This window comes from Nicotiana sylvestris, chromosome 7, assembly GCF_000393655.2.
Source record: "Nicotiana sylvestris chromosome 7, ASM39365v2, whole genome shotgun sequence".
Lineage (NCBI taxonomy): Eukaryota > Viridiplantae > Streptophyta > Magnoliopsida > Solanales > Solanaceae > Nicotiana > Nicotiana sylvestris.
The window spans coordinates 113,473,433-113,545,521 of NC_091063.1; the positions used below are offsets into that span (position 1 = coordinate 113,473,433).

The window sequence follows — 72,089 nt, forward strand, 5'->3', positions numbered from 1 at the left end:
GTTCTAGTGTTTACGATCGAGCTACAACTTGTAGAAGCTTAGATAAAGAAAAGAGAAGCATAAACCTACCTTGGACTGAGTAGAAACCATAAAACTTAGTCCCTCTTCATCCAAAATTAGTCCCCCAACAAAGCTACAAGAAGGGAAAAAGCAAACTAGCAAAATGTCCTTTTTCGGCACTAGAATCACTTCGTATAACCCGAAATTGCCTAGTGTTTGTGTGGGGTTTTGGGGGGAGGAGTTGCAGGGGTTCAATCTGATGTTCTTGATCTGAAAATTAGTGAAAGAAATGAGTTAATTCAGCTCTTAAAAGGCCCTTTGGTCGCCCTCAATCTGCCCCTTTATGGGGATTTATTTGGTCTCTTCATTTAAGCAAGTACGTGACACACCTACTTGTCATCTACTAGTTTGTGCAATCTCGCGAAAATGAGACTGTCTCTCTACTCTTATGTCTTATTGATGAACAGTTTAATGCTTTGAAACTATACTCGTAGATCTTTAATTTTGTGGTTGAATTACATCATAAATAAAAGTATATTAGGATAAAAGCTCAGTGACATTAGAAAAAAACATCGATAAATTTATGATCATAACTTGTGACGACTTTCGTCGACTTTTTGTTTCATACCTTGCTTGACTTCAAAACTTCACACACGACTATAATACAACTAAAATACCTCATAGCACCACCTTCTTATCATGTTAGGCACTCTGCTCTCACCCCAAAAGTACGAGTTATAACATTCCCAGCTTGTCCACTTTCGACGAAACTTATTTTCCTTGATTCATCTAGCTTCTAACCCTTCCAACTCTCCTGGTACTTGCAGTTCATGATCTTAAATATCTGTAACCTCCAAGGTAACGTGGTAACTTTATTTATATACTTTCAAAGAGAATCTCATTTTTGAGATTACATCAACTGACTTACGACATACTTTTACGTACGAAAACATAGGGTGTAACACTCTAGAGGGGTGGGTACTAACCTAAACGCTTATCGAATCAAAAGTAGATGATCAATGTTACTTTGCACAGTACGGGGCCTAACGTTGTATACGGCAAAATCGAAGGAACCAATTTCTCGTTGATAAGGCATCTCGAAAGATCACCTCGAAGGCTCGAGACCATGGACCGAGCACCCTCCCTCGAGGTCCATCGATGCTCGACCTAGGAATAATGTTGGTCCTGGCCCCGACAGATATGGGGAGTTCCCGAAGAGTGTAGCCAGGGCCGACAAAATTTGTCAAGCTAGTCTAAAGCTAGTCTGAGCCTGCATCATGAAGTTAGCCAGTCCCATCTCGGTTTCTTTATCATTAATGTATTTTGTACTATGTTGGGATTTTCCCTCCTATATAAAGGGGATTCTTGACACTTTGTAAGGGACGGTTGCTCCAACTGCTCCATAAGAAATATAAAAGAACATTCTCTTTGCTCTCTCATGCACTCTCTTGATATTATTGCTTTCATTTATTATCCTCATATTTGTTCAACATTTATTTCTTATTATTGGGTATAAAGAGCCTCAATTGATTTTATCATAGCTATTAGTCACATAGCAACTATCTTCAATAGCTCGTAATCAAGCTCCGGGATTGACCCTGAGGCCCAGAATCGACGGGCTCGAGGCCCCGACTATTGGCCTATCAGTTTGATTATAGCTTTCTCCTTAACTTTATTTCGTCTCTAAATCTCATATACTTAGAATCAACTGCTTAACAAACTAGCTTAAAAATAGATCACGTATCTTTAGAGTCCCATCAACAAATTTAATTGTTATTACCATTTTCACGATAAACAGTTTGGCGCCCACCGTGGGGCTAAAAATAATAGTGATTATTTTCTTGCTGGTTTCGTCATACAAAGCAAGTTATCTTTCACGCTTTTTCTTGTCCAAGATCTTCGATTTAAGATCAATATGTCTAACTTAGTGAATGGAGGCGAAAACAACAATCTCAAGGACTACGGGGAAAATGGTGTGGATATTCCGGGTGATGGTGTGCTACCACAAAACCCTGGGAATGTACCCGAACCAATCCCCGTGGACGCGGTCTCGCGCGACGCACAACGCATCGATATAAGCTCGCATACCGACAGAAGCATGCGTCAAGGAGATCCACAAGAAGTTCAAAAAACCCCAACTAGGGAAGAATGTGAGGTTAGCCTTCATGTTATTTTTGAAATGTTGCAGGCACAATAGCTAGTTGTTGCTCAGCTGCAAAGTCAGCAGAAAACTCCTAGCACGGTAGCACCGGGGACAGCTCCTCCAACTGAACATGTGCCGGAGAGATCGAGCAATAACGGGTCGATGACTGATCCCGCCATCATAAAAATGCTCGAGGACCTCACCAAAAGGATCGAATCGAGCAAGAAAATAATAGAAGCCAATGACAAAAAGGTCGAAACCTACAACTCCAGGGTTGGCCAAATTCCGGGCGCACCCCCGTTCTTGAAAGGTGTGGATTCGAAGAAGTTCATACAAAGGTCGTTCCCAGAGGAAGCAACCCCGAAACACATTCCAAAGAAGTTCAGAATGCCAGAACTCCCAAAGTACAACAGGACCTTAGACCCCAATGAACACGTTACTGCCTACACTTGTGCAATGAAGGGCAACGATGTAAGAAATGACGAGATCGAGTCCGTCTTGCTAAAGGGGAAACACTCTCGAAGGGGTCCATGATGTGGTATCACAACCTAGCTCCTAACTCCATAGATTCATTTGCCATGCTAGCAGACTCCTTCATAAAAGCACATGCTGGTGCCATCAAAGTAGCAACGAGAAAATTCAATGTATTCAAAATCAAGCAGAGAGAGAACGAAATGCTGCGAGAGTTCGTATCTCGCTTCCAAATGGAATGGATGGAGCTGCCACCAGTCTCCGACGACTGGGCAGTACAGGCTTTCACTCAAAGTCTGAACAAGCGAAGCTTGGCAACTTCAAAATAGTTGAAACAGGATTTGATCGAATATCCCATTATGACCTGGTCGGAAGTCTACAACCGATACCAGTCGAAGATCAAGGCCGAAGACGATCATCTAGGAGCCCCCTCGGGCTCAGTATATCCAAGAAGGTTTATAATGAAGGAACCGAAGCCGAACAAAGAAAGGTACCAGCCATACACCAAAGACACGAGGAACACCCCGAGGCACAATCCACCTCGCAATGATCGAAGGATATACCGAGTATAGGATCCTTGGGGACCTATCAACAGAGCCAGATTCGATAGGAACACAGGTCCAACAGGGGCACCCCACTTATCAGAATACAACATCAATGTCGATGTATCGGACATCGTGTTTGCCATCAGTAAACTCAGAGATGCCAGGTGGCCCAGGCCTGTACAATCAGATCCTTCACAAAGGAATCATAACTTAGTGTGCGAGTTTCACAACACGCACGGCCACAGGACCGAGGATTCCCATCAACTCCGAGAAGAGGTAGCTCGACTACTTAACAAAGGTCATATCTGGAAATTCCTTAGCGGCCGAGCCAAAAATCAGTTCCAAGAAAGAGAGGCGGCCAAGAAGAATGAAGCAAATGAGCCACAACATGTCATCCACATGATCTTGGGAGGCGTCGATGCCCCGCAGGAAACTATAATGAGAAGGACAAAAATATCCATCACCAAAGAAAAACGAACACAGGGATATATTCCCGAGGATGCCCTCACATTCAGCGAAGAGGACACCGAGACGTTGTCCCAACCTCACAATGACGCACTGGTAATCTCTTTCCTTGTAAATTCTTTTCAAATAAAACGTGTACTCATAGATCTAGGTAGCTCGGCCAACATTATCAGGTCGAGGGTGATAGAGCAGCTCGAACTGCTTGAACAAATCGTGCCCGCCACTCGAGTCCTCAACGGATTCAACATGGCAAGTGAAACAATAAAAGGAGAAATCATCCCCCAAGTCACCGTGGCCGGCACGACCCAAAACGCCAAATTCCATGTCATCGAAGGAGACATGAGGTACAACACCATATTCGGACGGCCGTGGATACACTACATGAGGGAAGTACCATCCACTCTACACCAAATAATGAAATTCCCGACAAAGGATGGGATTAAAATCGTCTACGAGGAACAGCATGTGGCAAAGGAGATGTTTGCGGTGCACGATGTGGCACCGGCATCAATACCTCCGCTCGCAAAAGAGCCAAAGGGTAACCAAGACACACCTTCGATTAAACCTGATCAAACAAAGTAAAGGACCATACCGCATCCTCATCTCGAATAACTAGGACATATCGGTCCTCGAAACGTCGCCGGCACATCCTACACTAAGGTATAACCATCTCCCTTTTCATTTTGTATTTCATACTAACCTTTATGCAGGTGCCCGACTGGAGCAATCAAAACTCTAACCCAACCCGAAGACCTTAAGGTTTTAAAGCATTCGTTGCACTCTTTTCCTTCGACCGAGTTTTTATCCTGAAAAGGGTTTTACCTGCAAGGTTTTTAACGAGGCAACATCTATATGCTACCTTAGGAAAACCCAACAAGTTCTCAAAGCTTCTTTTGTAATCGACCCCGAACACTAGGGGGTATTCCTACGGAGGGTCATACACTCGGAAAAGCTAAGAAATGCCAAACGGGGTCCCAGTAGGAAAATGATGACCGGGCCAAACGGTCGAGCGAACCGTGTTCGTATAGCCGAACCCCTGACGGCAAAAGCATGTACACTTGTACCGAATAAGTGAAGAATATCTTTTGTCAAAGCATCTCGCACTCCAAAAGATGCTCGGCACCTCCGCAAAAATGACTTCTCCGCTAGAAACGTCTCAAAGACTCGGGGACTGGCGTCAACAATTCAACGCCCGAATGACCTTCGGGTCGGGACTCCAAAATCATAAGCCCTCAGATGAGGCAACAATTGCAAAATATCTCCAATGCCGAAAGTACCTAGAATACTCGGGGACTGGAGTCAAAATCTCTAAAAATGCACGTCCTTAGGGTCGGGATCTCCAAAATCGTAAGCCCTTAATGAGGCAATACGAAGTCTGCAAATAATGGCCCGCGAGTCAGGAAATCCTCGACGACTCAAGGACTGCCGTCAAGCGCCACCTCCATCGACTTGTTAAAACCCGAGGCCATAAGACCCTGAGAGGGCAGACTCGATCTCGTAAGATCTATATAAGGCAACAACTATATCTGTAAGACCTCAACGGCATGAAAAACCTGTAAGACCTCAACAGCATGTAAAAACTGTAAGACCTCAACAACATGTAAAACTTGTAAGACCTCACTAAAGGCATAAACCCGATACCAAAGTTTTGGCTATATATCGAACTTGTAAGACCCCTAAAAAGGCATACCCTCGATATAGATGCCAAAACTACCTCATTCGGCACACGGATGTACTCAAAGGCTCCGGCCGAACATAAGTGACTCCGGTCACACGGATGTACCAACCGAACTAATGTGACTCGGGGATGCTCGACCGTTGCTACAAGGCGTAAGAGCCATTGTCGCCAGCCCACACAGGCCTTCAATTACTCCGAATCTACTTCGGAAAGAACCGGTTAAATAGGCTACCCTCGGCATAGGCAAAAGAGCTTCGACCATGTCAGCTCCAAATCACAGGCTTCGAGCTACTCAACCTCCGAGACAAACCTCCCGAGGTGCTCAAACATCACTGCAAGTTACTTGAAATCGAGGTTCTTCACGAACTGACGACGGGTCAGGCAAAAATTACTTCAAAAGCCCTTAACGAGAGGATAATAAAGCCTACATAAGTGGTCACATCGACCAAGCGCGTAAGAACCATTGTCGCCAGCCTAATGACCCTCAGGGCAGCACACACAAAAAATTGCTTCGACCCAATGCGTTAGAGCAACTATCGCAAGCCTAAAATCTAAAAACTTGAGGGTCAAAATGAGCTCGAGTCGTAACCCGATTCAGAGACTGGACCCAAAATAGTTAACCAAATATGCCTAAGGCTAAAAGTGTAAGAGCCATTGTCGCCAGCCCACATACACTAGAAGGCCACATCAGCCCGAGGCGTAAGAGCCATTGTCGCCAGCCCACATACACTAAAAGGCCGCATCAACCCGAGGCATAAGAGCCATTGTCGCTAGTCCTGTAATCTGAAAACTTGAGGGTCAAAATGAGCTTGAGTCGTAACTCGATTCGGAGACTGGACCCAAAATAGTTAACCAAATATGCCTAAGGGAAAAAGCGTAAGAGCCATTGTCGCCAACCCACATACAGTAAAAGGCCACATAGGCCCGAGGCATAAGAGCCATTGTCGCTAGCCCACATACACTAAAAGTACGCATCGACCCAAGGCGTAAGAGCAATTGTTACTAGTACACATACACTTAAAGGCCACATCGGCCCGAGGCATAAGAGCCATTATCGCCAGTCCACATACACTAAAAGTCCGCATCGGCCCGAGGCGTAAGAGCCATTGTCGATACCCTACGTACAATAAAGGGTCGCATCAACCAAAAGCGTAAGAGCCACTATCGCCAACCTAAATTTCGGCCATTCAAAGGTCGAATAAGCTCGAGTCGATGCCCGACTCGGGGACTGAGCCCAAAACAGGTGGCCTAAATATGCCTAAGAGCAAAAGTACGTAAGAGCCTACGGGCCAGTCTAATGAGCCCCGAGGGCATATCACGACTCTAAGGATCCCTACCAACTCAGAGACCAGTCCACCTGGCCAAATTCAAGGCAGAAAAAAGATACAAAAGAAATAAAGCTGCGAGATTTTCTTTCATACACATATGCGAAAAAGTGCAATATCCATCTACAAATATGGTACGAAAGTGCTACATACAGATCACAAAATCTATGCCCCTCCCCAAGGGCTACGGCCTGTGGCCTCATCTTCGCTTTCTTAGACATAGGGCAAAAGCAACCGAGCATCACACTCGTCCGCCCTTGCTAGCGCCAACTCTTCCGAGAGGGAGAAACCCCTAGCACAGATCTCCTCAAGGGTCTTTCTTCGAGATTTGCAGCGATCATATTCTTCTATCTTCCCTTCACGGTCGAGGATCCTTCTTAGCTCAGCTTGAGAATCGGTAGAATCCTTTGAATAGATCTCCAGCTTCTGGTCAGCTTGAGTCCGGCTCATTGCAGCTTCTGCCTGGGCCTCAATGACCTCCGCCCTAATTTTTGAAAGCTCGGACTCGAGTTTCACAATCATTCCTGTCTGAACTGAAGCATTATCACGGGCTAAGTGAAGTTGTGCTTCAAAAGAAGGAACTTTGGCCAAAGCGTCCTTCCCCTCTAAAGCTTGAGCCTCGTCCCGAGCTTTCAGCTCATCATGTTCACGCCTGGCCCGGCCAACTTCATCTAGACGGTGCTCTAGGGCCTCTGCCTTTTTCTACAACTGAAATAGACTAAGTGTTAGTCTCAGGAACCAGGAGGCGGAATGCACGCTCGCCCAGGACAAAATTACCTGCTCCTTCAGATGGGTCTCGTAATTCAAGCTCCGGCCCACCTCATACTGCAATTTTACCAACTCGACTTCCTTTTCATCACAAAGGATCGTAAGGGATCTCTCCTCATCCAGGGCTTTCCACAGTCTAGCCTCACAATGAAGCAGCCTGGACTTAAGCTTGTCAAATGCCTGCAAAAAGGAAACCTAATAAGAGAGGGAAGGCACGAAGCTCGAAAGGCTTGTGCCGAAACCCACCGCAAAGTGAAGTCACCAGGCTTCCTCGAAGGCCGAGCACACACCTACCAATCCAATTCTTTTGGCCCTGAAAGAGTTGACTCCGATCGAAGCATGATCGGCCGGTGTATGTGACCCCGGATTTTTAGTATTTCCCGAAGTACTATCGACGGAAAAAGAGGGCGACAGCGACGGAGAAACCCTCTTTCCAGAACCAGGAACTGCGAACACGGCAGGCTTGAACGACGCTTCCGCTCCGAAGCCCCGGTGCCGTTCCGCCTTATTTTCAGCGCCATCGCCCTATAAAACCATCTCTCACTTATTATTGTCGTTCTTTAGTTTGGGAGTTGGTAACCCTTCCCCCTCTCCAGAGGGGCGCGACATCACCTCGAAAGGCTCTTTAATGCCTACAATAGCAAGCTTAATACACGTAAAGGGAAAATGCCTCTCTAGATGAAGGAAGGGAGGGGAAAGTATAACACAGAACTCACCATGGTGTTTCGCTTCCCACTTGCCCCGGGACATAGCTCGCCACTTGCACTCATCACAGGTCGAGTGGGTCGCAAACTTTCAGACCCAATACAGCAAATCAAGAACGTCGCCCGGCGCCCATGAAACCGCTGCGAGAAAAGAAAGGAAGGCACAATTACGAAACCAGGTTTTCGTCATAGGCATAACTGAGGAGGCACAAGATGCACCACTTACGCATATAATTCCATTCCTTAGGGAATGGCGTGAGCTCCACGGGGATAATGTTAGCGGTCCGCACCCGGACAAAGTGACTTATCCACCCTCGATTTCTGTCTTCCTCATCATCAACAACAAAGGGCGTGGTTGATCGGCATCGCAAGGTCAGCAGACCCCGATGGTGGAAGGGCCGGTACAGCCTGATAAGATGACTAAGAGTAAAATCAAGCCTTTCCCTCTCCGCGAAAAATCTCATCATCAGCATTGTTTGCCAAAACGATGGATGGATCTGTGCCAAAGTAACCCGATACTCTAGGCAGAAGTCGAGCACAACCCGATCAAGGGGGCCCAATGTGAAAGGGTATGTGTACACATTCAAGAATCCATCCGTACGATCCGTGATGCCCTCACCTGGGGGTGTGTCTGTAACACTACCTTTTCCCCCCATCTGCAGTCTTTTCTCACTAACCCAAGATGTTCTTCTCCTATCGAAGAAGCAACCTTCAAGGCATACTATCGTTGGTCCTGAATGTCGGAGGCAGAGCTCTACCCTCTCTAATGGGCAGACCTCGATGCAGCGATCATGATTACGGCAAAATTGGAGAAATAAAGCAGGAATTTGTGCAAGTACATTAGTACTGAAATAACGAAAGGATTGACACAGTAAGAGAAGGGCAACTACTTGAAATGGTGGGGTCTCCAAAAAAGCAAAACATCCTTGTATATATACTCATGGAAAAAATGGCGAAGATCCGCCTGCCTCAAAACCGATAAAAGGTTAGGCTCTAAGAAGCCAGTAACACCTTCGCTAGTCCCGAGGTGGTACCCGACCTCGAGGATCTCCATAAAAAAGAAGTTAGGCTCTAAGAAGCCAGTAACACCTTCCCCAGTCCTGAGATGGTACGCGACCTCGAGGACCTCCATCAAAAAGAAGTTAGGCCCTGAAAGGCTAACGACATCATCACCAGTCCCGAGGTTGTACCCGACCTCGAGGATCTCCATCAGTACGAGGCTAGGCTCCAGGAAGCCGATGATGCCTTTTCCAGAATCGAGGTGTTACCCGACCTCAAGAATCTCCATCAAAAAGAAGTTAGGCTCTAAAAGGCCAATGACATCATCGCTAGTCCTGAGGTGGTACCCGATCTCGAGGATCTCCATCAGTACGAGGCTATGCTCTAAGAAGTCGATGACTCCTTCTCCAGTACTGAGGTAGTACCCGACCTCGAGAATCTCCATCAAAAAGAAGTTAGGCTCTAAAAGGCCAACGACATCATCGCTAGTCCCGAGGTGGTACCCGACCTCGAGGATCTCCATCAGTACGAGGCCACACTCCAGGAAGCTAATGACGCCTCCGCTAGCACCGAGGTGGTACCCGACCTTGAGGACCTCTATCAAAAAGGGGTTAGGCTCCAGGAAGCCAACGACATCATTATGAGACCTGAGGTGGTACCCGACCTTGAGGGTTTTTGTTAAAAGAGAATCAGGCTCCAAGGAAATAAGCATTTAAGCTCCACCCGTATGGGCTTGGTCCCGGGGTACCATCTAAGATCGAACAAACCCTCTTTCAAGATCTATCTACAGCGCCTTAAGGATATTTACACTAAGCTCAAAGCGAGTTTTTAGGTGGTCCAAATTTGAACGAACCTCCACTCGGGACTGCCCTCGAGAGATCAAAGGCAGTCCCTATCCACAGGCCTCCGAGCAAATTTCTTCTCAAAGATTACCATAGAGTTTAAGTAATAAATCATTGTTTCACAGCCCAAAACGTTACTTTCATTCTACTCGAAGTCAAGATCCCGGCGACCCGAGTTCATCGGCCCGATCCAGGTTTGATCCAGGGGATCGCAAAAGCCTCCGTGCGAGGCCATATTAATCAACCGAAGGCCAAAAAGAATACTCACACCCGGGTTCAATATTGGCAATAGCAGACAGAGTCATGCATTCAGAGTCTCTACAAACATAAAAGAATTTAGCAAGCATCGAAGACAAAATTGAGGAAACATCTTCATATTCATAAAAGTTCAATTACAAAAGACCACGAGGGGTCCTTACACATGATTACAAAAGCCCACAAGGGGTCCTTACACAGAAACAAAGGAGCAAGAAGACTTACATATAGTAAAAGCCTAAGAGCATAGCCTATTCTCAAAGGTGCGTCCCCGGCAGCAACATTTTTGGGCATCATCTCCTCAGGCACGCGTCCTCAAAGACAATACTTCCAAGCAAAATCCCATTGGGAGTCTTATCTCGATTCCCCAAAATGTCATCTTTAAAAGGGGAGACGATGAAGAGGAAAGTGATGGAGAAAAGCAAAGTGATGCGGAAGAGGCAGGAAGGAACGAAGAAGTGGCTGGGTGAAAAATCTGGCTAGTATGGATTTTGCCAGGCTATTATTGCAAAGCCACTTCTTGAGACATTGCCCCGGTGTAGGATGCAACAGTTAGTAGATGGTACCACCTCACTCCACGGAAAGCAAAGGGAGTGAGGTGTCGCACCGGGTAATTAGGGGAGGTGAGCAGTGGTGAATAGTCCGAGCCCCCTCTTGAGCAGCAGTATATAATCCAAATATTTCCTCGAGTCAGGGAAATCGTCCCTCTGCTTCATCGTCCAGAGCCAACGACGACAGCAGCAACAACAATAACAACAAAATAAAAACAGCGTAATCCCGCTCGCCCAGAGAAGGTCCAGGAGACAGGTCGTAGCATGCCTGATAGAAGTACCACCATGCAATCTTGAGGCCATAGGCCTCAAACATGGTGAACGACAAAGAATAAAGATAGCGAGAAAGAGGATTGGATAGGTACGGGAAGATACTTGGATAAAAGGTTGATCCTAGGAGGCCCTCATTTATAGAAAAGGGGGGAGGGGTCAACGTAACTGACGGCACTATTATCGCCCTCGAAAAATGTAATGATAGGAGCATTTAATGCATCCCTGGGAGCTGAATTGACGGAAACATTATGGCTTTGGAGAATGAGAAACCGCAATACGTTGAATGATCCTGGATAAGCAAAACGACGGAACGTTTCGGTAATCATGGAGGCTTGCATCATAAGTATGACATCATCACGGGAAGTTCGAATAGTCAGATGTCAAAATCATTTATTGTCGCTCCTCTCTAAGAAACGTGTGGCCTAACGCTGTATACGGCGAAATCGGAGGAACCAATTTCTCGTTGATAAGGCATCTCAGAAGATCACCTCTAAGGCTCGAGACCATGGAACTAGCACCCTACCTCGAGGTCCATCGACGCTCGACCTAGGAATAACATTGGTCGCGGCCCCGACAGATATGGGGAGTTCTCGAAGAGTGCAGGCAGGGCCAGCAAAATCTATCAGGCTAGTCTGAAGCTAGTCTGAGCCTGCATCATGAAGTTAGCCAGCTGTCCCATCCCGATTTCTTTATCATTAATGTATTTTGTACTATGTTGGGATTTCCCCTCCTATATAAAGGGGATTCTTGACACTTTGTAAGGGATGATTGCTCCAGCTGCTCCATAAGAAATATAGAAGAACATTCTATTTGCTCTCTCATACACTCTCTTGATATTATTGCTTTCGTTTATTATCCTCATATTTGTTCATCATTTATTGCTTATTATTGGCTATAAAGATCCTCCATTGATTTTATCATAACTGTTAGTCACATAACAACAGTCATCGATAGCTCGTAATCGAGCTCTGGGATCGACCCCGAGGCCTAGAATCGACGAGCTCGAGGCCTCGATTATTGGCCTATCGGTTTGATTATAGCTTTCTCCTTAACTTTATTTTGTCTCTAAATCTCATATACTTAGCATCAACTGCTTAACAAACTAGCATAAAAATAGATCATGTATTTTTAGAGTCTCATCAACAAATTTAATTGTTATTACCATTTTCACGGTAAACAAACGCAGGATCCCCTCACAATTAATATCAACGCACAACAATCAATTCCACTCAGCATAATATGGGGCCTAGACGTAAAGGTCACTTCAGAATCAATATCAACATGACTCTGAGGCCCATGATCAGTCATCGATCACCTCAAGTCTCGATATGCTCACATATCACAATACCATGATCAAAATACCGCATGGAATATACTAACGTGCCACAACTCAGCTCAAACCTGTGTCACATACACAAGGACAGTAGTAACATGTGAGATAACATATAAAGAATGCACAGATATAGAGATACAACACATAACTATAACATCATGACTTAAAAGTATGAGTACACCTAAGGCAAATAGCTCAACAAAGCAAAAATTGTCATATCATGTCTCAAACAGATATGCAATAACCTAACCATAATTTCTAGCATGAATAAATGCTCATGTAGTCAAACAAGTGGTGAAACCATTGTATCAAAGAGGAATTATCGCAAAACAAGGCATATAATAGCCGAAGATCTACTCGGATCAATAATAACCATGCCTCCCGTATATGTGATTGTTACCTTACATATGTGTCATCCCCAACATATATAAACATCATAGACTATAGGAAAATACCCTCAAGCCAAGCTTAGGAAAGATACTTACCTCAAATGTGCGAGAATCGATACTCCAAAAATCCCTTGCTTCTCAAATCAGCCTCTGAACAGGTCAAATCTGGCCAAAAACAACTCAATAATGTCAAACATGGCTATAGGAATCAATTCCAAACAATAAAGCTTCGATATTTATTAAATTCTCAAAAAGTTAACAAAAGTCAACCCGAGCGAAGAGGTAGATACAGACTACCCGTAACCCACGAGTCCAAATAAGTGATGAGATTCTAAAACTGAGTCCAAATCGACTCCCAAAACTTTAATTTCCACTCTGTTAAGTTGTAGAAAAAACCCAAGTTTTCCTCAAAATCTCATGTTATGTGTTAATAATCCATGTAGATTCTTGAAATAATACCATAATAAAAATCACTTATCCCAAAGTCTTATAGGAAAGTCGCCTTCTAAAATCGCCCATGTCCAAGTCCAGGGTTCAAAATATCAGAGAATGGGTTAAAATTCTAAAATATAACAATTAAGTGTTCTACCCAGTGATACCCTTCGCGAACCCACCCAACCCTCGCATTCGCTAATCACAAATCTGCTACTACCTCCAAATCCTTCTTCACAAACACAGAACCCACATCGCAAACACAAAGAACAGGTGCCTAGAACTAGGTGAATGTGATCCCATCATGCGATTGCGAAGGCTGATCTTCCAGCCTGCCTCCCACGTTCTGCTAATGCGACTATTGTAGCTTGAAATGAAGGCCACTGACTATACACACCACGAACATGATTCATCTGCCCACGAACCCCAAGAACAAATCACAGTTGCCACAAAATAACCCTCTGCGATTCGAGACATGCTCTGTGATCTCAAAGCACACTAGACACCAATAGAAAATCTACAACCTTAAACAAGATTCGTGTGGTCCGAACTCACCTGAGCCACCTTGGAACCCTTCCAATCATACCACCAAGTCCTCAAACACTACTCGGACCGATCCAAATCCTCCAAACACACACAGGACCATCACATCTACGAATTGAAGCTCAACCCACAAATTAAACTTGTCTTATGTTCAAGAACTTCCAAACGTTAAACCAAGTGTTCAAGCCTAACCAATCCGGATTCCATCAAAACATTACACACAAGTCCCTAATGACAAAACAAACTTACTCTAAGTTCTGAAAAAACAATTCGAATATGATATCATCAAAGTGAATCCCCGATCAAACTTAGGAACTTCTCAAACCTTCAAATTGCCAACTTTTGGCAAATAGAGCCAAAACATACTAGAAACCTCCAAATTCAAATATGTTCATACTAAGTCCAAAATACCATAAAAACCTATTGGAATCATCAAAACACCAATCCAATATCGTATACGTAAAAGTCAAATCTGATCAACACTTACAACTTGGGTTTCCAATAATGGAACTAAGCATTTTAATTCACTCTAAAACCTTCCCAAAACCGAACCAACCATCCTCGTAAGTCAAAAAATAACAAACACGCATATAGGCACATCAAATAGGGTAATGGAGCTCAAAAATATAAAATGATCTGGGTCGTTATAAGACTTGTTGAGAAGAATACCATAGGCATAGAGGTCATTGGATGATAAGTTTCCTTTCTATGGATTTGTGATGTTTTTGTTACTATTTATATAGTGCAAGCCATGTTGATTGACGTTCCATATGGAATTTGGCATGACTTGCTGGTTGAGCATCTTATACTACATGAGACAAAGTTTATGGACATGGAATTAGCACTATAGGATTTGGATATGGGTATATTTGGAAGAGAATGCCTTTAGGCAGCCTAGCACAGGCAGTGGTTCTTACCGAGCGAGAGGAATCTAAGATGATTGATATGATGAGTGGTTATGAGTTTCTACATGCTTCTTTGATATTATGAGTGGTTATGAGTTTCTACATGTTTCTTTCAAGATTAGCAATGTTGCAAAGATTTGGAAAAAAAATTTATTTGATATGAGGTATATTACTGGTGTCGGTTTTGGCAATGGGGTGTTACTTCGAGCAGAAAATATGGCTACATGCATATGGGTTATGGAGTACATTGTACAATGTATATACACAAGAATCAGACCTTAGAGGGGAGTTCCATATATGGAAATTTGGTTCTAAGGCTTATATGCTAAGATTGGAGGAAGAATTTCTGTCATAGTTCTGTTAATGGATTTATAGGGAATGATGTAGATAGGATCACTCATGGTGTTTTGTATGATGAATTTGAATAGTTATTTGATGACTTTGGCATGAATTTTGGTACGTTCGAGTATGAACATCTGTTTAAGCGGGGGACAATACAATGACCCGATCGGTCATTTTGAGTCCTAGCATTCCGTTCTGCGATTTGAGACCTTGAGTGGCTTTATGTAATGTATTATGACTTGCAAGTATGGTTGGTTTTAATTTTCTAGAGGTTCGGGTTAGTTTAAAAAAGAAATTCTTATTATGGAAGCTTTAAGTTGTAAGAGTTTACCAAGGTTTGACTTTTGAGTAAATAACCTTAAAATCGGGATTTGATGGTTTCAATAGATTTATATGGTGATTTTAGACTTAGGTGTCTGTTCGAATTTGGATTTTGAAGTTCCTAGAAGGTTTTGGCTTTATTTGTCAAAAGTTGGCAATTTGAAGAATTGTAGAGTCCTTAAGTTTGACTGAAAGTTGACTTTGAGGTTATCAAACTCCAATTGTCATTCAGGGACTTAGGATAGGTTTGTGTTGTTGTATGGAAGTTGTATGCATACTTTGGTTGAGATCTGAAGAGGTTAGGCATGAATCTTACGCTTGGTTGGTGAGCTTTGAGTTCACGATGAGGGAGGTGAGGCTAGAGCTTAGCCTTCGCATTCACGTAGGATCAGTCATGCTTGTGATTCATGCCAGGCAGGATGACTTTGCATTTGCATGGGCTAGACCAGGTTTGAGTAATGTTGGAAGCAGGTGGGGTTCGCGATTGCGATTGAGGATTTTGGGGCAGAGGCATTTTATGCTTCGCGAATGCGACTTTATAAGTTCTGTATTTCAATATTTTAGCCCATTCTCTTATATTTGAAACCCTAGGGTTGGAGAGGGACAATGTTTCAAGAAGATTTTCATACAAGATGATAGAGTAAGTGATTTCTACTCATTCATGATTATATTTCAAGGATCTACATAGATTTCTAACCCCTAAAACAAGGAATAAATGTACAGAAATTGGGTTTTGATATGAACTTTGATCACGCCCAACTATGCCTTATAAAAAGGACTAAGCGGTCATTGCAAATATAATCCGATTTACAAGTCCGGAGTCGAACCCACAAGGAATTAACCTATCAATTACTCTCGTTAGACTTACTAAATTCCACGGAATCACCTTCCCAAACGTTGTAAATAACAATTGAGGGTATGTCTACTACTACGAATGAAAGTAAATAAGCAACTGAAAACTAACTATGATTACTTGTAAACAATTAAGCGAAGGTTCTAAGGTTATGAAATCCCCTATTGATGGAATTCCTTCCAGTTATGTTTAACATAGATTCACCAAATAGTCTCTGTCAATCATGAGAACTCTTATTACTGTAAATCTCTCCCGAGTAATCACTACAATTTACTAGACGCACTCTCCCGAGTTACGATAGCTAGCTTTATTTATTATAGCTCACTTTAGATTGCACCCAAGGCTTCGTTATCCCTAATCCCACCTTTAACCCCTCGGTTATTGATCCCTCATATACTTTGGGAGTGGTGTTGTTCAAAAATTTACCTAAATATGCACTCTCTCTCGAGTTATGCACACTAAATAGGCACAACTAATTGAGGATCCTGTCAATTAACTACAACATGCACGAAGTTGAACAAATAGAGATTTAAACTGGGTAAACTATATTAACATAACATGAAGTTCATCCTTCAACAAGTTCCATCAAAACTCTAGACTAGGAAATTAGATACTCATGACAAAACAAGATAAAACTACTAAATTATTCATAATGGGTAATTGCAAGAAAATAAAAGGAGATAGAAAAACTCTAATGTTTGGTTGATCTTCTCACACTTGTTTTTTCCTTCAAAGTAGTCTAAAAACAAGCTTAAACATATCTAGGGAGAGCTTCTAAAGTTTATAAGGGTTTGGGACAAATTTTCCCCGAGTTACACTTTGGTCCCCAAATTTCTGGCCCGTGAACAGTTCATCGCGGTCGCGGCAAGACCGTGGTGAACGCTGAACATTCTGCCTCGAGTCTTGATCTGCCGCGGTTACACCGCGGTCGCGGTGGAATTCACTTAGTCCATTTTTGCTTCTTTGTGCTCGGGTACTTCTTGATTGGGCGTTTTCTTCACATTATCGACTCCAAAATACTCTGTTGTGCTTCCTCACTTAGATTAATTCCTGCAAAGCAAAAGAACACTATTTAGAGCATTTTGTTATCAATTTGCCTATAAAACAACGATAAAGCACGGTAATATTAAGGTGTCAATATCATCTATATAGCCTAATATCAATACCTCACACTTAAATCATTGCTAGTCCTCGAGCAATCCACCGCATTCTATCAAAATTTCTTCCCTAAGCTTTTCCCTTATGATTCACACCTTGAACAATTTACCAAAATTTGTACCTAGTGGTGAACAACCTTTGCCTCAACAGTCGAATCTCTCGTACCATGCATATTCGCACTTACTTAAACTCTATACAAGAGTCAAGACTTACCTTTCCTTTGTGAATCACATGCCCTCACATCACACAAGAGAGTAGTTCCACATATAATGATATTTAGAATAATTAGGAACTTAGATAGACAAAATTCGCTCACTCTCAAAAAGAACATTCACATGCCACAAAGATGCACCATAGGCTTGCCCGTAGTGTACTACTCTACTAATCGAGCCCACTCAGTCTAAGATAAGTAGGACTTCACTTGGTTGTAATGCAGGCTAAGGGACGGGTAGGATATATTTGGATATAGTGACTAACCTCCCTAAGCACTTTTAATACAAAACACATTAATATTCCATATCATTCTTATGTCAACCAAACATTTCTCACAATTTATTTATAACATCTCATTCCTTTAGGTGCATTTGCATCAAGCTACCACTTATCAACCATTATATTTATTTTTATATTTATTTACAAAAAAAATTGTGGTGCTTCTTCTTTTATTCTTCAAAACTCTGCACCTTTTCTCTACTTCGATGGTTCCACTCAAAAATCAAACCACCACCCCACACTTTTGCTTTTGCATAATTTCAATACCATTCAAGTGCTTATGGGAGGTAAAAGGGTTCAAACAGAAGGCTATTCAAACAATTGGATAAGGTTCGCAATGTGGTTGCCAAAGAAACAGGCTTGTAGATTCAACGGGGTTAACTAAGATGTATTACATTCAGGTGGGCTTATGTTATATTGGCTTAACAAAGAAATGCCTATATCACTTCTAAGACTGAATAAAGCTACTATTTCGCTTTGCAGACACACAGGGCAAGTTTTAGGCATCAAATGTAAAGCATAGAATACAGTATAGCTCACACACACATGGCACATGACTCACTCCAGATTGATTTATCAAGACATTCTCTTTTGAGTGTTCAAGTCAGCTACAAACATACAACTTTAAGGCACTTAGTAAGAGTCAACCATTGAGCTTAGGCGTTACACTCTAGTGTCGATTGTGTTCAAGTGTATTCACGCCAAGGGATTCTCTTCCTATTTCAGCTCGTAGCCCATCAATTCTAACTAAAATGAAAAAAATAAAATAAACAAAAACTACCTACACCCGGTTCAAGCTAAACCCTTGGAAAAGAACTGTGGCTCAAAGAAAAACCAAGGGGGAGTTACTACACTACCTAAAAACAAATCTTTTTGGTTTTTTTCTAGACTTACTTCCCTCAAGAACTGTTTCAAATATCCGTCATCGGGAAGAGTCTCCATATTCCCTTTTTATTCTTTTCTCTTTTTTTTCGACTTAGTCCCTCAAGAACCCCGTCGAAAGAGATCCATCGTCGGGATAAGTCACTTACCTACTGAGACTATTACTCAAAACACCAAAAATAATTAAAGAAAAACACAAAAAGAATTAAAACAGCCAAATTGTTACAAATATATACATACATTGAAGTATCCCCCACCCCACACTTAAAATGTAGACATGTCCTCATGGCATAAAAAATTAAAGAACAGTGAGGTAAAGGAACTTCCCTGAAAGATCACTCCTGATCGGAGACGGTGTCTGGGTTCACATTGCAAGCATGGCCCAGAGCTCTCAGCCAGCCTAAGAATTTTTTCTCTGACTTCACCTGCCGGTCAGCCACCGCGTCTACGTGGGCACCCAAATCAGTGACTGAGGTATGCAATCCAGCCATCTCCTACTCCAAAGCTGTCATGCGGGTACTCCGGCGGGGCTATGAAGGGCCCGCCTCATCAACTATTGTAGGTGGTAGGATCTCAGCTGCCTCAGCATCATCATCATCAAATTCATCATCTGATTCATCAATATTCACCACCGGCTCTATCCCAATTTTGATTTTTCTTGTTAGAAACGGGGCTTTCAGTGGCAATTTCCCATCAACTCTAGGGTCTTCAGGGACTCTAGCAAGACGGCATAGCCTGGTGACTAGAGAAGGGAAGTAGAAGCCTTTGAGCAATTCAAGTGATCTAATGAGCATTTCGTCATGGAGGAGTCGGGCCACATCAAAATCCCCGTGGGCCATGAAATAGTAGATCGATGTCGCCCGTGGTAGATTGACATCGGTCGTATTGCTGGAGGGCAACAACCGACTGTTGATAATGGTGAGCCAACACTTAGCCTCCCAATTGATAATCTGGAGTTAAGTGTGATATGGTGCTTTATCCATATGTATTCTCTGTCTGGCACACAGATAGTCTCAAGTAGAGTTCCACACAAGGCACTTGTTCGGCTAAAAGTACGATAATCATCAGAGTCTCCCCTGAACACTGGCAGCCGGTACACCCTGTTGATGGCCTCGATGGACGCATTTACCCGTGTATTGCGGACAGTAACAACTCCATTCTCATATTTCGGGCAGTTAGCATAGAACTCCCTTACCATCTGAACATTGGCTTCCTCCAGTACCTCGAAGAAGATGTCCAGCTGACACCTCCTCAACTCATTGAAGATATTCGGGCATTCGACCTCTAAGGCTTGTCGGTCAATATGCATCTCATGTAGCAATTTCTTAGCTGTTTTTGCATTGTACTTGTCCTCCGCCTGTTTGGAGACAAACTTTTTGTTGTCAAATTGTGGCGCACTGGCTTGCCCCTAGCTCTGGAGGAGCTTCCCAGTCCACTAGCGGAGGACCCGGTGTTGCGTCTCTTCCTAGATGAATTCATTGTACCTGTCAAACAGAGAAACGCCTAACAATGAGTGTGTGAAATGTGTTCCTATAGGTGGTTACTCAGACTTCACTACAACCATGTCACATTAGCCCTTATAAATCCATTGGGGCAATTTTCCAAACACCTTGTGGGCAGGACAATTTCATCATACACATAGCCCATATGGATACATCAAAGCTTTCCCCAAATCAACGATTCTACCACACCATCACACCCCACACTTAAACTGTGCAATCACCCACAAACCTCCACCTTTCCACCATATTATACACATATCCCCTTCACCAATAAATCTAAAAACGAATTTCCAAAAGAAAACAAGAAGAAAGCTAACAAAAAATCTACCAAAATATTACTACACAATTACAAACATTAAACTACATAACAACTAAAATAAAATATAAAAGATGAGGGAAGGGAGAAGAGACATACCTTGATAGAGGAGAGAATTAGAGGAGTGGGGATGGGGGAAGTATGGGGAGTGAAGAAGAAGAGATGAGGGATTTGGGGGTTAGGGTTTGGAGAGAGAGGAAAATTAGAAAATAAAGAAGGGGGGCGGATGTTGATGTTTTATTAAGGGGGATTTTAATAAAATATATAAAATAGAGGAGGAAGAAAAGAAATAAAAAAAAAAAAAACATACCTGGTGTCCACCGCGATCTTACCGCGACCGCGGTGGGTGAAATAATTCGAGGCAGAATGTTTACGTCTCATCGTGGTTCTACCGCAGTCGCAGTGGGTTGGACGACACGAGGCAGAATGTTTGCCTCTCACCGCGGTCTTGTCGCGGTTCTACTGCGGTCGCGGTGCTGCTAGTTTTTTTTTTTTTTGAAAGTTACATATGAAAATATTAACAACAACATTTGTCGGTTGCCTCCCTCACAGCGCCTGATTTAACGTGCCGGTACGACGCAGACAAACGCATTTAAGGCTCGCTCGACCTCTGAGGTTCCATCGGGTGGATCTCTAACACTTCCTTTGGCTCTTTCATGCCTATGTATAGCTTCAATCTCTGCCCATTGACTCTAAATGTGTGAGAGTCTTTATCTGAGGCAATCTCTATAGCCCCTGAAGGGAATACTTCGACTACTCTAAATGGATCAGACCATCGTGACTTAAGTTTTCTTGGGAATAGCCCTAATCTTGAGTTATAGAGCAATACCATGTCCCCGGGTTTGAAATGTCGTTCAACAATATTCTGGTCGTGCAACCTCTTCATTCTTTCCTTGTACAACCTTGTGCTCTCACAAGCAAGATGTCGGAACTCGTCAAGCTCATGCAATTCAGCGAATTTATGTTCAAGCTCAAGATCACGCCCAACTATGCCTTATAAAAAGGACTAAGCAGTCGTTGCAAATATAATCTGGTTTACAAGTCCAGAGTCGAACTCACAAGGAATTAACCTATCAATTACTCTCGTTAGACTTACTAAATTCCACAGAATCACCTTCCCAAACGTTTTAAATAACAATTGAGGGCATTTCTACTACTACGAATGAAAGTAAATAAGCAACTGAAAACTAACTATGATTAAGTGTAAACAATTAAGAGAAGGTTCTAAGGTTATGATTTCCCCTATTGATGGAATTCCTTCCAGTTATGTTTCACATAGATTCACCAAATAGTCTTTGTCAATCATGAGCACTCTTATTTCCGTAAATCTCTCCCGAGTAATCACGACAATTTATTAGATGCACTCTCCCGAGTTACGCTAGCTAGCTTTATTTATTACATCTCACTTTAGATTGCACCCAAGGATTCGTTATCCCTAATCCCGCCTTTAAACCCTCGGTTATTGATCCCCCATATACTTTGGGAGTGGTGTTGTTCAACAATTTACCTGAATATGCACTCTCTCCCGAGTTATGCACACTAAATAGGCACAGCTAATTGAGGATCCTGTCAATTAACTACAACATGCACGAAGTTGAACAAATAGAGATTTAAACTGGTTAAACTATATTAACATATCATGAAGTTCATCCTTCAATAGGTTCCATCAAAACCCCAGACTAGGAAATTAGCTACTCATGACAAAACAAGATAAAACTACTAAATTATTCATAATGGGTAATTGCAAGAAAATCAAAGGAGATAGAAAAACTCTAATATTTGGTTACTCTTCTTACACTTGTTCTTGCCTTCAAAGTAGTCTAAAAACAAGCTTAAACATATCTAGGGAGAGCTTCTAAAGTTTATAAGGGTTTGGGACAAGTTTTCCCCGAGTTACACTTTGGTCCCCAAATTTCTGGCGCGTGAACAGTTCACCGCGGTCGCGGCTCAACCGCGGTGAATGCTGAACATTCTGCCTCGAGTCTTGATCTGCCACGGTTACACCGCGATCGCGGTGGAATTCACTTAGTCCATTTTTGCTTCTTTGTGCTCGGGTACTTCTTGATTGGGTGTTTTCTTCACATTATCGACTCCAAAATACTCCGTAGTGCTTCCTCACTTAGATTAATTCCTGCAAAGCAAAAGAACACTATTTAGAGTATTTTGCTATCAATTTGCCTATAAAACAACGATAAAGCATGGTAATATTAAGGTGTAAATATCATCTATATAGCCTAATATCAAACTTAAGAGACTAATTTTGGAGATTTGATTATGAAATTAGACCCTGATTATTAAACTAATCACATATTTGGACTCGACAGGTTATGGGTAATCGGGATTTGGTATTAATTTTAGATATCAGCCACGCATGCCCAGGTTTACTTTTGTTTACTTTTCGGAAACTCTTGAAAGATCAAAGCTTTATGGATTGGGATTCCTTCCTATAGAATTGGTTGACTTATGTCAAGAGCCAAAATCCCAACCCGTCGGGGTCGTGATTACACCTAACATCTAAAGGTGTATTGTGGGCCGGGCCCAGCCCGGGGCCGGGCCGGGACCCCGGGCCAAACGGGCCGGTCTCTATTGGTCCAAAAGCCCATAGCGGGCCGGTCCTTACCAAAAAGCCTGCGAGCCCGGGCCTGGGCCGGTTCAACCGGGCCCAACGTCTAATTTTAAAAAAAAAATATTAAAGGGACAACGGTCAAATATTTAAAATGTAGCTGTTGGACTGCATTTTTAGCCATTTGTCACTTTAGAAAATAGCCAATTGGCCCCCAAACTTTTTATAATTACACTTTTTCCCTATTCTCAACTATAAATACCCCCTCATTCTTTCATTTTTACTCACAAATTCATCAATCTCTCTCTAATTTTCTTTTATAATTGCTTATTTTATTATTACAATTTCGTAAAAAATTGTGAAGTTGGTGAATTGAAGTATTCAAGTCTTCAACGATATTCAATTTTCAAGAAGTTGTTCGTCAATTCGGTAAACTCATTCCAACTCTTAAGTTTTAATATTATAGTTTTGTTTGTTTTATTTAGTATAATTATAATTAATATGTACTTTTCTTTGGAAAAAATATTTGGGGGTAAGGGTAAGGGAAAATCTAGAATTGGTGAATCTAGTCACCAAGCTACTACTCTTCCTCCGGCTCCCAGACCCAGACCTGTTAGCCGTCCTCCTCCACCTGTTATTCTTGATAGTGATAACCCTTGTTTTCAATTTTCTGATAGTCAATTTTGCCATGATGTTGCACCAGGTCAACAATTAAATGAAGAAGTTATGAATGTTCTTTATCCTAATCAAACTATCTTTGAAAATGTAGAGGAAAATGATGATTTAGATGAAACGCAACCGGATTTAGATGAGACACCTACTAGTCATTTTAATAACCCAACTGATGCCCCGCCTGACCCTCCTGTAGTAATCCCTACTTTTAATAGACAACCTTCTAAACGGCCCGAAACATCTCTTGTTTGGCACTTTTTTACTCAACTAAGAGAACAAAATAAGGCTAAGTGTAAAACTTGTGGGTATTTGATGGCTCATAAATTTACTGGAGACCGTAGCGGTACGGGTAGTTTGACTAGACACATAAAGACACACCCTAGAGATAAAGCTATTTACAAATGAAAGTTGCGCAAGAGGGGACAAGTGTAGATAGTACGGTTAACCCTAGTACAGGGTCAAATCTAGTTCAACCGGGAATTGACACTGTTACCGGTGGCATTTTATATTATGATCCAAATAAAGATCGTGAAGAATTGGCAAAAATGGTTACTGTTATGTGCTTACCCTATAGTTTTCCTTCTAACCCTCATTATGTGCATTATATTAGAAGAGTTTTTAATCCTACTTATAAAGGATAGCCTCGCGCAACCGTAAAGAGCGATATTTATAAATATAAATATGAATATGAATAATATTTGCGTTATTTATTTACTCATATAGATTGTTGCATTGCTATTACTACTGATATTGGTAGAAGTGGTAATGACTGTGATTATCTAAATGTTACAAGTCATTGGATAGATGAGGACTGGATAATGCAAAAGCGCATTATTGCTTATAGAATAATTAATTCACGCCACACAGGTAAGTTTATTGCTAACACAGTTGCAGATATTTGTAGATATTTTTGCATTAGAGATAAAATTATGTCGGTTTCAATGGATAATGCTTCTAGTAACACTAACGCTATAGGCTTGCTTACAACTACACTAAATCCTGCATTTAGTAATATTTTTCATGTTAGATGTATTTGTCATATTTGTCATTTAATCGTCGGTGATGGTATTAAAGTTTTAAATGTAGAAATTGACAAGGTTAAAATGGCTCTTAATTGGCTTTTTTATTCAAACCGTAGAAGTAGACTTAGAGACTATTTTAAAAAATGTGATGAATTTGGCCTTAGAGAAAGAAAGGTTCCTAAACCTTGTCCGACTAGATGGAATTACATGTATGAAAGTTTAGTTGTTGCATATGAATATAGGAACCCAATAAGCGCAACGTATAATGCTCGTGTAGGTGATGATGATGATGATGATGATGATGATGATGATGATGATGAGCACCTTACAAATCAAGATTGGACTAATGTTAAAATGCTTGTAGACTTTTTAGAACAATTTCATATTGCTACAAATGAATTATCTGGGCATTATTATCCTACTATTTCTAACTGTTTAGTTTATATTGCAGTATTTGCAGATTTGTTTACTCAATTTTCAAAGGGTGGGGTAATTTATCAACTTGTTATTGATTCTATGAAAGCTAAGTTTAAAAAATATTTTTTTTCTCCCCTCTATTTTTGGTGTTGCTGCAGTGTTAAATCCTACAATGAAATTAGGAGGTCCTCACTTTTGGTATTCAAAAATTTATAATGCTTTATCACTTTCAGCTGAGGAATATGCTACACTTAGAGATGCAAAAGCCTCAATTAAAATAAATGTTCAAACAATTTATAATGCTTATCAACTTGCCTTAGATCATGCAAGACCAAATGTTTCAACTCCTACTTCGTCTAGTTCGCAATCATCTAAAAGAATTGCGGGCCTAAAAGCCCTTAGTTCTTGGACGGAGTTCAGGGGTTCTCAAGGTGATAATATTGGTGATAGTTCACAACTAAATGAGCTTCAAGTTTATTTGTCGCAGGGACTTGAATCAGAGAATCCCGACAGCTCCTTCGATGTTTTCGAATGGTGGAAGGACAAACAAAAATACTATCTGGTTCTTTCAAGGATGGCTCGAGATATTTTAAGTATTCAAGCTTCAACAGTTGCATCGGATAGCACTTTCAGTCAAGCAAGACTTCAAATCAGTGATCATAGAGCGTCTATGAGGGAGAGTTTGGAAAAATCAGTACTCTTCAGAGATTGGATCCGTTCGGAAAGAAGAAATTTTGGACTTGCAAAATTAGATATATATATATATATATATATATATATATATATATATATATATATATATATATATATATATATCTAATACATATAAACTATATATACATATATATATAAGGCAATATATATATATCTAATACATATAAACTATATATATATATATATATATATTTGTAGATATATATTATAGATATAGATATAGTGTATATAATATATATAAGCTATATATTATATAAGGTAATATATAATTATATATACATACTATATATATATATATATATATATATATATATATATATATATATATATATATATATAGCTATACATAAGCAATTTATATTAGTATATACATATATAGTTTACAAGAAATTGCCTTAGATAAAAAAATAAAAAAAATAGCCCGGAACGAAAAAGCCCGTTTAGGCCCGTGGGCCGGCTCATTTAGCCTGGGACCATGTGGGCTTAGGACCATAGTGGGCCGGTTCCACCCATTGGGACCGTTTGGCCCGGAACCGCCAAAGCCCGGGACTGTTAGGCCCGGCCCGTTTGGCCCGTTTAGGCTCGGACCACAATACAGCCTTACTAACGTCACTTGCTAGGCAAGCCAACACATAATAGAGAATAAGGAATTAAAGTATAGAAATTGGGTTTTGATATGAACTTAAGAGACTAATTTTGGAGATTTGATTATGAAATTAGACCCTGATTATTAAACTAATCACATATTTGGACTCGACAGGGAATTAAAGTATAGAAATTGGATTTTGATATGAACTTAAGAGACTGAATTTGGAGATTTGATTATGAAATTAGACCCTGATTATTAAACTAATCACATAGTTGGACTCGACAGGTTATGGGTAATCGGGATTTCGTATTAATTTTAGATATCAGACATGCATGCCCGGGTTTACTGTTGTTTACTTTTTGGAAACTTTTGAAAGATCAAAGCTTTATGGATTGGGATTCCTTCTTATAGAATTGGTTGACTTCTGTCAAGAGCCAAAATCCCAACCCGTCGGGGTCGTGATTACACCTAACGTCACTTGCTAGGCAAGCCAACGCATAATAGAGAATACGAGAGACATGACACTATCAATCAACAACATGATGGTAAAAAAGTCTAATAGTAACTCAGCGGTACACAATGATAAGTCTAAGGATCAACACTAACGTTCAACTATCCCAAGACGTGGATTCACTAGTACATAAGCTACTAGAGTTTACTAAATACAATGTCTTCAAAGAAATACAATGTTTTCTGGAAAGTAGAAACAATACAATAGAAAAGGAAAGATGGCTTTAAGGCTTGAAAATGGTGTGCAACTCTACCTCAAGTTGTCTAAATGGCATCCGCTAAGCACCTCTCGAGATTTCACTAGTACCAATGTCTGAATCTGCACAAGAATTATAGAAGTATAGTATGAGTACAACCGACTCAATGTACTTCGTAAGTGTCGAGCCTAACCCCGATGAGGTAGTGACGAGGCTAAGACAAGACACCTACAATCAAACCTGTGCAAATTTAGTATCACGAAATAACGAGATGAAAAGTAAGGTACCAAGTATAAAACAGGATAACTACATGTGAGCAAGATAATAAGTACGTAAGTAAGGGGGCATAAAACGGGAAAGTAAAGGAAAGTGCTACCGAGTAAACCACAACTCATGCTTCTACAACAACTCAGAACCATCTTTTCAAAGGTAAATTACAAAGCCACAAAGCCAAGTCCTCAATCCGAACAGCAAAATAAAAGAACAATGAAATCAACAAACGGCACAGTACCACCCTTCGTGCTTTACTCTCATCCTCGCAACATAATATATATAGTAAGCATGGAAATACCCTTTGTGCATATCCTCACACTTGATCAAGCGCGGAAATACCTTTTGCAAAGATATTTATATATTGTAAAGAACGAAAGCACCCTTCTTATAGAATCACTCTCCTCACAAGAGCGGCAACACCCTCCGTTCATTTCACTCTTCCTCGCCAATCATCGCATATAACACAGTACCGAGAAAGGTAGGAAGCATAAACAACATCAAAGGTAACGTTTGAACATAACTCGACATATAAGAGTTTACCAAAACTTCTGCACCAACAGCCAAATCATAAATTCAATGATCTCAACGCCCAATATCTCAATAAGCTCAGCATAGGAAATAACATGCATAAGAGAAATCAAAGAGTTTCACAATCTATCTAAAGCATGAAAAAATATAATACACAAAGTAACATGGCACAAATAAGGCTAGTTCTACCCGCATGATTATCTCATGTCCAATGCATATACAATCGTCACCTAGTATATACGACGCCACCAACACATAGATCATGTAGAAAATACACTCAATTACACCCTAATTCCCTCAGTAAAGGTTAATCAGGAAAACTTACCTCTTCCCGAAACAAGATCACCAATTCAATACCTTCTTCCCTTCAGAACAAGCCTCCAAACTACCCGAATCTAGTCAATTATTAATCAAATAAGTCAAAACAAGATTTAGAATCTACCCTAGTATCAAAAACGTTCGATCATTAACATAATTGGAAAAGTCAACAAAAAGTCAACTCGAGCCCACATGGTAGAAATCTGAAATTATGACAATCCCGATTACCCATTCATCCCCCTAATATGTGATTTGTTTCGAGATCCGACCCTAGTTTGAGGTCTAAATCTCAATTCTACAAAATCCTTAATTTCTACCCAAAACCCAGTTCCTACCCTATGAAATCTTAGATTTGATAGTGAAACTAATGGAAATTGAACTACAAGTTAAGATTGCTAACCTATAAAGTTGGGAAGAAATTACTCTCCAAAACTAGCATCTATGGAGTCTAGGTCTTAAAATGGTGTAAAGTGAGCTAAGTCCCAAAATTCTAACCTTTTACCCAGCTGCATATATCGCAATTGTGAACAAAATCACCTCTATAGATTCTAGGTCTCAAAATAGTTTAAAGTGAGACAAGTCCTGAAATCCTACCTTTTACCAAATTGCAGATATCGCAATTGCGAACTCTTGTTCACAGTTGAAATGATCGCACATTGCAAATGCGAACAGTGTCTAAGCCACCCAGATGTCCCACATGCAACTAATACTTTGCATTTGCGAAGTACCAGATCCGCACAAAAGCGAAGCTATACTACCACTCACCAGTGACGCAATTGCGATCGTTGTCTCGCATTTGCGATACCCTACCATGTTGCAAAAGCAAGGTAAACTTCACAAAAGCGAAGATGCCCAATTCCTCCCAACTTCGCAAATGCGAGTCTTTTCTCGCGAATGCAGGACTCGCATTTGCGGACAGAACCTCGCAAATGCGAGATCTGCAGCCCAGCAACTCCAGCAAACACATCAGTTATTCCAAATTAATCTGTAACTTATCTGAAACTCACTCGAGCCCTAAGGCTACTATCTGAACATTAACACAAGATAATAACATCATAGAAACTCGCTCGCAAGCTCAAATCCTCACAATAACATTTAAAATCAAGAATCAATCACCAAAACTCAAGATTTTTTAAAGTTCAAACTCCAATTTCCAACTTTCTACATAAATAGCTAAAACAGCCTCGGCTAACCCGAGACCCTAACCAAACATGTGTACAAGTCCAAAATCATCATACGAACCTACCGGAATCATCAAAACACCGATTCAAGGTCATTTACTAAAAACATTGATCGTGGTCAACTCTAGCTACTCTAAAAGTCAAAAATCATATTTTCTTTAAAAAATCATATTCAAACTTTCCGAAAATCGACACGGACCGTGCACACAAGTCATAAATCATCCATTAGAGTGATGAAAGGTCTCGAAACACAAAATGGGGAGTTAGTACGCAAAACAACCTATCGAGTTGTTACATTCTCCACCTCCAAAAGAAATGTTCGTCTTCAAGCGAGCATAGAAATGTATCTGGACTGGTAAAAAGATACGGGTATCTACTCCTCATGTCAGACTCAGACTCGAACTCCCAAGTAGCCTCCTCAATCGGTTGACATCTCCTCATAGTTCACAGAAGGAATATCCTTTGATCTCAACTTTCGAACTTGTCGGTCTAGAATAGCCACTGGCTCATCCTCATAAGTCAAATTTTCATCAAGATGTACGATGTTGAAGGCCAAAGCATGATACATATCTTCATGGTACTTTTGAAACATGGAAATGTGAAATATCGAATGTACCCCTCTAAGCTAGGAGGCAATGCCAGCCTATAAGAAACCTTCCCAACTCGCTCCAAAATCTCAAATAGGCCAATAAACCTCGGGTTCAACTTGCCCTTCTTCCCAAATCACATCACACCCTGACACTCGGTGATGAACCTTTTCACCCTCAATGTAAGTCATATTCCGAACCTTCCTATCAATGTAACTCTTTTGCCTGGACTATGCTGTACGGAGCCACTCCTGAAGCACCTTCACCTTTTCCAAAGAGTCACGAACCAAATCTGTGCCCAACAATCTAGCCTAACCAAGCTCAAACCATTCAACCGGAGAACGATATCGCCTCCCATATAAGGCCTCATAGCCATTTCGATACTCGACTGGTAGATGTTGTTGTAGGCAAACTCTGCTAGAGGTAGAAACTGGTTCCACTGACCCCCCTAAAATCAATAGTACATGCTCTCAACATATCCTCCAAAATCTGAATGGCCTGTTCGGTATGCCCATCCGTCTGAGGGTGAAACACGGCACTCAGCTCAACCGGCATGCCCAACTCATACTACATATCTCTCCAAAAGTGTGAAGTGAACTGCGTGCCATGGTCCGATAGAAATGGGAACACCGTGCAGGCAAATTATCTCCCTAATGTAAATCTGAGCTGAACGCTCTGAAGAGTAGGAAGTCATCACTGGGATGAAATGCACAAACTTAGTCAATCGGTCCGTAATGACCCAAACAACATCATACCTCCTTAAGTTCCATGATAATACTACCACAAAGTCCATAGTGATGCGCTCCCGCTTTTATTCCCGTATCACCAACTTCTAAGTCAAACCACCGGATTCTGATGTACATACTTCACTTGTTGATAATTCAATAACCGAGAGACATGTCCAATAACGTCTTTTTTCATCTTCTACCACCAATAATGGTACTTCAAGTCATGATACATATTTGTGATACCTGGGTGAATGGAATACCGTAAGTTATGAGCCTCCTCAAGGCGCAGCTCTATCAATCCAACATTTGGAACACACATCTGGCCTTGAAGCCGCATAACGCCATCATCTCCAATCACAAACTTCTTAGCACTACCCTATTGCACTGTGTCTTTCAACACCAACAAGTGAGGATCATCAAACTGGAAAGCCTTGATGCATTCAAACAAAGATGACTGCACCACAACACAAGCGAGAACCCAACTAGTCTACGAAATATCCAACCTTTTAACCAAAGCCTGAACATCCATGGCTAATGGTCTCTCCATCGCCGGTATAAATGCTAAGCTACCCATGCTCTCCGCCTTCCTACTCAAGGCATCGACTACTGTATTAAAATTTCCCGGATGGTACAATATGGTGATATAATAGTCTTTCAATAACTCCAACCATCTCCGCTGCATCAAAAATCCTTTTGCTTGAATAGATGCTGGAGACTCCGATGATCGGTGTAGACCTCACACGGCACGTCGTATAAATAGTGCCTCCAAAGTTTGAGCGCGTGAATAATGGCTGCTAACTCCAAATCATGCATAGAGTAGTTCCTTTTATGGATCTTTAGTTGACGAGATGCATAGGCAATCACCCTACCATCCTTCATCAATACCGCTCCAAGATCAATACGCAATGCATCATAATACACAGTGTAAGTCCCCGAACCTGTGGTTAACACCAACACTGGGTATAGTCAAGGCAGTTTTCAGCTTCTGAAAGCTCTTCTCACACTCGTCAGACCATCTGAAAAGAGCTCCCTTCTGAGTCAACTTGGTCAATGGAAAATGCCTTGCAGATGCAGAATCCACTTATGTATCTGCCCCTTGGTTTCTGCGGACAGAAGTCCGCTTCTGCGGAGCCACTTCTACGCTCTATGTAGCGCACATCTGCGGACAAACCTGATCCTATCCAAGCTCGCATTTGCGACCCCAGGTCCGCTTCTGAGGATTCGCAACTGTGGACCAAATCTTGCAGGTGTGAAAACCCCAGATCTGATCAGCCAATTCAACATCAATGGCTTGAAGCCCATCCGAAACTCATCCGAAGCCTCCGTGATCCCGTGCAACCACAATATCCAGTCCCAAAACATAATACGGACCTGCTCGAGGTCTCAAATCACACAAAATAACATCAAAACTACAAATCGCACCTCAATTTAAGCCTAATGAATTAATCAAATTTCCGACTTTCAAAACTCACGTCGAACCACGTCTAACCAACTCGGAATGACCCCAAATTTTGCGCACAAATTTCAAATGACATAATGAACTTATTCCACCTTCTGGAACAACAATCCGACCCTAATAGCCTCAAAGTCAACTCCAAGTCAAAACTGTGAACTTTCCAAACCTCCAAATTTCAGCTTTCACCAATTAGAGCCAAATCAATCTAGGAACATCCAAATCCAATTTCGAACATACTCCTAAGTTCAAAACCATCATACGAAACTATTGGAACCATCAAATCACCAATCTGAGGTCGTTTATACCAAAGTCAACCCTCGGACAACTCTTATAACTTAAACATCCAACTATAAAACTAAGTATTCCAATTCATTCCAAAGCCTTCCTGAAACCAAACTAACCATCCACGCAAGTCACATAACAATATATGCACATACAAGAAGCATCAAATAAGTGAACAAGGCTTAAATACACAAAACAATCGGTCGGATCGTTATAGTATAAGACTTTTTTGAATTTGAGATGAAAAATAAAGTGGTAATAAGAATTATATTAAAATAATATGATCTAATATGCTAAAAAGACATCACAACATGACATGTTTAGTATTCTTTAATATTGCCACTGAAACAAAATGCAAGTACTAAAATCAAGGGATTGGGTGTTATCCACTATTAAATTTGAGAAATAGTTTCATGTCCTTTTTAAAAAAAATTATTCCATACATTTCAAAAAGAATGAACTTATTTTCTTTTTAGTCGACTTCAAAAAGAATGATCCCTTTCTAAATTTGGAAAAAATAGATCTTTAAACTTCTCATTTTACCCTTATTGAAATAATTTATAGCCACACAAATATCTATTAATTATTTTGGATCACAAATTTCAAAAATCTTATCTTTTTTCTTAAATTCCACACTCAATCAAATAATTTCAAACAAATTGAAACAGTGAAAGTAATATTTAATGACTAAATATAATTTTATCTGGAAAATTTATATGTTAAGGTTATTTGCACATAATTCAAACAATCCAAATCACACGGTACTAATGCCAGTACCACACTGAAAGAATTGTATGCATATCACATGAGTAACGTCAACTGGCGCACGCCAGTCACACGCACACAAAAAATACTACGTCCTAAATAAGAAAAAAGGGAACAAATTGGCCATGCGAAAGGAACTTGATATTTTCCATTCAAGATTTTAACATTGGGAGAGGCTACCACTTTCCATTCCGAAGAATTATCTGCACAACTAAAGGAATAAGACAAAAAACATATAACCCTTAAACACAGATACAAAAATGTAACTTCGCTCTTGAATCTTAAGACTTTAAGCAGGATCCTGGTAAATACAAGGATCTGAATACTGAGCTCATCCAAAAACTATAGGAGCAAATGCACGTAATGCCTCAAAAGGAAAAGATATATTATTCTCAAGCTTTTGTTTCAACAGGCTACTTCTAAGGGTTATCACTCGCGCTCAAGACAAGCACCCGCAAGGAAGCACTGCACACTTTCCAGTTCATTGAGATAGCGACCGGTGCCAAGATTGAATTACAATTAAACTGGTTCCTCAATTTGGCCATGAATACAATCCAGAAATAAGCCATCCTTCCACAGAACTGCAATTCGGTTTCATGCTTGCCAGTCAGCAGCTTATCACTCATATAATACACTGAAAGGAAACCTTCTATTGAGAAACAAGAAAACAATTTTTAAGCGTGAGAACACTCCTAAGAGTGGGAAATTCAGGAAAATTTGAGAGTAAAGATGTATCTTCTAATGTTCCCACTGTACACCTCAATAAAAACGAGAATGGAAGAACGAAAAGGTAAAATCTGGTTTTATAGCATACATTTTATGCATTCTCTCTTGAATAACGACTGGTCTCCTCTGCAACTTTCGACCACTCTTGTCCAATTCTCTCTGTATAAGCCACCTGTTACATTCATGAAAAAGCCTTGTTTTTGAACACGTGAGAAATAAAAAGAATTATTTCGTGTTTTGAGATAAAGTAAATTATATTTCAATTCTCCAAACTCCTACTAATTCGTTGACACATCTTGTTTGCAGATTCATACAAAGAAGAGGAATCGACTAACTTTGAAGCGCCTCCATAATCTAGTGTTCATAAAATACAATAGAGCATTGAGGCGTCGCTACAACCACCGCAATATAATTGATCCAATCCTTTTGGACAATATTGATGAGGCTAATGAGTGGCTAACTGGAGTCCTCGAAAACTGTAAAGAAGAAGAAGTATTTGAAGGCGACTCCGATTTCACTTGGGGTGATGTTACGGTTGGTAGTGGAGTTGGGGAGAATCCTTATGGTTTAAGGAGATATACTCCAAGTTCAAGCTCTATTAGGAAGGAAAAAAATGTGGCTACTACAAGTCGATCCCTATCCCTAATTGATGAAGATGAAAGTGATCATGAAGAGGAGGGGGAAGAAGAAGATGACGAGCAATATGAAGATAATAGAGGAATTCAAGATTTTGACAATCTTGAAGAAGAATCTTGAAGATGTTGATTCTAGTAATTTAGTAGCTTTGATTTTGCTTGTCCTATGAGTTGTGGATGGTTGGTGGATGATTTGGTGGTACCTAGTACCTACTTTTAAGTATTTAAATTGAAAGTTTTTAATTATTTATAATTTTACATTATGTTTTTTAAGAATTGTGCTTCACTTTAATAAAGTGTGCGCTTCGCTTTTGAAGAGGCGAGCCTTTGTCGCTTTTTTGTGCTCTCAAAAACACTGGGGTGAAGTTGTTGACGTAAATTCTTGTAGGAAGAGTTTAAACGGAGCGCATTGTATATGCTTTTGCCAGGTGGATGTATGATGCGGGGCTCCCTTTTAATTGTTTAAATTACACTGCTAGTTTTGGTGAATTCATTGAGGCCGTAGGCCAATGTGGCCCAGGAATGAAGCCCCTTACCTATCACGAAGTAAGAGTTCCATTGTCTAAAAAAGGAGGTGGAGAAGACAAACAAGATTGTTGAGGAGCATAAGGTGCAATGGAAAATATAGGGTCGATCCACTATGATGGATAAATGGACAGCAAAAAATGGAAAAACGGTCATTAATGTTTTGGTGAATTCTCTGAGAGGTGGTGTGTTTCTTGAATCCTATGATGCTAGTGACTCTTCAACCGATTCCAATACAATGTTCAACTTGTTTGAGAAGACAATATTGAAAGTTGGACCGGAAAATGTGGTTCAAGTTGTTACTGATAACGCAAGTGAGAATAAAAAAGCAGGTGACATGTTGAAAGGAGTTTCCCCGAATATTTTTTGGACTCGTTGTGCTGCACATTGTATTAGGGTTATGCACGGATCGGATCAGATTTAGCACATTTCGGATTCGGATTTCGGATTTTGGATTCTAGAAAATGCAATCTGAATCCGATCCGAATTATATCAGATCATATCAGATTTTAATGTTTGGATCGGATCGGATTTCGGATCGTATTATTATGCCTCAAAATTGCAAACTAATATGTATATTTTCTTTGTAAAAGAGGCAATACATTAAGAAAAAATCATGTTTATGCAATTATGAGAGTATTATGGTACCAATATAGCTAAATCTAAGCAATTGTAAAGGCAATAACTTGGAGGAAGATGTAAAGGAAGTACTGACTATCCGAAATTAAAATGTAGTATTCATACATTGCCTAATAATTTTGGATTTTAGATCGGATCGGATTAAAATATACCGATCCGAAATTCGAAATTTTAAAAAACACAATTCGAAATCTGACCCAATCCGAAATCCGAAATTGAATGGATCGGTTCAGATTTCGGATATCCGATCCGAATGAACAGACCTACATTGTATCAACTTGATGTTAGGTGACATTTTCAAGTTAGCTCCATATTCTACAGGTGAACAAGTGGTTCTTATTTTCAATTTTAACCTTCATGTTAATTGCTTATACTTATTAACTATGAAATTTGATTTCCTACAGTTTTTGCTAAGGCGATCAAGATACATTCTTACATTAGTCAAAGGCCGTTGTTGTTGAACATGATGAGGAGATACACAAACCAAAAAAAAATGGTGAAACCGGCTAAGACAAGATTCGCAACAGCTATCATGTCTTTGCATAGTTTTTACCTGCAAAAGAAAAATTTGCGAACCTTGTTCATGTCAACTGAATGGAGTGAGAGCATCTATGCAAAGGAAGCTCTTGGGAAAGAAGTTGTGAGATTTATTATTGGTCCATATTTTTGGAATGACACTATTCAAGCACTTAAAGTTGGTAATCCTTTGGTTACTATACTTCGTTTGGTGGATGGGGAGAGAAAACCACCAATGGGATACATTTATGAAGCCATGGATAGAGCTAAAGAAGCTATTGAGAAGGCATTTGATCATGATAGGAGGAAATATGGGAGAGTTTTTGAAATCATTGATGAAAGGTGGACGGATCAGCTTCATCAACTTTTACATGCAGCAGGGCATATTTTGAACCCCGAATTCTTTTATACAAATAACGAGAAGAAGACTTTAGATGTAGAAGTGTGGAAGGCATGTGTTGCGAAGTTGGTGCCAAATGAAGCGATGCAAGACAAAATAGGGGAAGAGCTTGGTGTGTATATGCAAGCCGATGGAATACTTGGATCAGCTTCGGCCATTAGAGGCAGAACCAAATTGGCACCAGGTGAGCAAGTTGTTTCAATTGTTTTACTCTTTAGAGCTTTAACTTTTAAGTTATTAACTTCTAAAATAATACTTCTCCAGTTGAATGGTGGATGCAATTGGTTATGAAGTTCCAAATTTGCAACAATTTGCTATTAGAGTTCAAAGCTTAACTTGTAGTTCATCCGGATGCGATAGAAATTGGAGTTTTATGAACATGTGAGAAGCTATATTACATTATTACTAAATTAAAGTGTATCTTAATTGTCCTAAGTACAACTTATATGCAGATTCATACTAAGAAAGGGAATAGGCTTGAGCTAAAGAAACTCAATGATCTCGTGTTCATAAAATATAATAGAACATTGGCTCGTCGTTAAAAAGCTCGCAATATCATTGATCCAATTTTATTGGATAACATTGATGAAGCAAATGAATGGTTAACCGGAGCCCCCGAAAATCATGAAGAAGAAGAAGAAGTATATGAAGGAGAAGGTCTCACTTTTGGTCATGTTGCTATGGCAAGTGGAGTTGAGGAGAATGTTTATGGTGTTAGGGGAAGTACTTTAAGGAGCAAAGAAAGAGTATCTACAAGTACAAGTAGAACCCTAATTGATGAAGCCTCTGATGATGATGAAGAAGATGACGACCAATATAATAACTCGAACATGATGACACTTCAATAGTTTGGAGATCTTGTTGAAGAATAGGATGTTGCTCTTTTTGAGATTTTGTTTTGCATTTGCTTAATATGTTATGACTTTTGAGGATCATTGACTATCTAGTTTTAGTATCTGTTATTTATTTCTTGATTTAAGAATTGAAACATTTGCTTAATATATTATTTTTATTGAGTTCTTGGTCATTTATCTATGCCTATTCAATTTATTTTTATTTAAGTGTTAAATTGCGCTTCACATGAAAAAAAAAGCGCGCTTCGGTGAAGCGAGGCCTCCTCGTTTTTTTCCACTTCTCGCTCTACAAAACACTACTTTGATGAAGGCATTCCACTTCCCAAATATCAATTTACCTATGTCTTCTTTTCTTGAGAAATTGGGGGAGAGCCTTCGGCAATTTAGTGGTGCTTTTCCCAATAAGACTGATTGGTATAATCTCTAATTTCGGCAATGCCTTTTTCCTTAGGAATTAAAGCAATGTTATATGAAAGCTCTTTTCAGAAAGTGCCCTCTTAATAAAATGCTCCAAAGTTCTAATAATATCTCCTTTTATACTACACCAACATCTTTAAAAGAAGACCTTAGTGAAGCACCTACCATATTGTTAAGCACCTACCGGAGGTGCCCTCCTGAATCATGTGAACTGGCCTCCTTGTACTTCACAAGAGATACTATAACCTTGGAGATATTCCTTCATTGATTTTGTCACTTTAGGGATGCCAGTTCCTTTCCTTCATTAATTAATCTTGTAAAATAGAAGCCTCCCCTACAGACTAGATCTGGTCCTAATGACCTCTTATAAAGGTCAGCTCCTACAACTACTATTTTTGGTTCTTTCTGCACCATGGCGCATATGCACCTCAGGGTATACTTTTAACTCATGTATTTACATCCTCAAAATGAATGAAACTGAATGACAACAAATTTGTTTCTTTTTGCAATCCCAATTACATTTGTGCCACATTACAATTATCTTTTTCTTACCTCTATTTCCTTGTCATTCTATTTCAACCATTCCACCCATATATATATATATATATATATATATATTGGCAAAAGGTTTCTATATTATCTTGGTCCATTGTCCAAATAGGCTCGCTAAAATCTTAGCTTCCACTATGCCAATGGGTTTGATACTTTCGATTAGTATAAACTTCTTTGGGCCTTATTCTTTGGTTTTTGTGTCTTCCTTTCCTTTCGAAGACCATATTGATGAACATACAAGCTCAAATCTTGATGTTAGAGAAGTACAAGTGGAGGTCATGTTTTCTACAACAATGGAGGCTTATTGGGCTCATGAAGGTGCCAATGGATTTGGAGAATTTAGCCATGAATTTAAAATACTTACACTAATTAGCCTTAGTCCAATTTAGGCCCAAGAATCTCAAGAAATTGAAGAAGCCCAAGAACGCTTTCGCTAGTTTTGTGAAAAACTTTAGCGGGGTGCTTTTGTTTTTCTCTCTTCTTTGTGCTTGAGAGGTGCAAAACCTTGATTGTACATCACATATCCTTTCTCACCAAATTTAAAATACATCCATCCACCCTCCAAAGATATACAAAGCCCATTTACCTTTCAACTACTGGCAGGCCAATCTATCATTTTAAATTTCAAATTCTAACTAGAACTTGATATGCGTCCATATGATGTCTATTTCTTAGCAACTTTCTACATCAGGAGAGAATGCATCTCTTATTCCAGCCAACTTAGCTAGGATGGTGAGTGACATTACCCACCACACCCAAGGGCAAAAATTCCAGTTTGGGTAAATAATCAACTGGAGTTGTACAGTAAACTTTGTTCATTTAATTTATTTATTTATTTTTGATAACCTAGAAGTTATCGAGGGCTATGGGTCTTAATTTGAATTTATATAGAAAGACAATCAGAAAATTAGAATCATTGTCCGTTGGGTGAGGACACATGTGGGACCATATATTACCTTTTCTTTATTAAAAATTTAAAAAAAAGAAACCAGTTTGACTGGCTAGAGCTAAAGTAGGTCCCCTGAAACTAGAAATTGAGTACAGCTGTCTAATTCACTCTTTTACGAAGGTGGACGTTAGTTTTTGGTACAAAAGAAATGTGGACATTATCCAAGAGGGAGAGAGTCATTTTCTATGAAAAAGCCATCTACTCATTTATGCTGGGTAAGTTACATGAAGCATGGAATATTTCGTCTAACATGAGTTAAGGGAGAGTAACTTAATTTTATCACATCCTACTTATGTATCTTAGTTGATCTTGCATAATCAAACATGGTCATGTGTCTGTTTAAGAATCGACGCATCTGTAAGACAATAAATGCTAAACGCACACATGAAAAAACGAGGGAAAGCAGTGGTTAGGAGAAGGAGAAAGAAGAAAAAGTCTGGCAATGATTGCTACAATTTAATCACCATTGTTAACTAGACTTTTAGTTGCACCTCCCTCCATGTTCCCTTGCTGATGCACTAAAGTGTGACCACACTAGTCAATCAGAAAATGTCACTCATCTCAATTGATCAGGCATCATGCTGCTATATATCAAAGCAACATTTTAAGGACATAAAAAAACATGTAAACACTGGTGCAGATGAACACAAATCTCTTTGTTTAATAGCTAATATACCAACAATAAAAACTTGAATGCAACTACACTTTTTCAGTTATCAGCAAAATCCTTTAATGGATGTTTCACTTTCCTGTTTCTTTTATCCCGTTTTGTCCGTTTCTTTAAATCCCCCCCCCTCCTCTATCTTGGAGGGTGGCAGGTGGAGGCAGTACTACCGACAAACAAGAAATGGAACTTAAGTCTAGCAATCTATCTAAAAGAGAAACCAGTCAGAAAACAATGAGGTACCTGATTAGTTATGAATCCTTTCAACATCTTCACAAAGTCAACATGCCTTTCTCTATTTATTCTATCTATCTCACTTCGATTACTCTCCTGTAATCAGACAAATAAATTGTTAGGGCTCCCGAAAGAACAGTACATAAGCACACCCTAACAACTGAAATTATTTTTTTTAATAAGACTAACTACAGAGAATATTAATTTCCGAAAAATATAAAGAGGCAGCGGATCAAAACAAAAAATTCTCAGAGGCGTTCACATCAACAAGATGAATAAAAGAATATGCATCCACTTGGGCAGCTAAAATTATGGTTGGCGCCTGCAATTGTGCGAACGCAAAGATAAGCCTAGGTGAGCCTAGAAGTCAAGCTTATAGCCAAGCAACGCTTAAACGAACATAACTTCATAAATACACTCTTTAAGTTAGTTCATGATGATTAAGAACAAAAAATTTAAGTAATTCTATTTCTACTTACTGTATAGTTCATGTACAGCCAGTGCTAGTCCTATATTTCTCAGGATGACTACCAAGACAAACTCATGGTAGCTTAAAGGAATTGATTCTGATGATTTTACTCCTACCACAAAATGTATATTCTCTCAAACTTCTCATAGTTCTAGTATTTTCTCCAATTCTCTACATTCTCTCCAACTTCTGCAATTAAAGTATGATAGTTGCTTCGTGTCCGTGTCTAATTAGAGACTGAACAGGGTAAAATATTTTCTCCAAAAGCTGGTTCATCTCAGCATGGGTTTTATTAGAAAATGGTGCAGATTATAAGCCCTCTAAAAGGATATCACATAGGAGGGCCGGGTAGAAGTTATCACACGGGATAAATTGATGTTTCAACCTGTTTGCATGTTTCTCCATCTCTGGTCTCCACCAAACACAATGATAACAGCACGGCCTAAACTTTTGGTTACAATTTGTGATCCCCAAACTTGCTACCTTACTTTATGATTGTGATTCTGATTCTAGACTATCCTAGATATTTTTTGGATTAGTTCCACATTAGGGGATGATACCAACTAGCTGGTATTAAGGTATAGTTATTGTCAGTGCACTTGTATTATGGGAGGTGTTTGCCAAGAGTCTTCTTAGTCTGGTTAATACTTGTATACGACCGTAAGAATAAATGTTAGATTCAGAGACCCTCCAATTTTAGAGAACCCCTATCTTTAAGGCCTGAATTCGGGCATATAATTAGGCCAGCACAAAGCATACAGCTTCAGATGATTCATACAGCCAATCCAATTTTGATAAGGGTTCGGGCATAGCTGATTGAATGATAAGTACAAGGACTATTCACAAATGAGATGGAAATGAAAGCAACTATACTGTACCGGACATTTATTGAAAGGAAAAGGTGGAAACTTAGTTTAAGATAGTGATTTTCGAAGGATTGTCAGCCTACTAAGATTGACTAAGATTGTCAGAGAAAAAGTATAGTGCAATTTGCCAGACATAGGACAAGAAGAAGTTTCATGGATATTCACTTGAAATTTCATTGAAGATAAGAGTCCACAATTGCATCTTTAAAGTTTTAGGTAGTTTAAGACAATAAAAATGTATCATTGTATCAGTTGTGATTTTATTGGTGGAGATAGAACAAAAAATTACTATATTAGCTTCTTTTCTCAAAAAGAATTATTAGCTTTGGATCTTGAAATTTTTTAAATTATTACATCAAAGAACTTGAGAAGAAAACTGTCAAAGGGCAAAACCACGCAGCTCTTTCAGATTGAAAAGAAAAATGTGCTAGGCGGAAAGGAAGTATTCTTCACTAAATACATCTTTTTTTTTATCATGTCTGATAGTGTAAAAGATGCTAGCTGGATCTCATGGAAGGTTGGAAAATCCATCAGCAAAGTATGGAAGATGCTCCCTGCTTGTATTTTTTGGTGTATCTGGACAGAAAGAAATACTAGATGTTTTGATGGCATATCTACTCTAAACTACATTCTTAAAACCAGATGTTTAACAAGTCTTTGTAGTTGGAGCAACCTGTCCCCTTTACCTTCCCCTGAAACCTTTTTGGACTTTGTTAGCTCCTTCACTTTAGAATAGTTTTTCTGTAATAGAGCTAACATTGTCTTTTTTTTTTATATTCTTGCTCTGTAATTTTTGCATCTCCTTGATGCCTTCTATGAAATTCATTACCATATCAAAAAAAAATCCCTTTTTTGGGTAAGTTCTTCAATTAATACATCTACACCAATTAGAAATGCTATTATCAGGAATACACCTATATACATTTATAAAATTGGCGAGGAATATAAAACTGGGAAAACATTGTATTCGTCTTAAAGGAGACAGCTATGGAAGTAGCATTTACAAAGATTACGTCTGCAAGGTTAGAACAAATGTGTCACCAGAAAGATTCATAGAAGAATGAGCTGTAAGCAACAGACTAAGCGACTTGTTTCAGTCTGCTAATATTTGAAACTTGGGGTAAGTTCAACTCTGGGTCATTTTAGCAATTTACCAAAATTATCTAACAGAAATCATTCATAAGGATTTTCAACATGAATCACCAAATATCACAAGAGACCTAAGGTAATGAGAGACAAGGATTTTTAATCACATCCAACAAGATGAAACGCACTGCATATCTCAAATAACCAATGAGAAAGTTAGCTTCAGCTAATTGGGGTAATCAATATAACATCAATTCAGCAACACAAAGAGTAGTAAATAATGAAGTTATCCAATGACAATAAGCCATTTTCAAACAACAAAAGACGTAGAATGCAAGGCAGAACTAGTAGAGCACACAATGGCAATGCTAAAAACATTAAATTAACCAACCGCAGACGCCATGGGCTAATTCTAAATACCTTAATGCGCTCATATTCTCTGATGGCACAGCTTTTGGCATCTTCAGTGACCCTAATGGCATCTTTTAACTCTTCCGACTTTCGAACTCTTGATTTATCACCTCCAAATATCTTAGAAGTTGTTGTTTCAAGTTTCTCTGCTTTTGAATTTAAGGAAGACAATTCCGAAATGAGAGTCTGCACTGTCAATAAAGCACTTGACCGGTCTGAAAATGCATGGTGTATGCCCAGCATTAAACTCAGGTGTTCGTGTAGAATATCCTGCAATACATATAATTCCAGTATTAAAAGTTAAGGTTCATTATAGAATGTAAGAGCGCACCAAAATACATCTTCTGTAAAGTTGATCAACAACCTAAATAGTGGTAGAAAGCTGAAAGAACATTGCACTTCCAAGTTCAGTGCAGATGACAACCACCGGAGTCCATTCATGGAATTTGTTTCTTTGATCATCAAATCATATCATATCAACAACAACAAACCCAGTATAATCCTACATAGTGGGGTCTGGGGAGGGTAATATATACGCAGCCTTACCCCTACCTTGTGAAGATAGAAAGATTGTTTCCAATAGACCCTCGGCTTAGAGAAAAACAAATTAAATGACCTTCTTATCCTTCTAAATCCTAAAAGAACAAGGTGTCAATTGTAATATCATTACTCTTCTTTTTTTTTGGGCATATATTCAAAAAGAGAAAAACTCTTATAAAGTAAAGGATCCCAAGGAGCCGTGAGTTTCATCAGTGAATATTATGCAGTTTAAATATAAAATAAAACGTAAAAGTTAGTCCCTATATGTTCATAGTCTGTATTAAATTTAGGCAATTGCTTTTAATGATTGTAATTCCTAGATCAACTTTTCTTGGGAGTTGAAGAAATATAGCATTCACTTCAGTGACTCTTCGACTCCTTTAGTTGCTAATGGAAAAATCAACCCATATATTCAAGGCAATCCATTTACAAAGTACTCTACTTCGGCTCTGCAATAGTCAAATCTGGTTCGGCCTATTACTTTTTGGTAATTCATTTAACCTATTTCTCTTGTTTAATAGAAGTAGAATGGATTCACTGAGCATAAAGTTTATTGTGTTAAAATAGACTTTGCTCGAACACCTAGGCATGCTTTGAAACTGATTAACTCTTTCTGGAAAAAAAAAATTCTTTTAATTAGTCCTGCATGTTTGTCACCTATAACTTGGAGAGCGAAGATGCAACTGGTAACTCACGCAAATATGTTGCATTTTTTGCTGCTTTGTATGATTGTTTTGCTGATTTCTGTGGTTGTTTCTCCTCTTACATATATCTTCACAACTATACTCACAAAACTCAACATTCTTGTTTAGACGAATATCCTGTGTAACTTGTTATTATTAGTTGCAATGGTACAGTTTGAGATGATTTCAAAAACAAAGTTGTTTATAAACTTACAGTTATAGTTATCTTCAGATATATAGATCACAACCATATATTAGTGATAGTTGCAACTTTCAAGAGGATACCTATCACAACAAAAGTATTGGACATGACAGAAAAACCAAGAAGTCAGAATAACACATGAACATAAAACGCTGTTTATAACGAAGTATTGGGTGAGATCCGACCATATCACATGTTTGTACTTCATCAAAATTAATGTAACTAATTATATATCTTACCTACCTAACTAAAATAAACATTCTTCTGCGGAAGTTTCGATCAATTTGATTTCAGCTACTATAGGATCCTTATTCATCATTTTGAGCTTATATTTTTTTTCCTTTAAATGTTTATATATCATGCACATGTTTTACTAATATTTCAGTCGGATTGAAAACTTTGTACCAATTGAAGTGGAATACATGTGCAATGCACATGTTTAGAAACTAGTTTATAATGGAAAGAGAAAAGAGTGTTTTAAACAAGGCGCACTCTTATAAACATAAGGTCTGCTCTAAAGGATAAAATGGTTACCAAATGCTTCACTGTCTGTGAATTCAACTCCCGATACAATCTGCTAGCTTTAACAGCCGCAGTAGCCACGTTTTTCATATCAGCTGCGCGTTCTCTCTGAGAGTTCAACGTAGCTCGCTCATTCTCAAATTTCGTCAACTTAATAAATGTTAGCCCCAGTTCTCCAATCGTCTCCCCCATATCTTGCTGAGCTTTCACGAGTAATTCAGCCTAATTTGGAATAAAATTATAAAAGATTAACTAATAACAAACAGAACAATATTCACAGAACTCAATGGGTAATATGCAAACCAATACATGTTCCATTTTAGGAACTAAATTTGTAAACCATTGAGCTACCTTCTTTTTTTTTTTGGACAATGGTAACAAAACCATTTAGCTACTTGAGAATTCTGATTAGACCAGTGTCATTATACTCCTACAGGAAAATGTGACACTAACAAACTCGGATTGAAAATAAAAGCACAAAAATATGTAGAATTAGAATGAGAAATAGTATAATTCGCGAATAGGGAAATGAAAAGAGTTTTAAGTTCTATGCGCTGATGGTGCAAAAAATATCTACATAATCAGGTCGCATAAAAGTTAAATGCAGGTAACCATAATAAATACTACTAGTAAGTAACCTGCTATAATAAGTTTAATTACAGTGTCAGCATATAACATAAATCGAAATGAGATACCTGTTTTGATGCATTACTTAGTTGCAGCTCAAGATTTTGCAACCCCTCTTTCTTTTCCAGGAAATCCTTATCCTCCTCCTCCACAAGTGACTTCGAGCCGCCCCAATCATTCGCAACAGACTGCTTCAACTCCTTGAACAACCTCAGCAAATCCCTGCCACCTTTAGCGGGTTGCACAACATCCTGCGGGCCAATCACATTCCCCCCTGAGCCCCCTCCGAACAACTGCTTGGGCAACTTCACTGCTCCATCCAAAACCCTAGATGCCACATCAGTGGTCGTAGGCAAAGGAAGCTTACCGTCCACCTGCAAAAACACTCTCAATTCATCACTCTTCTTGATCACCGGATGTGATGCAAGCTTCTGCAAGTACTTCTCCAGTGCCGATCTTCTCTGCTCCACGAACTCTTGCTTTTGCATCACTTGACTCTCCACTACACTCTTATCTGGCCTCGGAGGAATGAAATACCCTCTGTAACCTTCGCTCAATCGATCCGATAACGTAACCACATCTTTGAACCGTCTCCGAACGCTGAAATCGGATCCTACGTAATCGGGTAAATTGGTTTTGGTAGTGATTAAGTAGGTAACGTAAGTATTACTGCCGGGAACAATTGACCCCGATTCCATTTCCTTGTGCGGATCTGAAACCGTGATATTCAAATACTCCAAGTTTAAAGAGGGAGGTATCTCCGGCATTGTCGAGTTACTCGAGTCGTCGTTAGGGTTTTGGATGCCGTTAAGTTCTTCAACAATGCTGGCGTCGAGAGGGTTGGAAACGATGTCGGCGTAAGGAGAAGGGGGTTGAATAGAGGAAGTTTCAGGAGGAGCTAACAAGGGATCGGAATCGGCAGGTGTAGCGACGACTGACGGGGAAAGAGGATGGTGGGAATCGGAAAGGGAAGTCATGGCACTTCGGTAATTAGAGTAGGATTTGGAGGTCGATTTGTTATCGTCCTCATCGTCGTCAAGAGATAGACTCTCCATTGCTTCTTTACGACCTTCTTCGCCCATCATCTGAATCAATTTTTTAACAATTAGAAATTGAAGCTAAGTGCTGGTACTGAGAAAACAAAGGTCACGCGAAACTCGACGCTCAGGTAGAAGATTTGAAAGAAGATTGGCTATAGGGACACATGGTATTTGTCAGAGACGTGCATTAATTAATGTTAATAACTTATGGTCGTTTGATAGTCAATTAGACAGGTGTTATCCATGTGTTAAAACTAGAACTAGAATTACAAAATGGGAATCTAGCACAAGTTATTCCATGTTTGATTGATTTTTTCTCTTTTCCACATAAAACAAATTATTATTAATACAATATTCGGTTCTTGTTTTTCTTTTCCGCATTACTAATATATGTATAAGTTATAAGGAAATCTATATCTATATCTATATATTATTAAAAGAAGAGGACAAAGTCATCTCCTTAAACCAAGTGGCAGCCTAAAAAAAAGCCACATTGCATAATTAGTTATTTAGTTAATAATTAGTTATTATTTTTGAATTTAAATATCTATAAAAACTAAAATAATTAAAAATAAAACCTATCATCTATATATATATAGGTTACTTTATTTGATTGAAGAAATATAGATATCTTATAATTAGTCATAATAAAAAAATGAAAATATAAATATATATATATATATAACTACCCATTCAAATTGGGTGGGAGTAGTTTCAAATTGGAGATTAAAAATAATTTTTTAAAAAAATTAGTTATAATAAAAATACTAAAAAAAAAACAACTAACTAGTCAAATTGGGGAGTAGTTTCAAGTTGGAATTTTTAAAAAAAATTAAAATAAAAAACGAAATAAAAAAAATAAAAAATTACCAATTCAAATTGGGGAGTAGTTTCAAGTTGGAGTTTTAAATTTATTTTAAAATAAAAAACAAAAATAAAGCAATAAAAAAAAGCCACATGGCACAATTAGTTAACAACAAAAAAATTATTTATTAAAAATCAATAATAAATTAACTACATAAATTAACTACTCAAACACGGGGTGAGGGTTAGGTTAGTTAATTTCTTTAGTTCATTTTTTAAAATTATTTTCGTTTTTCTTTTTCGAAATAAAAAGTGTATTTATTCATTAAAATTCAAACATTGTTATTGAGAAAAATATAATAAAACTTAAAATAAAAAAATATTTTCAAGAGTAATAAAATATATATATCTTCTATTATATTACAAAAAAAAATTAGCAAACAAAAATATTAAACAAGTAATATGATAATAATTTCTTTTAACAAAATAATTAAACTAAATATTGGATAATATAAAAAACAGAAATACATAACAAAAAAAAGTTATTTGATGACTATATAAGTCCCTTTAATTTAATAGAGATTATTAAAATTCAGACAATATCTATTTTATTTTTATAGAATAGAGAGAAGTGAATCATTGTGATAATTCCAAATATAACATCAAAAAGTTAACAAAGTGACAAATTTTAGGATAAAGATCCAACAATTAGGAGATTCAAAAATTATTTACAAAAAAAATGATAAAAAAGACACAACGAAATGAACTATCTAAAATTAACTACTCAAACATGGGTGATATAATAAAGTTAAATACATAAAAAAGTTATTTGATGACTACATAAGTCCCTTTAATTTAATCGAGAATTTGTTCATTAAAATTCAGACAATATTATTGAGAACAATAGAGTAAAATTTTAAATAAAAATTATTTCAACAGTAATAAAATATATATCTTCTATTATATTACAAACACAAAGCAGAAGAGAAAAATATTAATTAAAGTAATACGCTAATAAAAAATTCTATTAACAATGTAATAATACTAAATATTAGGTGATATAATAAAGTAAAATACAACAAAAAAGTTATTCGCTACATGTATAAGTCCCTTTAATTTAATAGAGATTTTATTCATTAAAATTTAGATAATATTATTAAGAACAACATATTAAAATTCAAAATAAAAATATATTTCAACAGTAATAAATTATATATCTTCTCTTATATTAGAAAAAGAAAGCGAGCAGACAAAATTAATAAAAAATTTAATTAACAATATAATAATACTAAACAATGGATAATGTAATAAAGAAAAATATAGAACAAAAAAATTATTCACTGACTATATAAGTATCTTTAATTTAATAGAGATTTTATTGTTGGGTATATCGTAATGACAAATAAGATGACAATTTAAATTTACTAAAGTAATACGATCTAATAGGATCAAACAAGCCCAATATAATTTAATTTAATTAATATTTTTTAAATGTTTACCGCGCATCGCGCGGGTACCACTACTAGTATTAATATAGGGTAGAAGGTGGAATAATTTATACATGTATTAGTAATACTTTTTATTAAAACACAAAATAACAAGAATACTCTCTATTCAAACTTGTATTTTTTTTGTTTAAAAATATATCTAAAATATACTTTTAATAGAATAAACTAGACTATAATAAATAAAACTCACAGTACATTTTTATATTATTAATCCTTATATAACTAAATTTTGCAAAATTAGTTCCTACATAACTAATCCATGCATAACTAATCACAATGTAACTAAACCCTGCATAACTAATTCATACATTACTATTACATGCATAACAATCAACCTAACAACCCCTAAGTTACTACATATTAATTATGATGTTGTATGTCTGGTATGGCGAACCTAGGGTCAAAAGGCTCTAACTGCCTACTTTGATCAGAATTATGGTTAACCCCGATTATGTTTATTCGTTTATTGATGTCAATATTTGGGTCTTTTCCCTTTTTATCATGACACTGGCGGTACGCAAATGCTATCTTCTTCATATATCCTAACTAGGTAAAGATAATAAAAAAAAATTAACACTTGTTCATTTGCAAGAACAATCTATAACCTCTTGAATCACTGTCATCACTTGAAAGGCTATTATTTTCACCTTAAACGGTCTTACAAGCTCTATAGTAGATACGGCCCCAAACTTTCAAGCCCCACGCAACCATCAAATAATATTAGTTTTTCGTCTTGCTTTACACCTCATCATTTTATTCTCTATAATTAGTTATTTTTTTGATTGAATCTACTACATTCAGCCCTCAATTGCTTTGTCTTAAAAATCAAATTTTTGGTTAAATAGTTTGACATCCACCGTAGGCTACAACAATTTTGCTATTCATCCAAAATACTAAGTTTTCTTTTTTTATTTCTGCTCAATTTAAACTATCAATATAGCCGGAGATCATCCAATCAACCAAGATGAAAATATCAAGGTTGGAGATAGTTCAACTACGTGAAACAAAAATGATGGAGCACAATTTTCGAGAATTAATGGATTACCAGATCTTTGACTCTCTTCGAGGAACTCTAGACCACGTAACAACACCTCAACGCGTTCCGGGGGAAACCTCTAGAACTGCACAATTAGCGAAATTCATAAATACACAAAGAATATGGAGTCAACAAATTAACGAGGCCGTAATGAGCTTAACAGAAGCCGTGAGTGCCAGGGCACCAGCATCATCAAGGGTTGATCTTACAAATGCCCCCCAAAATTCTGACACTAGGGGACTAGCGAATGACCCCGGAATGGGAGGTTCAGGTATGCCCATTAATTTAGACTTGAAAAAACTAGTCCTAACCTTGCAAAAGCATATTAAAGAGCAAGGTGAACGCATGGAATAAATTTTCAAAATTTTACCCATAGTCCTAGGAATTGATATGGATAAATAATCACAACATCCTTGGAAAGAAAGCACAACATTGTTGCCAATTCCAAAAAAAATCAAGATACTAGACATTTTGAGGCATGACAGGACGTTAGACCTCCGAGATCACTTTATAGTCTATACAACCTGAATCAAAGGAAAACTTGATAAAATCAATGCTCGTAAAAAATCTTGGAGAAGCCATTATTAAAGAAGAACTAACTTATTATTTCTTTAATTCCCAAAAACACATTATCTCTTTTGCAGCACTTGTCGAGGCCTTCACCAAGGTGCACACCGGAGCATAAAATGTTAAAAAACAAATAGAAGATATCTTCAAAATACAGCAAGGAGACACTGAGTTACTCTGGGAATTCATTGATCGATTCCAAAGGGAGAGAGAAAGGATGTTATTACCTCAAGTTCCTTACAATTGGGCAGCAATTGCCTTCGCTAAGAATCTCAATGAAAAAAACTCTAAATATACCTAGATATTGAAGGAAAATATAATGACCCGATCGATTGTTTTAAGTTTTAGCATTTCGTTTTGTGATTTGAGACTTAGAGTGACTTCATATGGTGTACTATGACTTGCATGTATGGTTGGAATCGATTTTTGAGCAGTTCGGGATGTATTTGATAGAGTGATTCTCAATTTGAAAGGTGTAAGTTGGAAGAGTTGATAAAGGTTTGAATTTTAAGTAATCAATGCCGGATTGGTGATTTGATGATTCCAATAGGTTCATATAGTAATTCTGGACTTAGGCGTATATTCATATATGAATTTGGATGTTTCTAGAAGTGCTTGACTCTATTTGTCGAAGGTTGGAAATTTGATAAATTGGAGAGTTCATAGGTTTGACTGGGAGTTAACTTTGGTGTTATCAGACTCCTATTGTGGCTTTGGGGCCTTGGATAGGTTCAGTTAGGTTATGGTTGTGATCGGGAATATCTAAGTGTGATTTGGACGCGTTCGGCGAAGTTTGAAGGTTTTAAAGTTAGGAGAATGATCATGACCTTTGGTTCTTGGTTTTGATGTTGTTTATGGTATTTAGAGCCTTTAGATAAGTTTTCATAAGGTATTTGGACTTGCTGGTATGATTGGACGGGGTCTTGGGGGCCTTGGGTGTAATTCAGTGTGGTCTCGGACCATTTCAGATAATGTTTGCATTGCTGGTTTTCTAGTGCTGGGCAATGTTGTGGGGCTGAGACTCGCAATCGCTGAAAAGAGAAGTTGGCAGGTGGAGTATTGAACTTTTCAATCACGTAGGTAGTTGTGGAATCGCAAAAGAGGATTTTGGTTAGGCTGGTCATGTTTTGTAGTCGTAGTCAGGTAGATGCAATCGCGTAGGCTTGGAAGTTTGGTAAGTGTGTTCACATGAGGAGCGACCCATTCGCCAAGGTGTTGGAGGTGTTGAATTCCGCGATTGCATGTGCAATTTCGCAATTGTGATGGTGTATTTGGAGGCAGACTTATTTTTGTGCTTCGCGGTCGCGAAGAAATGAGTCAGTGGGCATTGTATTTTAAGTGGAATTTTGGAACTTTTGCTCATTCTCTCATATTTTTGAACTTTGGATAGAGAGGGGTAATTTTTTAAGGAGATTTTCACACAAAATTTTGAGATAAGTGATTTCTACTTTTTTATATATATATTATTTCAAGCATTTACATAAATTATTAACATCGAAAACATAGAATTTTGAGATGGATTTAGGGTTTTGCCTACGCCTTAAGAGAATGTATTTTGAGGATTTGAGTATCGATTTAGATTCGATTTTGGAATCTAATCATATATTTGGACTCGGCAGATTATGGGTCATTGAATTTTGGTATTGGTTCCGAATTTCGGGCATGCAGGCTCGATTGACTTTTGTTGACTTTTTGGGAATTCAATAAAGATTGAAGCTTTATGGATCGGGATCGTTTCCCGTGGCATTGGTTGACTTCCTTGGTGGACGTTGGCTAGATTTCAGCTGGTTAGAGGTGATTTCTCAAGAAAATACGAGAGAAAGTGTCTTGCCTAGCTTTGTTAAGGAAATTTTTTCTAATAAATGATATTATTTGTTACATGTGGCGGTGATGCATATGCAAGCTGATGAGCGTATATAATATGTGCTAGGGTTATTCATGCTAGGGGTAGATTATATGTTTTTTTGTTCCCTGTAAAACTTTGTGATCTTCTTTACTTTCTTTATTTGCTTATATGAGTAAATGAGTTTAATTATCCATGGTAGGAATTATGTTAAAATATATACATCTTAAAGGAATTTAATAGGCAACTCTTGAAATAGTGATATACTTGATTTGATCATAGTTGTGCTTTGTATTACAAACATATGTCTATACCTTTCATATTGGTGCTACTTGAGCTTTTCTTATTCATGTTGAGATCATGTTCAGAGTATGTTGCGATCTTTGGATAAGGCAGCTCTTGAATGGTTAGCCTGCCTAGTTGTAAGATGGTTATGCTTATCTCTCACATATTGAAATATGCTTACTCATACCTCTTGATCGAATTTTTGCATCCTGCCTTGCTTGGTACTGATATATATGCTTGGTGAAGATGGGAAATATTGCACGACGGGTGCTTCTGTGCAGGTGAGGATGAGTTATATTGCATGGCGGGTGTTTCCGTGCAGGTGAGGATGAGGGATATTAGCACGATGGGTGTTTTCGTGCGATTTGATATGATATTAGCATGATCAGTATTTTCGCGTGATTTGATATGATATTGGCATGATGGGTATTTCTGTACAAGTGAGGACGAGGGACATACATTGTACTATAGTTATTTTTGAGTTCATGGCACGACTGTAAGGCCCCATAAAAAATTATCTAAAACTCGGGGTTTCATGGTGCAAAGGTAGATTTATGTGTTGATGGTTGTAGAGATTCGCGGTACGGACTTTTTGGGTTGAACAGCGCATTGGGGAGTTGAAGAAAAATTTTGGCAGTGTAGGGCATTTCTGCGGTCCATTCTGCGATTGGAGAACTGATCTGCGGACCACAGATCTGCCGTAGAGTGAAGTAGAGAACTGGGCAAATTTTGGATGATATTTTGCGGTCAATTATGTAGTCGCATAATCGTTTCGCAGGCCGCACATTCGTCACAGAAGCCAACATGAGAAACTTTGGAAGGAGGTTTTATTGCCCATCATGCGACTGCAGAACTGGTCTTCGGACCGCAGACCTGCCGCAGACCCAACCCGAGCAACCTAGTTTTGGGACCTTTTTCTGCGATCCCCTTTGCGGGTTGCATACATGTTTTGCGATCCAGTCTGTGACCTCAGACTCGACTTCATAGAGTTTAAGTTTAGAAAATTTCACTCGATCCCATTTTTATAAAAACGAATTGGGGTTTATTTTTTATGGTCCTAACTGGTATTTTAGAGAGAAGAAAGTGGTTTAGAGTGAGGAGGAGATCCCTAAGCTAAGTGTTTACCAATCTTGGATCAGGTCTTGAAGAATTCCCAAGAAAGAGCCATAAAGGTTTTCATCCTAGAGGTAAGATTCTACACCTTAACCCTCAATTTCGAGATTTAACTAAAAATAGGTAATAAGGCAAGCAATTCTTGGGTATGAGAGTGTTTCTATGCATGCATGTACAATCATGAGTGTGGGAAGATAGTTGAGCCCAAATGGGTAGACCTTGGGTTGTGGGGTGACGAAAAATCCACCATAGGAGAAGCTAGAAAACATAATGGCCAACTAGTTTTTGATAAAATGCTCAAATGAACTAGAACCATGAACTCTTTCCTAATTTGTGTTCAATTTTTCTATATTTCTAAATAGATCGAAGTGGCTAAGAATTTCGAAAAATTGTAGTAATTTAAGAAAGCTCAAGGCGAGGTATGTTGGCTAAACTCCTCTTTTAAAATTGAACCCCACGATGTCCTTGTAAGTCCTGAGTTGTTCATTATAAATCGATTATTTTGAATAAACCTTATGTCAAAAGATATATGTTCAATGGGTATTCCAAATGTTCTTGTTATGTTATGTTATGTTATTATTTGAAAATGTTCTCGAAGTATGGATGCATATGTAAATGTTATAATTTCAAGTCGTAATTCAAATGAAAGCTATGATGCCAAATTGTGTAAGGAATCCCAATGTGCTTAACATTCTTTTTTGCTCACATGTGGACTTAAAGTCTTGAATATAAATGCTTTGTTGTTGATTATCCGTGATGATGTATGGAGGTGAAAGAGACGAGCATCAAATATGCCCAACGTGCCAAGAATGATATTGTGTTATGGCCATCGGTGTCAATGAAATGAATGATATGTAAAAGATTATGAAATTAGTGGTAAATCCCTTTGAATAATAAATGCTTTGGGAGTATCTTTTTATCACCGAGGAAGCGTAGGTCAAAATAACCTAACCTCGAAACTACACGTACCGGTGTAGGAGTGATTGAGGGGTAAATCCCCGTGTTAATGTGTTGAGGTTGTTTCCCCTTATATGGGATGAGAGTGATGTGTTGAGATGTTTCCCCTTGAATGGGATGAGATTATTGCTAGCAAGATGTGATGTGATGTTAACCCACACGACATTATGATGAGACGGCTTAGCCGATCGGGCTGAGATCGGACACCATGTTGCGGACATGGTGGTATTGTGAGTGGATGTCTCGTGTAGATCGAACTTCGTGCTAAAAAACCTTGTGGCGTATCAGTGCAAAAGATCTCCCAACTTAAAAATACGAACTTACTTGAAATTTACCTTTCCCTAATTTGACACCTTGTTATTATTTGAGTCTCTTATTGATTTCATGTTTCCTTCTCCGTTTACTGACTCGTTCTATTGAGAGGGTGTTTAGTTTTACATACTAGTAATATTCCATATGTACTAACGTCCCTTTTGCCATCCGAGGAAGCTGCATATTTAATGGATGCAGGTGATGTTGATCCATGATAGCAGCACACCCTCTCCTTAGCTAACTTGGTGAGCCCCACTTCATTTTGGGGTCTTGTATCTCTTGTCCCTTGTACATAGTATTTTGAGGTATAGCCGGGGCCTTGTTGCCGATACTATCATAGTACTCTTTTGTTTCTGTTAGAGGCTTTGTAGACATAGTGTGGGTTGTATTTAGTTTAGGAAAGTTAAACTGAAAGTGTTGTAATTGTATCATATGTACCACTTCAACTACTAATGTATATCGTACTATTTTGGAGACTTGTAATGACGTAACTAATGGAAATGAACTGGTGTTATTCATATGACCTCTTACTGTCTAGTTAATGAAATGTATCTTCTCTTTACTCATGAGTGAATTGGGTAGATGACATTGTGCAGGCTTGCTCGACCGGGATATCTCGGTTGAGCATCGGTCGTGCTCCCCGAGGTCGGGGCATGACATCTTGTGTCACGACCCAAACTGGAGGTCCATGACTAGCACCCGACCATACTTGCCGAGCACCAACGTACATTTTATCTAACCTTTTTTTATTATCTTTTAGGGTTGACGAGATCAATATAAATGGTAGACCTGGATCATGGACAACCAGCAATAAAATATGATGACATGAACATACATAGCAGGGGATGACCAGACAATCAAGAAACTACATATAAGGTATGAGCTACCACGCTACCATGAAAGACTATACAACAAAAACCAGCCGACAAGGCATACCAAACTATACATGAGTTGACACTTGTCTATGAGCCTCTAAATGAACATAAGTGCTGCAACATAGCCGGAATAGGGGCCCGACATACCCATAATGTCTATAACAGAAATGCATACCAAGACCACGACAAGTCCGGAGAAGGGATCGCGCCAATCACTGTTGAACTGGACAACCTACTGTGGTGGGGGAGCTGCACCTGCCTGTCTATTAGGGCCTGCAACACGACATGCAGTGTCCAAAAAACAAAAGGACGTAAGTATGAATAAAGTACTGAGTATGTAAGGCAGAGAACCATAAATACGAACAGTAATGTAAGCAGGGATATAGAATATACAACCTGGAACATCTGAGTACCTCTGAGGGCTACTGACATGAAATGCATGATACATTTGTATGTATACATAAACTTTTAAAACATACGCCTCTGTGGGCATCATCATCATCATATTGTACCCAGCCATATTAGGCTTGGTAAAAACGTACCCTGTCGTCATAAGGCTCGGTAGAATCGTACCCGACCACGTGGAGATCGGTAAAACCCAACTGATCAGTGGTTGCACAATAGGTGCCATACCCGGCCAACTATAGCGCGGCTCGGTAGAGTAAAATAGATACATATATATAATGCATGCTCGACTCATGGAAAAACATTCTAAACCTTTCGGAGTGACATAAGGTCGGTATCCTCTGTACACGTTATTAGGACCAACTCTTCATTACGAACCTTCTAAGAATCAGGAAGTACCAACAACATTGATAACATAATAATAAGAGAAGCAACATTAACATCAATCGTTCCATAAGAGGGAAAGCAATGTAAGTACTGCTAGCTTCTAAGAGTAGAGTATCTTTGGAAGCTCGTTCATTACATTATGTACAATCGGAGTCGTGCAAAAGAAGAAAAGGGATAGCCTCACATACCTTGTATATACTTCCCCAATCACAAGCTATGCAATTGTCACAACTCCTTAGTCTACAATAAGAGAAACGATACTATCGTTATCATTTAAGCGTCATAACTATTATGTATCGACCACAACCTATTTTACGTTGAAACGGACAACACCTCCCCTATATATATGACTTCACACCATTCCAAACAATCACCAAACAGCCCAAACAACATCAATAATAAACATATTGAGCCTCCCAAAACAGTCCACGCACAACCTAATTACATCATACATACGACGACCACCGTAGTCGTGTCAAACGACCCGGAAATGTTACGAATCACTATCAGCCCACAACCCTACATATATATGGTATTTCTCCACACCCTTACACCTCCAAAACTCCACAAAATAGTAGTAAAACACGCAGCCCAATAGCAACACAAAACAGTCCACAAAACAGTCCGCTACAAGTGAATAACTCGAACTCACGACTTCCGATCACCGTCCCGTGAGTTCTTACATGTATAGAACGAATTACCATGAACTCACAGCAGAGAAAAATGTATGAAAGATGGCAGTAACTTACCTTACTTGTTGGATAACTCAGCCCTTCCCTTGGTTCTTCAAACTCTAGGTTTTACCTTCAAATAGAACTTGAAAGAGAGGGAAAATCGATTAGGGTTTGTGTGGGATTTTTGGGGAGGAGTTGTAGGGGTTAACTTTGGTTTTGAGGGTCTGAAATATGGATGAAATAACTGAGTTAATAACCCCTTAAAATTCCTCTCTTGGCCGACTTAGGGACTTTAATTTTGTCCTATCATTTTGGCAAGTAGGTGATGCACCTACTTGTCATCTACCAATCTGCGCAGGCTTGCAAAAATATGAATATCTCTATACTCTGAGATCGTATTGATAAATGGTTTAATCAGTTGGAAACTAGACTCGTAGATCTTTAATTTTGTGGGTAGATCACCCCGTAATTCCTTGTAAATTAGGAGAAAAGCTTAGAAACATTTAACCTAATGTTTAAGTAAAATTATGAACCTAAGTTGCGACAACGTTTGTCGACTTTTGTTTCATAACTCGTTTGACTTCAAGACTTATGATACGGATATTATATGATTCAAACACCTTAATACATGACCTTGAGTGTATTAAGAACCTCTAGGTTTACCTGAAAATACGAGTTACCACATCCTTGATTCGTTTAACTTCTAATACTTGTTAATCACCCTTATACACCCTTGTATCACTTATGACCAATAGGATTAACTTCTTATCATCTCAAAGGTAATTCCTTCTTGAATTTATGTTAACTAATATATGGCATGAACTAACGCGTGTGGATATGGGTTGTAACACCCTTCCCCCTTAGGAACATTCGTCCTCGAATGTAAGGGTTCATGGGGAGTTTAAATCATCGTGGATTCCGGCCAAGTTTCTCCCATAAATAGAGGACAAACTTGCAAGCGGTTAACTCAACGTATGGCCTTACAAGAGTATGTAAAGCATTATGGACATGTACATTATCTGCATATCGCCATTTTGTATTAAGGAAGAGTATTCTCAAGTTATTGCTTACCTCATAGAGCCATTTCACCTTCCAATGTATCATGTGTTCCACCAGCATCCTTGTTATCTTCATTCTGGAATAGGTACGGGTATTTAGACTTCATCTCCTCTTCTGCTTCCCATGTTATTTCTTCCATATTCTTGTTCCTCCACAATACTTTGATGGAAGCTACATCTTTTGTTCTCAGCTAGCGGACTTGTCGATCTAATATAGCCACTGGCACTTCTTCATATGATCGGTCCTCTGTAATCTGTACATCTTTGATAGGGACGACTCGAGAAGGGTCTCCAATACATTTCCTCAACATAGATACATGGAATACCGAGTGGACAAATTCCAATTCGGATGGTAATTCTAACTCATAAGCAACCTGTCCAATCCGTCGAAGAATTTTATACGGCCCGATATACCTTGGACTCAACTTACCTTTCTTCCCAAAACGCATAATACCCTTTATTGGTGAGATCCTCAGGAAAACCCAATCACCAACCTCAAACTCCAGATCATGACGTCGGACATCGGAATAAGATTTTTGCCTACTTTGTGTCGTCCTCAATCGCTCATGTATCACTTTCACCTTCTCAATAGCTTGGTGAATTAAATCTGGCCCATATAATTCTGCTTCACCGACTTCGAACCATCCAACTGGTGATCTACATCTTCTTCCATATAGTGCCTCGTATGGGCCATTTTAATACTGGAATGGTAGCTATTATTGTAGGCGAATTCTATGAGTGGAAGATGGTCATCCCAATTTCCCTTAAAATCTAGAACACATGCTCGTAGCATATCTTCAAGTGTCTGAATGGTACGTTCAGCCTGTCCGTCAGTCTGCGGATGAAATGCAATGCTGAGATTCACTTGTGTGCCTAAACCCTTCTGAAAAGACCTCCAAAAGTTAGCTGTAAATTAAGCTCCTCGGTCTGATATAATATATACCGGCACACCATGAAGCCTAACAATATACAACTTCGCATAATCTTCAGCCGTGTAAGTTGTCTTAACTGGCAGAAAATGGGCACATTTTGTAAGTCGATCAATTATCACCCAGATGGAGTCAAACTTATGATAAGAGCGAGGTAATCCAATAATGAAGTCCATATTAATCACCTCCCATTTCCAGGTCGGAATCTCTATATTCTGAAGCAATCCACCGGGTTTCTGATGTTCTATCTTTACTTGTTGACAATTGGGACACTGGGCTACAAATTCTGCAATAGACTTCTTCATGTTATCCCACCAATACTGCTCCTTGACATCATGATACATCTTTGTCGAGCCGGGATGGATGGAATATCGGGATTGATGAATCTCATTCATAATCTTCTCTCGCAACCCTACCACATTAGGCACCACATAATCGGCCCTGGTATCTCAGTGCCCCATCTCTTCCGATCTCAAAAGCCATACTTTTACACTGCTGAATGCTCTCTCTTAATCGTACTAAGATAGGATCTTCATATTGCCGTGCTTTTACCTCGACTACCAAAGATGATTCTGATGTATTCTGTACAGTAACACCTCCGTCATCAGAGTCTAACAATCTGATTCTCATATTGGCTAGCTGATGAAGCTCTTTAATCAACCCCCATCTACCTGCCTCAATATGTACTAAGCTTCCCATTGATTTACGGCTGAGAGCGTCTGCCACAACATTGGCTTTACCGGGATGATACAATATCTCGACGTCGTAGTCTTTCAATAATTCAAGCCACCTACGCTGCCTCAAATTCAACTCTTTCTGCTTGAAGATGTATTGTAAACTCTTGTGATCTGTGTAGATGTCAACATGGACGCCGTATAAGTAGTGCCGCCATATCTTCAAAGCATATATTACTGCAGCCAATTCCAAATCATGGGTTGGATAATTCTTTTCATGCTTCTTCAATTGTCTTGATGCATAAGCAATCACCTTCCCACGCTGCATCAATACGCACCCCAAACCTATACCTGAGGCATCACAATATACCACATAACCTTCTGTTCCTTCAGGAAGAGTGAGCACTGGTGCGGATGTCAATCGATTCTTCAGCTCCTGAAAACTACGTTCACAAGTGTCAGACCACTGGAACTTGGTAGCTTTCTGTGTTAACTTAGTCAATGGTGATGATATAGAGGAAAACCCTTCCACAAACCGCCTATAATATCCTGCTAGCCCTAGGAAGCTGCGGACTTCTGATGGTGTTGTAGGTCTCGGCCAATTCTTTACTGCATCGATCTTCTGAGTGTCGACACTAATACCCTCGTCAGATATCACATGGCCAAGGAACGCTACTGAGTTCAGCCAAAATTCACATTTGGAGAGCTTAGCATATAACTTACGATCCTGAAGCGTCTGTAATACTATCCGCAAGTGGCCCGCATGTTCCGCCTCTGAACGAGAATATACTAGAATGTCATCAATGAATACAATCATGAACATATCAAGATAGGGCCTAAATATAGTATTCATGAGATCCATAAAAGCTGTTGGGGCATTTGTTAGCCCGAACGATATCACCAAGAACTCAAAGTGCCCGTATCTTGTCCGGAATGCCGTCTTTGGAATATCCTTCTCCTTAACCCTCACCTGATGATACCCTGAACATAAATCAATCTTGGAGAAATATTGGCACCCTGGAGTTGGTCAAACAGGTCATCAATTCTTGGAAGTGGATACTTGTTCTTTATAGTAGACTTATTCAATTGTCGATAGCCGATACACATCAGTAACGACCCGTCTTTCTTCCGCACGAATAGGACTGGTGCACCCCAAGTGAAATGCTAGGTCTAATGAAGCCCTTATCCATCAAGTCCTTCAACTGCACCTTCAACTCTCGCAACTCTGCCGGGGCCATTCTGTATGGAGGGATAGAGATCGATTGAGTGTCAGGCAACACATCAATGCTAAACTCAATCTCCATTTCAGGAGGAAGGCCTGGGAGTTCATCTGGGAATTTGTTGACCATGGGGATTGATTGTAAAGTAGGCGGTTTCGCCTCCGCATCCCTAACGCGAACGAAATGATAAATGTAACCTTTTGAGATCATTTTCCTTGCCTTAAGATAGGAAATAAACCTACCTTTTGGTGTAGCAATATTCCCTTTCCATTCAATGATGGGTTCACCAGGAAATTGAAACCTAACCATCTTCGTACGACAGTCAACATTTGCATAGCATGAGGCCAACCAGTCCATTCCCATTATCACATCAAAATCAACCATTTCTAACTCAAATAAATTTGTCGAGGTTTGACGACTACAAATCATCACAGTGCAACCTCTATATACCCTTCTAGCAATCACAGAATCTCCTATCGGAGTAGATACCGCAAGGGGTTTACTTATCAATTCAGGTTCAATGCCAAACTTATTAGCCACAAAGGGTGTAACATATGATAATGTAGATCCCGGATCAATCAGCTCATATACATCATAAGAAAACACAGATAAAATACCTGTAACAACATCTGGAGACGACTCGAGATCCTGTCGACCTACTAGAGCATAGGTTCGATTTTGACCACCCCTCAAACTCGGCACTGCACCTCTACCTCTACCACGACCTGTCGACTATTGAAAACCCCATGCTAGAGGTCGAACTGATGAGGAAGAAGCAGACACAGATCCAGTCGGCTGAGCCATACCATCACCTCCCCTGTTAGGACAATCCCCCATCATATGGCCAGGTTGTCCGCAAGAATAACATGTATCAGAACCTCGATGGCATAGTCCAAAGTGGGCCTTGCCGCAATGATCACAACGTGGTGTTGTAGGTCTCGTCTGACTAGTATCCCTATAATGTTGCGAGCCTGATGCCTGCGAACTCTGACCTGGACCAGAATGGGTAAATCGATCATATTGAGCCCTCTGAAACTGTGGGGGAGCACTAGCTACAGTTGGCACCGAACTCCTCGAAGACTGGGGCCTGACGCTGCCACTGAAGTCATTAGAATACCTTGCAAATCTCGCCCTCTTATGCTGGCCCCTATCCTGCTCCCTATCTGCCCTCTGCTGGCGCTTACGATCCTCTAGGGTCTGGGCATAAGCCTGAATACGGGAAATATCCATGCCCTCCACCAAGGAGGCTGTCGTGCACTCATTTATCAGATGTGGTCCCAATCTATTCACGAACAAATGCACCCTATCACTCATCTCGGCCACCATATGGGGAGCATACCTTGCTAAAGAATCGAACTGCATATTGTACTCTCGCACACTCATATTACCTTGTCTAAGGTTCAAGAACTTATCAGCTCTAGCTCGTCGTATCTCAACTGGCAAGTAGTGACGAAGAAAGGCCTTAGAAAATTCCTTCCACACAGCTGGAGGAGCGTTCGAACCCCTAGATCTCTCCCAACTATCATACCAGAGAACCGCTAAATTCCGTAGCCGATAAGAAGCCAACTCTACTGCCTCTGTATCACTAACATGCATAACCTGAAGTGTACGATGAACCTGGTCAATAAAAGTCTGTGGGTCCTCCTTGGGGTGTGATCCGGTAAACACTGGAGGGTCTAAATTAATAAAATCATGAACTCTCGTACTAAATGGTTTCTCAGCAGCACCTGTATTCTGCATCTGAGCCTGAGCAGCTACCAAGCTAGTTAATAACTGCAAAGCACTTCGCATATCCTGGTCTGTAGTGCCAGACGGAGGAACTGGAGGTGCTGGGTGCCTCCTAATATCCTTTGGAGGAGACGGGGTAGATGAGGTATGAGATGGCATCTCACTTTGAGCCTCACTTTGGCCTGCTCTAGCTTGGGGCACCTGACTGGTACCCTCTCCCGCAGCTATATCAAGCCGTCTACTAATTGTTTGCTTCCTAGTCAAAGGCATTGCTGAAAGAAAACAAGGTGAATATTAGAGACAAACACTTACGACTCAACTCTATGCACGATCTAGATTCAGGAAGAAGGTAACAACCCTAGATGTCATGTAGCCTCCTGATTATAAATGTGGCGCACTACACATCCATAATCAAGACTCTACTAGACACGGTTCATAGACAATCCCTAGGACAGACTTGCTCTGATGCCAAGTTTGTCACGACCCAAACTGGAGGTCCGTGACTAGCACTCGACCATACTTGCCGAGCACCAACGTACATTTTATCTAACCTTTTTTATTATCTTTTAGGGTTGACGAGATCAATATAAATGGTAGACCTGGATCATAGACAACCAGCAATAAAATATGATGACATGAACATACATCGCAGGGGATGACTAGACAATCAAGAAACTACATATAAGGTATGAGCTACCACGCTACTATGAAAGACTATACAACAAAAACCAGCCGACAAGGCATACTAAACTATACATGAGATGAGACTTGTCTATGAGCCTCTAAATGAACATAAGTGCTGCAACATAGCCGGAATAGGGGCCTGACATACCTATAATGTCTATAACAGAAATGCATACCAAGACCACGACAAGTCCGAAGAAGGGATCTCGCCAATCACTACTGAACTGGACAACCTACTGTGGTGGGGGAGCTGCACCTGCCTGTCTATTAGGGCCTGCAGCACGACATGCAGTGTCCAAAAAACAAAAGGACGTAAGTACGAATAAAGTACTGAGTATGTAAGGCAGGGAACCATAAATACGAACAGTAATGTAAGCAGGGATAGAGAATATACAACCTGGAACATCTGAGTAACTCTGAGGGCTACTGACATGAAATGCATGATACATATGTATATATACATAAACTTTTAAAACATACGCCTCTGTGGGCATCATCATCATCATATCGTACCCAGCCATAATAGGCTTGGTTAAAATGTACCCGGCCGTCATAAGGCTCGGTAGAATCGTACCCGGCCACGTGGAGCTCGGTAAAACCCAACTGATCAGTGGTTGCACAATAGGTGCCATACCCGGCCGACTATAGCGCGGTTCGGTAGAGTAAAATAGATACATATATAAAATGCATGCTCGACTCATGGAATCACATTTTCGGAGTGACATAAGGTCGGTATCCTCTGTACACGTTATTAGGACCAACTCTTCATTACGAACCTTATAAGAATCAGGAAGTACCAGCAACATTGATAACATAAGAATAAGAGAAGCAACATTAACATCAATCGTTCCATAAGAGGGAAAGCAATGTAAGTACTGCTAGCTTCTAAGAGTAGAGTATCTTTGGAAGCTCGTTTATTACATTATGTACAATCGGAGTCGTGCAAAAGAAGAAAAGGTATAGCCTCACATACCTTGTATATACTTCCCCAATCACAAGCTATGCAATTGTCACAACTCCTTAGTCTACAATAAGAGAAACGATACTATCGTTATCATTTAAGCGTCATAACTATTATGTATCGACCACAACCTATTTTACGTTGAAACGGACAACACCTCCCCTATATATATGACTTCACACCATTCCAAACAATCACTAAACAACCCAAACAACATCAATAATAAACATATTGAGCCTCCCAAAATAGTCCACGCACAACCTAATTACATCATACATACGACGACCACCGTAGTCGTGTCAAACGACCCGAAAATGTTACGAATAACTATCAGCCCACAACCCTGCATATATATGGTATTTCTCCACACCCTTCCACATCCAAAAATCTACAAAATAGTAGTAAAACACGCAACCCAATAGCAACACAAAACAATCCACAAAATAGTCCGCTACAAGTGAATAACTCGAACTCACGGCTTCCGATCACGGTCCCGTGAGTTCTTACATGTATAGAACGAATTACCATGAATTCACAGCAGAGAAAAATGTATGAAAAATGGCAGTAACTTACCTTACTTGTTGGATAACTCAGCCCTTCCCTTGGTTCTTCAAACTCTAGGTTTTACCTTCAAATAGAACTTGAAAGAGAAGGAAAATCAATTAGGGTTTGTGTGGGATTTTTGGGGAGGAGTTGCAGGAGTTAACTTTGGTTTTGAGGGCCGACTTAGGGCTTTTAATTTTGTCCTATCATTTTGGCAAGTAGGTGATGCACCTACTTGTCATCTACCAATCTGCGCAGGTTTGCAAAAATATGAATATCTCTATACTCCAAGATCGTATTGACAAACGGTTTAATGCGTTGGAAACTAGACTCGTAGATCTTTAATTTGGTGGGTAGATAACCTCGTAATTCCTTGTAAATTAGGAGAAAAAATTAGAAACATTTAACCTAATGTTTAAGTAAAATTATGAACCTAAGTTGCGACAATGTTTGTCGACTTTTGTTTCATAACTTGTTTGACTTCAAGACTTATGATACGGATATTATATGATTCAAACACCTTAATACATTACCTTGAGTGTATTAAGAACCTCTAGGTTTACCTGAAAATACGAGTTACCACATCCTTGATTCGTTTAACTTCTAATACTTGTTAATCACCCTTATACACCTTTGTATCACTTATGACCAATATGATTAACTTCTTATCATCTCAAAGGTAATTCCTTCTTGAATTTATGTTAACTAATATATGGCATGAACTAACGCATGTGGATATGGGTTGTAACATCTTGCCACATAGTCCGCCATATCCCTCTTCAAGTTATTCCACGGTACACTTTCTTGAGATCATAGTACATATTTGTAGAGCCTGGGTGCACGGAGTACTTGGAGTTGTGAGCCTCCCGGAGACTATCTACATTCGGAACACACAATCGCCCTTGGTATCTTAGCGGACCATCATTCATGCCAAGAGAAAAAGTCATGGTCTTGTGTTTATGAATTCCCTACTTCAATTGCACCAATAACGGATCATCATATTGCTTCTCCTTGACTTACACTATGAGTGATGATTAAGAACTATTTTGCACAATTACCCTACCTTCTCTAGAGTCCGTAACTCCCAAACTATCCAACCGATGAACTTCCTTGGCCACCGGCCTTTGGTATGCCTCCAAGTGAGCCAAACTACCCATGGATTTTTGGCTAAGAGTATCTGCCACAATATTAGCCTTCCCCGGATGATATAGAATATCAATGTCATAGTCCTTGAGTAACTCAAGCCATCTTCTTTGCCTTAGGTTCAACTCCTTATGCTTGGAGATATATTGAAGACTTTTATGGTACGTGAATATGTCCTCATGGACACCATACAAATAATGACGTCAAATCTTCAATGCAAACACCACCGCCGTAAGCTCTAATCCATGTGTTGGATAATTCTTCTCATGGTTCTTGAGTTTCTTAGAAGAATAAGCGATCACCTTGCCATGTTGCAGTAATTCACATCCAAGTCAACCCTTCAACCATCACAATACACAACAAACCCATCCATAAACTCCGGTAGGGTCAACACCAGTGTCGTAGCCAACTTTGACTTTAACTCTTGAACACTCTTTTCACAAGCATATGACCACTGGAATTTAGCTGCCTTCTGCATCAATTTAGTCAGTGGAGAGGCAAGATAAGAAAACCCCTCCACAAATCTTTTGTAATATCCAGCTAACCCCAAGAAACTGCGAGTCTCTATCAGACTTATAGGTCTAGGCCAGTTCTTCACAGCTGCAATCGCTTGAGGATCGACCTTGATTCCCTTGCCAGAGACAACATTCCTCAAGAAAGCAACTGATTCAAGCCAAAAATCGCATTTTGAAAACTTTGCATACAACTTGTGCTAATATAAAGTCTCTAGAACTACCCTAAGATGGTCAGCATGGTCGACTCGACTCCGTGAATATACAAGAATATCTTCAATGAATACTATCACGAAAGAGTCAAGGAAAGATTTGAAGACACTATTCATAAGATTCATGAAAGTTTTCGGGCCATTTGTTAGCCCAAAAAACATCACCAAAACCTCATAGTGCCCATACCAAGTCCTGAAACCTATTTTTGGAATATATTGCTCCTGATCTTCAATTGGTGATACCTTGATCTTAAGTCAATCTTGGAGAAGTACCTAGCACCTTGCAACTGATCGAACAAGTCATCTATCCTTGAAAACTAGTATTTATTCTTGATTATGACCTTGTTGAGCTACCGATAGTCAATAAACATCCTTATTGACCCATCCTTCATTTGTACAAAGAGAACCAGTGTGCCCCAAGGTGACACACTCGGTCGGATGAAACCCTTCTCTAGCAAATCCTTCAACTACTCCTTCAGTTCCTTCAACTCCGTTGGAGACATTCTATAGGGTGGAATTAATATAGGTTGCGTGCCTGGAAACACATCGATCCTAAAATCAATCTTCCCATCTGGTGGGATCCCAAGGAGCTCATCAGGAAAGACCTCCAGAAATTCATTCACAACCGGCACAGACTCAAGTGTTGGGGCCTCAGCCTTAGTGTCTGTGACTCGGACAAAATGGTAGATACTTACTTTGTTGATCATTTTTACGGTCTTAAGGTAAGAAATAAACCTACCCTTTGGCACGGCATTACCCCCTTACACTCGATGACTTGTTCATTGAAAAACTCAAACTTGACAATTCTAGTTCGGTAGTCAAACTTAGTAAAACATGAATAAAGCCAATCCATCACCTTTATCACATCAAAATCCACCATACCCAATTTAGTGAGATCAGCCATGGTGTCTCAACCATGTACTATGACAATACAATCCATATAAAGCCGCATGGACATAATAAACTCAACAACTAGAGTAGATATAGAGAATAGATCACGAAGTTGTTCCGGTTCTATCCTGAAGTCCATAGCAACATAAGGAGTGATATATGATAAGGTGGAACTAGGATCTAGAAGAGCATATACATTATGAGATTGAATAGTCAGTATACCTGTGATGACATATGGAGAAGTCTCTGAGCTCTAGTGGCCCCTCATGGCATAAAACCTAATGGGTCCTTCCAAACCCTGTGTACTACCCCTAGCTGCACCATGCCCTGTGGGTGTTAGAGTACCTTGAGCCGGATGAGGTGTTGCAGAAGTAGTAGCTGCTGAACTGGTCGGTTGTGCCATACCCCTACTAATATTCTAACGGGATAAATGACAATCTCTCTGAATATGACCCCGAAGACCACATTTGTAGCATGTGGGAAGGTCCATGTAACAAACTCCTAAGTGCATCTTCCTACACCTAGGGTAGGAGGGCCTCCATTACGGCTGGAATCTCCTACCTGCCTGACCCTACCGATAAGATTCCTTATTGCCCTAACTGGGCCGAAACGAATCTACTATTGCTGATCGGGTCCTGATGACGATGTACTAGCTGAATACTGTACAAAATATTGTGCTGCTCCAGACGTCCCTCCTCTGAACATCACCTTTCCACCACTACCACCACTAAAAGAACAACTAAAGCTGCCCAGGGACCGAGCTTTCTTGTTACCCCCTCGTTCCATTCTGTTCTTCAATTTTTGGGTCTCTGTGGCTTGAGAAAATGTCACCATCTTCCCATACTTCATATCAGAATTCAAGGCGGCTGTAGCGGCCTCATTAATAACCAAAGGGCTATGATCATGCACAAACCTGCAAACCCTAGCCTCCATCGTAGGCAACATGTAAATAGCATGCTTGGAAAGATCTGCAAACCTCATATGGTAGTCCCATACACTTATACTACCTTGCTTCAAGTTCTCAAACTAGGTGGCACGGGCTGCCCTAGTCTCCACAAGTAAGAAATGATCTACGAAAGCATCCGCAAACTCGTTCCACTTCGTCGGAGGACTCCCCTCCTTACGGGACTCCTCCCACCACTCAAACTAAGAAAAAGCCACTTCCTTCAGGTGATAGGAGGCCAATTCTACTGCTTCTGTCTCATTTGCATGCATAACACGGAGAGTCTTGTGCATCTTATCAATAAATCCTAGGAGGGTCTTCCTCGGGCTTAGTGCGTGTGAATATTGGAACTAGGTGTAGCATTCAATCTCTGGGCCTGGGAAGCCACTATCTAAGTCAATATTTGTATGGCTCCCCCTAAGGTCCCCATCAGAAATACTAGGACCGGAAGTCAAGGCTGGAGGTAGGACCGAAATATCAATTGGAAGAAGAATCGGTGCATTCTCAGTATGAGTAATAGAATCATGAGGTGTTTTGGTCTGGGTAATGTCCTCTACTGAAATATTAGAACAAGTGCGAGTTAAAAAGGGTATAGCCTTATAATCAGATCTATTGCACGACCTAGAATTTCAAAGAAGGGTGACATTCCTAAAAGCCTAAGTAGCCTCCTAATTCTAGATGTGGTCAACAATACACCAATCTGGAAAGTCTCTACTAGAAACAGCTCCGAAACATCCTAGGACACTTTAAAACCTTAGGCTCTGATATCAAGCTTGTCACACCCCAGCCCTAGGGAGCGCGACCCGACGCTCAACCGAGATATCCCAGTCAACCAAGCCTACTTGATAAATTCTACCCAACCTTACCTATGAATAATGTGAGGATGAATACCAAGAGTTAGACAAATGAGAGAATAACATGTACAACTGTTACACCCTATGTTTTCACACATGAGATACGCCGTAAGTCAATTGATGTAAACTCATAAATGATATCACCTTTGAAAGTATAAAAAGTAATTTAATCATGTTACCATGGAGGTTACAAATATATAAGATCATTAATAACAAGTACCAAGAGGGTTGGAAGGCTTAGAAGCTAAACAAATTGAAGAAAATAAGTTTCGTTGAAAGTCGACAAGTTGGGAATATTATAACATGTACGTTTGGGATACGAATAAGGTAATTAATATGATAAGGAGGTTATGTTATGAGTTATTTAATTTTTATGATATCCGAGTATTATATTTTGAAGTCAAGCGAGTTGTGGAACAAAAGCTGGCAAAGGTCATCACAAGTTACATTCATAAATGTGCTGAAAATTAGGTCAAATGTAGCTGAGATTTTATCCAAATGTACTTTGAATTATGGGATGATACACTTACCAAATTGAATATCTATGAGTCTAGTTTCTAACTCATTAAACCATTCGTCAATATAACATCGGTGTAGAGAGATATTTGCGTCTTTACGAGATTGCGTAGGAAGCCCCTATGGGACCTACTTGGTCGGTGGCCAACCTTCACTTGTTTGTATCTCGTTTTTTGGATGAGATTTGCTCATTTTTCGACCTCATTCCATCCTCACACTTTCCAAACCCTCCCAAAAATCTCCCCCAAGGCTCCAAACAAATTTCAAAAAAATGCACCATAATCCAACATCAAAGTTAGCAAAAGGTGAAGAATAACCCCTCTATGGTGTTGTGATGTGAATAAGGATGGTAGTGAGCTAAGTTAAGATTGGGGGTCGAAATTTATATACTGATAAGGTATGTTTAATATCCTTTTGATGGGTTTAAGGTTAATTACACGATCTTTGTGGAGTTGGAGAGAAAGATTACAAAATAGCACATTAAAGGGGAAGAGATGTTGTTATCTTTTGTTAGGTTGTTTTAAGGCTATATATATATATATATATATATATGTTATGGCTGGAAAATGGGGATGATAACTTGATGATGATATATTATCTATTTTTATGCATTTCTATATGTTTATCAAGTGAATTTGTGAATGAAACATATGAAACTTGAGATTGGAAGTGAAGATTAGCTTTAATTAACTTCTATAGAGTTGTATTGCCATTGAGGGTTGTTGTAAGCTAAATATACCTTGGATTTCGAATTAAAGCTACGGTAGGAGGTACGTATATTATGTTCTTTCATGTTCTTAAGGTTATCTTGATGTTGATTAAGTTAAATGGGCAGACTAGACATGAACTAGTGAATAAAGTGGTTAATTGATGATAGTTAGAGTTGTGAATTGTTTCCTTTGTTATAAATATATGAGATAAGATTAGAATCATTGATTAATGACTTAATTATCATGTTAATTATATTGTTAAGCTAAAGTAAGAAGACTATAAGGGGTGATATGGCATATACAGATTTCAATCAAAGTTTTCGCTCGTCGTGAAGTAGTTGTGATTTTTGTTGTTATATGGTATATTGTTATTTGATAATTTTATGTTGGTGGATTTCTCTATTTGTTGTTGTTGTTGTTGTTTGTATATGGTAATGGAGGAGGCCCTCATTACAGGGGAGATGCTGCCCAATTTACGTCAATGAGCTAATAGCTTAAGTTACGGACTTAGCCACTCAACACTGATTTTGAATTTCCCTATGCTATAGTAGATTGAGTTGAGTTGTTTGATGAGTTGCTTGGAAGGTATTAAGGACTCAACAGGGTTAAGGTATGTTAAGTCTATCGCTTCTTTCCTTTTAGCATAATCCATATGATACAAATGAAACGTGCAAACGCAGAACTTTCATAAATGACTTTATTCATAGAAGTAATAGGGGTGCCTATGTTATTGATTCCCCATGTGTCCTATTATTATATCGTCTGTTCATGGCTCTTAGAAAATACGTAAATTTATAAAGTTTATTTCATAATAATAACCAAAGGCATATTGATCTTATGACATCCCGAGAGATCTTATTGACTTACTTCTTATGCATTGCATTCATGTATATATATAC

The 72,089-nt window shown here is 39.2% G+C and overlaps 1 protein-coding gene across 6 annotated transcripts; it reads right to left on the minus strand.

The window, feature by feature from the left end:
• Nucleotides 1-22,596: 22,596 nt before the first annotated feature.
• On the minus strand, nucleotides 22,597-47,020 carry LOC104238131 (sorting nexin 2B). 6 transcript variants are annotated; one of them, XM_009792415.2, is made up of 6 exons: nucleotides 45,875-47,020; nucleotides 45,192-45,401; nucleotides 43,242-43,502; nucleotides 40,410-40,496; nucleotides 27,229-27,293; nucleotides 22,597-22,618 (listed from the first exon to the last, which is right to left on the minus strand). In XM_009792415.2, exons 1-6 carry the CDS (start codon nucleotides 46,889-46,891, stop codon nucleotides 22,612-22,614), a joined length of 1,647 nt encoding a protein of 548 aa, XP_009790717.2. In that variant the 5' UTR covers nucleotides 46,892-47,020; the 3' UTR covers nucleotides 22,597-22,611. The 6 variants fall into 6 exon arrangements, with proteins under 6 accessions (XP_009790717.2, XP_009790714.1, XP_009790716.1 ...); XM_009792412.2 differs by lacking the exons at nucleotides 22,597-22,618; nucleotides 27,229-27,293 and adding exons at nucleotides 33,409-33,870; nucleotides 34,104-34,187; XM_009792414.2 differs by lacking the exons at nucleotides 22,597-22,618; nucleotides 27,229-27,293 and adding exons at nucleotides 33,409-33,923; nucleotides 34,104-34,187.
• Nucleotides 47,021-72,089: the final 25,069 nt, after the last annotated feature.

Bases quoted from the DNA above. Each gene is read 5' to 3' on its own strand.
- LOC104238131 (XM_009792410.2), bottom strand. From the start codon at position 46,891: ATGATGGGCGAAGAAGGTCGTAAAGAAGCAATGGAGAGTCTATCTCTT. The intron at 45,402-45,874 runs GTATCTCATTTC...ATTCCAAATTAG, and splicing joins TAAGTAATGCATCAAAACAG to GCTGAATTACTCGTGAAAGC. The intron at 33,871-40,409 runs GTACCTCATTGT...ACCGAATTGCAG, and splicing joins AAGGATTCATAACTAATCAG to TTCTGTGGAAGGATGGCTTA.